The sequence below is a fragment of the Chiloscyllium plagiosum genome, unplaced genomic scaffold (genome assembly GCF_037043375.1).
Source record: "Chiloscyllium plagiosum isolate Xiang-an unplaced genomic scaffold, Cpla_swu_hap1 HiC_scaffold_17, whole genome shotgun sequence".
Classification (NCBI taxonomy): Eukaryota; Metazoa; Chordata; class Chondrichthyes; order Orectolobiformes; family Hemiscylliidae; genus Chiloscyllium; species Chiloscyllium plagiosum.
The window spans coordinates 26,787,546-26,859,634 of NW_028270155.1; the positions used below are offsets into that span (position 1 = coordinate 26,787,546).

The following is a 72,089-nucleotide window of genomic DNA, read 5'->3' on the forward strand; positions in this document are numbered from 1 at the left end:
TCATAATTTCCTTTTCCTCATTTAAATATCTTCCCTCGGTAACTGCTCCTTTCACTCTCCAAGGTGTTGCTCAATGTGAGGCAGTTTTGATCACTGTCACCATAGTGTCCTCCTACCGTGAGATCTGACACCTGTCCTGGATCGTCGCAGAGCACCAAATCCAAAATGGCCTCTCCCCTCGTTGGTCTGTCCACATACTGAGTAAGGAAACCCTCCTGAACACACCTGACAAAAACGGCTCCATCCAAACCATCTGCACTCAGGAGGTTCCAGTTGATATTGGGAAAGTTGAAATCACCCATAACAACAACCCTGCTACTTCTGCATTTTTCGAGAATCTGCCCGCCTATGAGTTTTTCAATCTCTCTACTGCCATTAGGTGGTCTGTAGAAAACCCCCAATGTGGTGGCTGTTCCCTTGCTGTTCCTAACTTCCACCCATACTGGCTCAGTAGACAAACCTTCCTCAACAACCTTTATTTCTGTAGCTGTGATGCACTCTCTGATTAGCAATGCTGCACCCCCTCCTCTTTTTCCACTCTCCCTGTTCTTTTTAAACATTCTAAACCCTGGAACATCAAACAATCATTTCTGCTCCTGTGAAACCCATGTCTCCGCATGGCCACAACATTGTAGCCCCAAGTACTGATCCATGCTCTAAGTTCGTCACTCTTATTTCGGACACTCCTTGTATTAAATCACTCTTTTTTCGGACACTCCTTGCTCTGACCTTTCTTATTCAATCCTGAAGTAGTACTTCCATTTCTTTCCCATTCCTGGGCCTGGAGTTGACCCTCTGTTGCCTCAGGCGTTACCAGGATTGCTGGATTGGATTCTATAGTCCTCCTGAGCCCTGGAGCTGTTTCTGTACTTGTAACTGGGTCTGTTTGCTCCTTCAGGTTGCTGTTCACTGCTATCTAGTCCCCCAGGTCCATATCCAACCTTGGGCAATTGCACAATGTCCTGTTATCTTGATTTGGAGATGTCGGGTGTACAAAGTTAAAAATCACACACCAGGTTATAGTCCAACAGGTTTAATTGGAAGCACACTAGCTTTCGGAGCGTCGCTCCTTCATCAGGTGGTATTATCTTGGTGAGTCTTTATATAAAAGATATATCTGTTCCTCTGGACCTTAAGGTTCATTTCAATTGCTGACTTTGTTGCTTCTCTATACCTATTCTGCCACTATGCTTCTTTGTTGTGTGTTTGGCTCCAGTACTGTGTAGTGCCCCAAAATAATACTGCTTGAATTCATGCAGGAAATTTCTGTAGGAAATCTTATTTACTGCTTAACCTATACACACATTATCACCATACAAGGTTAGGCTATCTGATACTTTACAGGCCTCACTATTTAACAGTGTGACTCTGTCATTGTTATTGTTTACACTTCTGATATTAATCCCACAACTCTACATTGAGTGGGATAGCACCCCAGGACTGAATTGATACCTTACCACACAGAGGGATGAAACATTTTGGACATTCATTACATGACTATTTTAAATTCTGCTAGAATGCAGTCTGTTCATTTTTGGTGAAAGTGTAACTAGTTTATGAAGCACTTGCTTTGAAAAACAACCCCTCTCCATGGACTTCCTACAAAAACAGAATATCAAAGCATTTGATGTCTCTGTGATTGCAGTAGCAGATTGTGCCTGCAGGGGCTAGTCTTGCCTACAAATAATCACTATTTCTTATTCTTTGTGAATGGTGCCTGATAGACTAGGAAAATAATGTTTGCATTATGACAGAAAGCAGTTAACCTGTAATGTTAAAGGCTATTTAGGGCAGTAGAGAAAGAGGCCGGTAATTACTTTAATAATCTACATTTGCTGACCAGTTTGCAGGATTATAAAACCAACAAAGAATTGAACTGGATGTAAAAGATACAGCAGGTATATTTAAAATAAGTGCAACACACCACAACAGAAGTGCACCAAGCTGTGCAAATTCATTTTGTTTTTGTTTTATAAGGTGGCACTTATGTATGGAACAGTGATGCACATGGCAATGGCTTTAGCGTGGAGATGGTTAAAAACCGTGTGCCTATTGGAGTATGAATGTACTTTATCTTTACTGACAGACAGTTTGACCAGTGTTAGGTTATCCTGATCCATTCAGCATACCTTCATTGCATCATAAATAAATCAGACAAATGACTTTTTTCCGAGGGTGGAATAAGCACGAGGGGGAAATCTCTCCAGACGCTCTATGAATCTCCTGATGGCAGCTGTGAACAATGAGTGAACTGCAGCCAACCAATTACCCAGAATCCTTCCTTATCCAGACAGAGAAATTATATTGCTGTATGATGGAGTTTTTGTATATTGAATTCAATAGCCCAGAGAATGAAAGACAGACATAATAGGGGCAGAGGCTATTTAGATGAGTGCCACTTGCTGCACAGGGCAGTTGTACCTTGATTATAAAAAAATTTACTTTAATTTTTTTCCCCCTTGAACCCTTGGCAGCAATGGAAATGAACAGAGCACCCTGCATTAGCCAGCAGTAATTTAAATATTACATTAAAAAAGCATTAGTGCTGTTCTTTCTGTCTAATACAATAACTGTAATTTTTGTTTGTATTTTTCAGTTTAAACTTCATATCATGCATATTGTAATTTAATGAGTTAGCTGCCGTCTTCTAGTAACTAGTATTTTAGAGAATATGGCCAAATCTCATTATCATATATTTCAGCAGTCCTTAATATTTTATACTTACCATCAGGGATAGTTATGCAGTAGCCATTATTTTGAAGCACATTGATTGAAACAACATAACTACTACATGTTTATGAGACAAATGTATGTGAATTTCAGAGAATATAGTGATTCAACTGTACATTACAAGGCATTAGTGACTTTGTGTGTTAATGTGGAATATTTATGCATGAAAATAGGATTTTTCGGCTTGAACTTGCAGTTAAGGTGTTAGCCTTGAATGATTATTCCATTTGATTACTATGGTAAATGTGTCATCTAGACATGAGAAAAAACACTTTAAAAAAGCATTTTAGGTCTATGGAATTTTAAGGTAACTTAAATTGATGCTGTCAGTAGGTAGAATCAGTATAAATATGTATTACATGGTAATTATCTTAATAACTATTGTTTAACTTTAAGTTCCTCATGATCCTGAAGCCGCTGAAAAGAATAATTTGAATTAAAAGGCAAATAAAAAAGTGTGCCAGGAAAAAAACTGTTGTTTTTGCTGGATTGCCTGCCCAAATATATAGTAAGTCAAAGCATAACTGTGTAGAACTATAATACTAAATGTTTCCTTTCCTAAATGCTTGGCAACAATATTGTGGAAATGGTTGAAGTATTTAATAAAACAGCATTTTGGGTTACAGAATGTCAGGATGAAATAAATAATTACCATAGCAAAAATATTTGTTCGTTAGTATCTAAGTAAAGAGCAGGTTTAAGAGTGATTTGTAGAACATAATTTGCTGTGATGATTAAAATAAAAGCAACTTTGGGTAAAATAATAGATGTATTTTCACTTGTATACTATCTGCACACACAAATCAGTCTTCGTGAATATTGGTATAATTGTAAAATTTGGCTAATTTTTAAATAACCCCAAATTGGTTGTATTCTGATCCCGAATGGAAAACATTTTATCCTCAAGTTCAAGGATACAAGAATACAGTTTTGGAGCCATCAACAGCATACAGGATACTCACAAGAGTAAAATAATTGTGTTGTCACACAGAAAGAGCTTAATACGCACTGTAACCTTTTGCAACAATTGTATGCAGCTGGTTAAAAAGTGGAATTTCTCATGTTGAAGTCCCAGACAGAAAAGATGCTGAGCTGTAAATAACACAGCCCTATACCTGGAATGATTAAATTGCTTATGTTGCCACTGCAATGCACTCTAGATTTATGCCCAGTTAGTAGATTTTAGGAAATTGGTGAGAAATGTGTTAAATTACCATGTAGATTGTCGGCAATCTGTAGTTTTGTTTTACTTAGTTGGTGCAAAGATTCCAAAGTGGTTCCAAAGTGCTTCAGTAATCAACCATGTCAAAGAAAAGGTGCTTAAGTAGTACTGAGATAAGATGGACTGCTTGCGTTCTTTAGCGGCATACGAAACCCTTTTAAATATATCATATTACTATTGTGCACCTCATGTGCCAGTGTATACGAAATCTGTGGAACAACACAGACAGTCCAGTGTAAATTTGATGATGAATACTGTGCAGAAACAGAAGTCCAGTACATAACCTATAATTGATTAGGTGGTAGATGAATTAATATCCTTAATCTTTTCCATATTGCATAAAGTGGACTTGTGAGCCATCTTAAAAGAAGTGTAAGCCTTTAATGTACTGCCAGATTTAAAACCGTGCTTAATGTCCTCAATCCATCCAGTGTATTTATCCAATCCGTGTCAGCGCTCTCATTTCTCCCCCCTCTTTACTAAGTGTTTACTCCTTTGGCAAGGAGAAAGCATTTAAAACTGATGTTCATGGTCTGATGCTTCAGATTCCTTCACTGCTGGTTTAAAAGGTTCCCTGTCTGAAATTCATCCCTAGTTACCATACACCAATCCCCCTGGGTCCTCCCGATATTTAGCAAAAAAGGAGCCCTGCAACCACTTATGAGCGGGGTTTAATAACAGGCAAATGTGTTTCTTATTTTGCATCTTGTTAAGAAAGATGCATGCTATCAAATAGTCTCCTGGTGTAAGGTTTAGTGCAGTGCCTGCAAGTGTAATGATACTCTGATTGTTAACACCAGTGTCCCGCGACCATTTAAAATCCCAGCTGAGCTGAGACAAAATTACTTCATTTGTGCACTGGGCCGGAGATTGTGAAAGTTCTTCATATCTTGTCCTTTGACGATTTGTGCAGCATTTAAATTTTGAAATATTGAGTGTAGACATGGATACTGTGCTACACAGAACATGCATCTGATGGATGCTAGTGCACCCAGCTTTGCTCATCGAAAATCTTATTCAATGTTGATGTGTCAAATTTAACAGATTATCTTAAATTTTATATTGCATTGCTTTGAATTAAATATTCTAAAATAAATTATCTCTGTTATGGCAATATTTCCTCTTTAATGGCCACCTTCATTGCTGAATAAAATAATTCAGCTAACAGGAATGGAAGAGTCAATAGAAGCTTAGATTGTCTTTGGAAACATTGACCTTTTGCCAAATGTAAAGCATGCTCAACGGGATAGCAGATATAGTATTCTCTCTATATAACCCCTCCCTGTGCCACTTTGTTAATCAGCTGATCAGACAGGTGCAGAACTTAATGCTCTGCATTTATAGCTATGTCCTCATTAGTCTCAGACAATAGGGTGCAAGGGTCCGAGTACAAGATAAGTTGCCAAATGCCTTTAAGAATGTACACAATTCTACGACCCTGTCCAATTAAAAGATAAGATTTTCAAAAACGCTTTCTCAAACTACCCAAGAAGAATTATCTAAAACCACACGTCATCCTTTCAATGGAAACAGTAGGAACGTACTACAATTGGCTTCAGCATGTCTTTGTTAAGGGGAACAAAATTGCTGGAATTTCTACTGTTTGCACGGCGGCTGAAAGTGTGCATGCGTAGTATCTGCTGATAGGTTGGATTGTGATGCTTCTCATGACCAAATAGCCCAGTTTGTTCTCATGTTTGATTGAAATAATGCAAGGCTACTGGGTCTGTGGAGTCATTCCCCAACAAACAATAATCTCCTTCATAAGTAGTGTGAAGAAAATTGACAGAAAAAAGCATTATTTATCAACAATTCAAAATATAAATACAACACCAGATCAAATTACAGAAATATTTATTTGCAAATTGTACTGTTATATCTATGTTTTCATTTAAGAGTTGCATCTATGAATGGTTTATAAAGCTGCATTAATTTTAACAAGAGAAATTCATCCAGTAATAATTTGCAAAGGTGAAAAACTCATTTTTCTCTTAGCTATATTTTTAATCAACCAGAGAGTGAAACAGGGGTCCAGAATATGATCGCAGATGACTTCACCCTTTGTATTCACAGCAACATTGGGAGGGGAATCTTGTGTTCATTTTGGCTGTGCAAACCCTCCATTTGTGGTGGCACCATGGTCAAAATAGAATTCTGCTGACGTCTTTGGAACAGTTCTTTAATTCATATCGTGCAAATGCCATAAATAATTACTGGCTTGCCCAGATTTTATTCACATGATGTGGAATTTTCTATAGAGTTAACAGAGATTTAAATTATATTTTTAAAGAAATGTTCTAAAGATTTTAAACTACAAAATCCCAAAGATGGGCCATTATCAAGTTTAATATGAAGAAAACTGCATGGTGACTGATTTCATTATTTGTATTAAAAATATTCTAAGCCATAACTATCATTTATTTTTAATTTAATACATTTTACTTTGTACCTACTGATAAAAAAGATTATTTGATTGAAATATTCCTGCTATCCATTAATGTCTTTATAGCTTTTGCATTTTAATCTACTTTATTTTTGTGTTTTAGGATTTATAGATTTGCCTTAATCCTTTGTCTAATAGCAGAATATAAGTAAGATGCACTGAAAGCTTAGCGCTTCGATTTAAGAGTAGGCTTGCAACATTATGCTAAATATTAAACAAGGGAAATATTTTCTAACTAGTATTTATTTTTCCTTTTTCTCTCTTCATTTTTGTGTATCCTGTTGAGTTTCTTGAAAATAAAATGTATTTTGAACACCTTTGTTATAAATTTATGTTGTTGGCTTGTGTGAGAAAAAAATATGATTCGAATTAAATGGATCTTCAAATATACATTAGCATTTGCTAGCATTTATTTTCCTATCTTTAGCAATAAAAACCATAAAGAATAGTTGAGTTTGAAATATATTGAGCTTTTAAAGTGTAAACAAAAAAAGGCATGTAGTTAATTTTAAAATGGTCTTCGTGATGAATGTCGGCACATCAATGAAGCTTCAGATGCAAATATAAGCAGCAATAATTCATGTCACATTCAGTAAAATATGGGCTAAAATGCTAAAATAATAGGAGGGTAAGGAAAAATAACAATCTCTGAAGGGCAGCTGTCTCACGCCCTAGCTTGGAAAAAGGCTGTTCAATAGGATTACTGTCCTCTCTCATAACCTATCAGTCTGCTGATCAGAAATTCATAATGCAGGCCATCTATTTTTCAGCTCCTGCAAGGTTGCATGATTGAATTTAAATGAGCAAATGCCAGAAGTGGGCTTTGACATTCACTCCTCATACTGTCTTTTTCTTTCCCCTGCTTGCCACCATCTCAGAGCATGCAAATAGGAAACTGCGATGATCACAAAATGGTGGATTTCAGTAGAGCGAGGGGAGAGGAAGAAACAAAAATAATGTAAATGTTTGCTGACATGCTGTCAGCGGAGAAATAGCTTTCCTTGAAACTACTCGTGTTGAAATTAGTAGAATTAAAATTATCTCAGAGCATCTTTGGACTGTCGTCCATTTGAACCAGCCATTTGCAATCTCTCTGTTTGATGCTGTTGATAATTAGCTTACAGAAGTGTATTGTAGCCAAAATTGTCTTGGAGGTATAATGATATATAATGCTGCAAGAAACAGCGAATTTAGATCCCGCTAGTGAATAAATAGATAAATTCTGCAGGAAAGCATAATGTCAGTGGTGTCGCTTATGGGTGTACCTTATTAGTTCTAACAGGCTGGTTAGCATGAGGTCACCTCCACGGCTGCTGCTCGCCACAGCAGGGTCATGCGTCTTCAGGCTAAAACCAGGGGAAAGCAAGCTGAAGATTCTGTCAGATCAGTCCAGCATGCAAATTTTGTCTTTTTTCCCTTTGTGTATCTGTTAAGTGTATATGTGTGTTTGTCTGTACATGTATGTTTTTTTCTCTCATTCTCTACTCTAACCTCCAACTGCCCCCACCCCCACCAGCCAACACAGCAAACCACAGTCCTTACTCACTATCTGCAGCACCATGTGATGCTGTTCTGGGCATAGTAGATAAAAGAAGTACATCAACAGAAAAAGGAAATAAGGGGCATTAGCTTGTCTCTTGCTTTATTTTTTTCTACATTGCCTCTTTGATTTGAATGAAACTACGCACTTGCATGCACATTTTGGGCAAATTAAGCCAAGCTTTTCCCTGCTTACATATTTATTTCTTAATATGACTATTTTTGTTTTAAAATTTGGTTTACTCTCAATATGGCTGACTTCTTCAAACAAATGAGCAATTTATCAACTCTTGGATATTTTATTTTGGAATTACATTTTAATCAAAAATAAAATTTAGTTTCCCTTTAAAATAGGAGATTTTTTTGAGGAAAAGAAAACCATGGTTGTCTGTTGTTGCTACTGCCACTGTCATAAATGTTTTTGTCAAATTCACTTGGACTGAAGAAAGTGTCCAGACATGTGATTAAACCCTTTCACTTATAGTATGCTCAATCAATCCAAAGTCTACCTCTTTAAGTGATATTTTGGTCTGAATTTGTGCCTAGAATATTTATTTATTTATTGGTTATTTTTGTACTAAGAGAACCCAGTTTTGAATATATACACGTATGTAATTTTTGCTTTCAGTTTTTCTAACCCCAGGCTTATGTTTGTATTGTGGTTCTAGCCCCAACCACCAACTCCTCAGAGCACCGTCTGGAAAAGTGACTCTTACAAGTTGTGAAAGCCTTCAGGTTTTCCTTTGTAAAGCGTTTAACTGTGACCCACCCCTCCTCTCTTCCCTCCCCCTATCCAAGGCTTCATGATGTCTTGCCTGCTGGCTTAACATGTAGTTGTCTTTTTATTTTTTATATACCAGTCACAACTCAGGGAGAGGAGGGGAAAGCAAAACCTTGAAGGATGGAGCTCAAAATTCAAAGCAGCCACAGGGAATTCCAAGGCAAGAGCACAAGGCAAACAAGCTGAGGTAAGGCAGTTCTATCCCTTACCTCGTTTTATTTATGTCTTCAGAGTGCGAGACTTTAAAAAAACTTGTACTTCACTGCCAAAGCAGATGAGCATGGAAATCATGTGAATATGCAAAGTAGGCACAGAGGCTGCGTTTGTGACACGTGTATGTGTGTATCCATCTCCCCTCCTCCTTGCCTCAGCGTCTGATCCTCAACAGATTGCTGTTGTTTCTTCTGATCACAAACCCTGTGTGCAGAGGGGGGCTTGAAGCTCAGAATCATGACATGATTGCACTGTTTTTTAATGTGCGCTTTTCTAGCTCATTTGCATGTCAAAGCCACGGAGGTGTGAGGGCAGAGATTAGTATGGATATGACATAATGATGTAATGAATTGAATGTGATCGCTTATGCAAGTAAGAAGGAGAGGATTTTTGATTTACCGTATAAGGTTGATTAGTGCCAGGGGCTGTCGGAATGTATTCTTTATTAAGGCTGAAATTTTAAGAAAAAAAATGATAGTACTTCTCAGTTTTATTTGTTTTCACTTTACTTCATCATAATTTTTAAACCTGAATCTATTTGCATGGAATTTTATGATTATTAAACATGAAGCTTAGCTTGACAATCAAAATTTATTGCTGAATTTTACAGAAGCTACAGCAGTATTTATGTAAATAAAAGAAGGTGAATTAAGTATATAACACATATTTCTACTTGTATTATGGTTGGTATTTTTATTTATTAATAATAGTAAATCTATAGTGTTTCTATTTAACAAATCTAAAGCTAAGTTATAACAATATTGCCACGAGTGACTAAAACAGACATGTGTTTGCAATTGAAGTCTGGATTCTATAAAAGGTTTTCCCCGGCTCCCTACATACATATTTGTTGAGAGTTGACAGAATTTAGTTTAAATGTCAAAATTACTGTTACTTTTGTTGAATTGAAAATATTTCCAAATTTTAACTTCTACATGGTTTTTCTAATACAAGTAATTTTAAAAGATAAAATATAGCCTGCCAGTGAAAAATATAACAATTCAGACAAAATTTAGAAATGTAGGGAAAAATTCCTTGCTTTACACAGATATACCAGATATTTATTAATTTTTATATGCCATAAATCAAGGAAAATAAAAGTTTTTATGTGTAAAGAATGAAACTGTTTGTTCTCTACTTGGTGTTTTAACTTGTAGAATGTTTGCTTTGCAACACACTGTAAGCTTACAATTGTGACAGAGCTCCCACCGAAACCCTAGTCTGTAGTGCCAATAAGAAAGAAAGGCAGAAAAGAGGATTATTACTATTGATCCACCCAAGGGGATCATTAAACATCAGTATCAATCCACAAATCAGCAGTCTGTGGTAGTTGCTTGGGCAGTCATTGGCAATTTGTCCCTATTAGATGGCCTTGCCCGGAGGTGTCAATGATGAGAGCGTGTCTTTATCAGAACTTCAGATAGTAATTTTTGATTTCTTAGGAATTTCACTAGCCATATCAGAATGTGAAAACACTTTACTTTAGCCTGCAAAAAGTGATGTCAGATTAATGCATACATTGCAGCATGATATTTCATGAACCCCTTCCACCACCCCCCCCCCCCCCCCCCACCACCGTTCTTCACAACAGCAGTAGTTTTTTTTAAAGTTTGTGGTTTATTATTGGTTAACTATAAAATTCAACAGTAATTCCCCAGTTACCAAAAGCAAACATCACACTGATGTGAGATAAAAAAGTGAAAAACGTGTTACATCAATTGAGGAATATATACTAGAGAAAAGGAAATACTCATCTGATTTCATTAGTAATTTACAAATCAATAACTGATATTGATCTTCAGTAATCATAAATCTATGATGGTTATTTCTGAGTACTCCTGTACTTTCAGGTTTTGATCATAAGCAATTTGGATGTCTCAGATGCAATGTAGTAAAATACTTTCCACCATGTATTTTATTCATTTAAACACTTTTATTGTGGTATATTGATTTAATGGTTGTCTCAACATGAACTTGACATAATTCTTATCTTCATGTATGTACACTATTAAAAACATAACTAGTTATGTCTTTTCCAGTTGCCATGCAGTGAAGACATTTTCTTTACAATGAATCTATTGTTACCTTAAAGGTGATAGTAGTTGTTCTGTACCATCCCCATCTGCTGTAAACTCCACATGATCATTTGGGGTTTTTCAGTTTATTTACAGATTTAATAGTTGGCTATTTGTAGTAACTCAATTTGAACTATTGAGGTATGGAGCTGCTGTTATACAAAATACAACATTTAAGTATTAGGAAATTTCAGTAAAGTTATTGTTTATCACAGCACAGGTGATTCCGTTCATTGTGTCATCATTGAAAAGGCAGTAAGTTAATTAGGGCCTATTACTGATTAATTAGTTTATTTTAACACAGGTACAGGCTTTAATATTTAGCAAAAGATGTTATGTGATGAATACTTATTCTTGAACAAATGTTGCTGGTAGCATAAACTGCATAAATTACAGTTTCTTTTAGTCTATTGTGGACAATTTATGATAATGGATATTTTAAATTACTTTTCCAAAATATTTTGGTAACACGGATTTTAGGAAGAATTATTTATAATTAGAAAAGCAGATCAGAAATCTGAATTAACACGATATAACAGCAACTTACAATTTGGCTTGATGTTTGTTTCGGACTGAAATGTACGAAGCAATGATTTGAGCATAAATAGCAAATTTAAAAGTGTTTTTGTTGTCCTTTTTTTTAAACACCTAAACCAGACACTGACTTGTATTAACACAATATTGTAATTCATCTGTACATTATTTTAAAATTTATTACTTACGTTTGTGACATTTTCAGCTGACCGAATGGCTTGATAATTTTAGCAGACTCTGTGCATTGCGCAGACAGAAAAATAGTATTTTAGACTACCCAGCATAGCTGTGTAGGTGCTATGTTTTGCTAATTTTTTCAATAATTAAAACACTAGATTTTGTTGGTTTTGGTCAGGTTCAAAGATCCTTATATGCTTTCTTAAAGGTTTGTCTTCTCCATGATCTTCAGTGAATATTTTTGAAGTTAATGTGCATATCACAAATTGCTGATTTGTTTCTGATTTTTATTCTCTATCAACATTTTTGGAAGTTCCACACCTTCTTTATTGTTGATCAATCATAGAGTAGATTCCTTATTAATATAAAATCGGACTGAACTAAAAACGTGCCACTGCAGAAAGTTTAACATTATGTCTTGAATAAACAATTCAGTTTAATGACGAAACATATATCTATAAGAGTATTGATATAAACAGATGCACAAAAATAGCAGGATGAATAATTTCTAGAACTACAGAGGCAACTTTAATAAACCTGATGCCTCTTCCTTTACAATATGCCACATATTTTATTCACATGTAAAACTATTCTTTTCCCCTTTCAAGAGCTTGGTTCAAAATCTAATCATCTGTAATTATTAACATTTAAACTAACAAATCTTGCAATGTTATTCAATTGAGCACAGTTGTCAACCAAAACGTATTCTTAGATGAGTTTTAAATTTTATTCCATAGTTTTGCATGTTTAGTACATGTTCATGCATGCTCTAACAATGAACAATTTATGGAGTGTGTAGTAATTTTCTTTTTAATATGGCTATATAAAAAAAGCAACTCCTACTTTGCAGTTTTCATACAGATTTTTATAATATTAATTATAAGCTACAAATTACTGACAAGATCAGAAGTAATTCTATAATGCTGTCAAAGTCTTCATTTTTTTGTGTTGATGATGGATGTAGCAGAAGAAGTGGCTTCCTGGATCATTAATGTATATCATAGCTTTTGAGTTTTATTAAACTCAGTGCATCTTGCACACTAGTAGTCACTTGTGTTTCCATGGCTATGATTACTATATATTACCATGAAATAACATAGGATAAGCCTTTTCTTGACTACAAAAATGGTACTACGTAAAAAATAACTGAAAGGAAATTAATACTGACTACTAGTCTGGCTCGGTCAACCCCAACTGAATACCTTCCAGATTTTTCTTCCTGAAACCTTTTTGCCTTCCTCAGTAACAGTATAATGACTTAACTCTTTTGACCCTGAGTTTTGTCATTGAACGTTACCATATATTTATAAGGTGTTTGTATGCCTTTAGAAATTTGTAGTTAATGATTGTTCCAAAGCTGAACAATACCAGAAATGTTGAAAATGAATGCACACGATCCTGTTTCTTCAGTTGAATCAGTGAGCTTGAATTAGGCTCATTATATTTGTACTAAATAATAAATTTCTGTGGACAGTGAAATGCAAAGTCAATTTATTTATCGAACATTTTGCTATGCATTTCCAACATAAATAGTGTTCAACTAAAAGCTACACTCCCATTGATACCATTCTATTCACATTTTGAGTAAGTAAGAAATACAATATAAGGCACTACTAAATTGCATATAATTAATGGATGTCTTTACCATATAATTATAAATAACTACAGTCCATACTTTTGTTTTGTGAGCAAATAATATTAAATTTTTAAAGACCTGAGTTCATGATTTTAAATGGCTGCTTGTGCAAATTAATGCCTGTAGATGGCATTGCAGTCTATCTTCTCTGCTTTGTCAAATCTGATTTTAAGGCTTCGCGTATCTCACTATTGTGTAAAATGAGAGCTTTTTAGACAAAGGATTTTTTATTGGAATCTAGTGATATATTGGCAATTTTCTTAGTTTTTAAAACCTGGAGAAGGTAGTGGCATATTTTCTCTACTGTAAATGTTCTTTGTTTATAGTTTTAATTCTAAAACAGCAATAAATACAGAAGGATATTGTATTTGACTCATGCTAACAAAGGAGCATTCTGACTATTATCCTTGAAAGATTTTGTAGTTGTATGTTTCAATGCATATGTATGATACATACATTAGACTATTATTTCAAATACAGAGACAGCTTCATAGTGCTTTTGACTTTTTCAGAAATTAACTGTTTCTCCAATACATTTTTATGAGTTTTTTTTCCCAGGGTCCAGCTAATTGTGTTTTTGTTCAAAATTGTGCCATCTTCTTGCTATTACTGCCTTTTTATTTAATGATTTTTATGCTAATATACACAGGCATTACTTTTAATTCTTTTCAGATTTTTTTTAAACAGAATCACTCAAATTTAGATTTGCTGAACCCAAAAAAAGCAATGCCTTTTTGTTTAATGTTCTATACTATGCATTTTTGTTATTATTATATTATGTTGTGGACTCCCTGAAGAATCATATTTATATTAGATGTAAATGAAACAAAGAATAGCTCAGGTAATTTGCTGCATTTTGGTAAATGAAGATAGATTTTTTTCCAAAATAATCTCTAATTTTTTTATTGCTATAAAAGGAATGTTGATTACTTATGAATTAAGTAAGCTTTATTTTTATATTGCCTGTCTCCTTGACGACTATTGATGTCAGTTCAATTCTTGACATTTTCTCATTTGGTAAGATTTCAAAATTGCCATCATCCTGCCAACGTGTCATGAAAAAATTGTATGAAAAATCTAATGGGTGTCTGCTCTGATCGCCTTCACCCGTGGCAGGAAAGACAAAACTGATGAAATGTGAAATGTATTCAGAGTGGTTTGAGACAACAGAGTGTCAATAACCCCTTTCGTCTTGTTATGCTCAATGCAGCATACATGCTTGTCGTGACACTTAGGTTTGTAGAATTTAGATTAACATTTTTCACATTCACCTAATGTGTTGATTTATCTCTAAATGAAGGTACTAAAAATATCTGATATACGGCATGAAAATAAAGAATTCTATCATGGTTGAGGTTGCTATTAATTTTATTTTGGTATGTGTACGATTTCAAACAACGTATGTACAGAATGTGTGACTAGATTATGGGATGAAGTCAAAAAAGCATCTACCTTTCCTATTCGTTAAATTAATGTAATTTTTATACAATAGCTTTATGAGTCTAAATATTTCCATCGTTAAATAAGAAATTCTCGATAAACGGTCAGTTAACGTTTTGCGATTTACACTGGATGTCTTTGGTATGAGTGGAAATTATCCTATTCAGCTAGCAATAATTTCATCACTTGCTTCTGCATGGCATGCTTTATTCTCAAGTAAAAAGCATGTCCTTGTTATCTATTCCGCAGTGTTTTTTCTACTTCTCTTGCTTACTAAACTTGGCTGCTGCAACCATTCTTTTGTGTTTAATGCCTATCAAATATATTTCTTATTACCTGTGGGAGGTTTTATTATAGTTAGCAGGGGCTTTTTTGTAAACAATCAACCAAATCCTAATAAGTATTTGTGAAAATGCTACCTTAAGCAATGAACATAAAATCATGTTTCCTTTATTTAACTTGCAATAGAGAAGCACCTTACAAAATGGAGGCATTGACATTTGTACCTAAATGGTTATAATGCATCCGTATCATTTGCGAATATTCATATTTTTACTTGTATTAAAGTGTTTGCTATACTAGTCATCTACTGGCAAAAATAAATTAATTTAGCAATTTTAACAAATAAGTACTGTAGTGTCTTTGCAGCATAAAGGTGTTTGGTTTATTATTTATCAACTACAGATTCACTTTAGAATTGATGTTGCATACTAATCTTTGTTCTGAAATACAATACATTTAAAGAATAATCTTTGCTAAGTTATAATGTATAAAAATTAAAGTGCAAATCACTAGATAAAACATTTCTTTTAAAATCTTTAATGTGTATTGTGCTGTAACGTTGCATATTTATAAAATGGGTGTTTGATACATTTTAGTCTTCCAGTTTTATATTTTGTTAGATGATTTAATCATTCATCAATTTAGTTTGATTCTTTATTAATGTAATGTGCATTCTAAATAGAAAGTACATTTTAATTGAAGTAAATTTTTACATTTTAATTCATATACTTCAGCTCAGTAACTGAAGCTACAAAAAATTTCATTGTGGATGGAATAGATTGCATTGTATTCAACGACTCACATTTGTTTTGTTTGTTCAAATTAGTCTGAAAATTATGAAGTTTGTATATAGCAGTCTCATTCATCCCATTATTTTTTTCTTGGACCTAGTGAATGGCTTGTAAAGGAAATATGACAGCTGAAAAAGCATTTATTTTTCAAAGTGTGAATCAAATTAGAGTATTTTGATGAAGAAATGCCAGCCCTAGGAATCATATAGAAATGAGGGTAAACTAGTGCTGAGACCAAAGATGTGTATAGTGCCTTCTAAAATATACCTTCTTCATATTTTCTTTGAACTCAGTCAGGGGTATAATTGGAATCCAGACATCAAAGAATTCCACCACTCAATCTATCTCTTTCATTGTGTATTTCAGTCATTTTTATAATTCTATTTTAATCTTATATTTGTTAGATTCTCCCCTTAATTTTTCTCCAATTCATTTTGTTTAGTAATTGAAATACTGTTTATGACTTATTTTGTTCAACGTGAGCACAGCCGGTAGAATGTAGGCTGCTATATCGAATGTGTATTGCTTAATGTGTTTGCCTGAAAGCATCCTGCTTTTCTTATGTTGTAAACTGATATATCTTTTAAAATAAATGCTGTAATTGGTTAGAGGTTGTTTCAGCAATGTTCCCATAGTTGAGTACCGGACAATTTTTCATTCAAATCATGTACCTATATATGGTAGGCACGAATTGTCAATTTGGTTAAAAAGAGAAACTAGCTTTGTAAATGATTAAGAAATATTGAATCATCAGTTTAATATGCATATTATCACCAAAATAATATTGCCTTTATTTTATATATTAAGGTATTACTCTTTCATATGATAATTAACATGTAGCTTCATTTTGTTTGTTTATTATAGGTACCAGCTTCTTCTATGAAAAAAGCCATTTAAGTACATTTCACAAAACCAACACCAATAAAATGCAAATGCATTATACCACAAGCCTATAGTTCTGTAAAGTAAGTGTGAATCCAAGCAGTAGTGACACTAGTGGTCAATGTTACTATATGTCCTTTTATATGAAGAAATATTTTAATGTGATGCAATAAATTTTCAGCATTGAAATGACTCCATTTGAATGTGGATTTCCAAACAAAGAATTAGATATATCTGATATGAAAATATACAGTAACCAGATGTACTTCTCCTAATTCATTAAAGCTAATTTGACAAAACCATTCCATGGATAGATTACATCATACTTGCAATGAGAATAAAATATTTCTGTCACTTAGGGCTATTCTTTTCTTTTGGGAAGGGGTGGGTGCACATATAGTACTAGTTACTTTTATCATTCTTACAGTGAACAGAATTTGAACTTAATATTCCATGAAATAAGGCAACACCATCAAGTCATTGTAATCACTTCAGGTTAATAGAAGAAGTAAAATTGTCTTTCTCGCACAGATTAGAGCAAGACAGCATTATTAAAGTTTTGTGGACAGGCAGTTAAAATATATCCTCTGTGGCTGACGCAAGTCTTTTCTGTTTGGATGACAGCTTTTCAAATCTTAATAGGCTGCTCATTTCTGGTCTGAGAGTTTTCCGCACTTCTTTCTAATGTGGGCTGTAACAGGAGGTAAAAACTGACATAACGAAGTGTCATGTATTGCAGAAACCTTTATTCAGTAAGTGCCCTGTGATAAATTGGTGTCAATAAGCAAACAATTAGAAATAGTTTGTGCCACCCTTAGGGCCATTGTCATGATTTGATTTCAAACCCTTTTCCTACTCTTGTTCGTTTTTATGCAAAATAGCAATAATGTGCAGAAGGAACTAATATACGCAAACACACATTTTAGATAATGTATTTTATATATGTACAAATGTATTAGTTGAATAAAAAAATCTTATGAATAAGCTGATCACATTTTCTAAAAATGTGACCCTATATTTCATATGTTGCATATTTGCCCTATCATTAGTGTATACTTGCAAGAATTATGGTGAAGACTGACCATATTGTAAAAGATATTTTCATTTCCCTGAATAATTCTTTTATATTCACACACAAACCAATAGGTTTTTTTTGATAAATTTGAGAAACTAGATTATTGTAAATCAATTATCACATGCAGAATTTAAACAAATAAAATGCAAACTAAGGAATACTGAGTTAAATTGTATGCAATGGAATCGTTTTTTAATGCCTGCATTTTGTTGAGATATTTATCTCCTGTGCCTGTTTCATTATCCAGCTATGTATTATATTGTTAGCAGTTTCATCTCTGATGTGAAGCTATTACAGGTTTGTATATGCTATACTTTTTCTAAGCTTGCAAGCAATATCTTTGCTGAATATCATGTACTCTTGTATTAGTATGGATGTGGGATTGTGTACTGTGCAGGTTATAGGTCAGAGGCTTTAAATACCAAGCAATTTTCTACTCAGAAATGCAGTAAACCACAGCTTAAATGTGTAAAAGTACCAGTATCAGGATGGAATAAATTTCTCTCTGAAAAACATTGGCTGTCACATTTCTGGCTGTTTCCGTTTAATATTAGTGCACAACCAAAAATGGAAAGGATAGCTGTTGGATATAAGCATACATCAAATATGCATGCATTAAGATCACAATGCACAAAACTGCTGTTTTACTCTCAGCGTGCTGAATTATAATGTTCTGTATTTGAACATTTTACAGACCAAATACCACAAAATTAATATTTTAATATAATGGAGACTTATCCTTTAGGTTTTGAGAAGATGCATTTTTTTTTCATTTTATGTATCGAAGTTACAGGATTAGTACATTCTAATATGAATGAAAAATCCATAAAAACTTCAGATATATCTGAAGAAAAACGAATTTGCTTTTACTGTCAAATCAGGTTGTAAATATTCAGGCAAAGAATAATTCAAAATAAATGTAAAATTCTACCAAGAAAATCAAACTGTAGAAATGACAAAAATATGTGAAAAATAATCTTGTATTGAAATGTAACTTGACCCTTTGGTACATCTTACGAATGATATGAGGCTGTCATGTGAGCAGCCAAAAAAATGGTTAATTCTGGAAGACTGGGGCTTGCTTATGATAAGAGGAAGGGGCTTGGTTTCATATTATTACATCTATGATGCTGCATTAGCCTCAGATAGCATCAATAGCAAAATAGCAATCCTTTTGTTATTTACAGCATCCAATATTTGAAAACGGTGCAGAAAACCTCAGTTTAATAACTGTGATGTTGTTTCATCAAGCAGTCAAATCTCACCCAATTAGAGGAACTTTTTTCCACAGGATATATGTTTATGAAAAAGGATATATATGACGATCTTGATGGTAATGAAGTTCTTGGCTCACTTCACAAAATATAAATTTAAAATACTGTTGATGGCTGAATCTTTTGTGAGAAAGTTAAAACTACCACAACAGCCACAGGGTGCATGATGTTTCGTGTGGTTATGATTAATACAATATAGTCAAAGAGTAAAATATGTAATTTTGGTTAGAACTTGCACTTCTAGTAATACAGTTGCAACATTCAACTATTCCATTAAGGAAAATTGACTGAATTGAAAAGTGTTTTGCAGTTCCAGGGCTGATATTTCATTATCGTATCTGTACTACGTTTGTTGCTGCAGATTAAAGTGCCTTTAAAATGTGAGACTTAAATGACCACAATTAAAATGAAGAATTTAAAAATAAACTGGAAGTGGAAATGGAATAAAGTTGGCATATTACTTGCATAGTCTTTAGCTATTATTTCATTGGTACTGATACACATTTCCACAAAAATATATCAAGGCAACTTAAAATGCTTGCACACACTATCTTGCCTTTCAGTCTGTTTATGATTTCATTCATAATGCATCATTTTAGGATCAGTAAATCATCTCTTTAGCTATAAACAGTTTCAAAAAAGAATAAATCCTGATATTTTCTAATGTTCTTGCAATAATGTCAATCACTAACACATGGAATGATTTATTTAATAGATTGATTATTTCATAGCAGGCCTTTCTGGGGCCCAAAAAGCACTTGAAAGAATAAATTTAATGTGGCCTTGTGGTCCAGGAGCTGAGGAGGTGACAGAAACATGAAATAATTTATATACAGTCTTCTAACTGGTTTATATCTTGCTTTGCGGTCATCCACAGTGCAGCATTCAATTCTTTCAGCAAGTATCCATCGTACTTTAAGGTACAATTTAAATTAGCAAAAATGTAAATTGATGGTTTACCATGCAACGTCTTATCTTAATTTATTTATGAGATGTGTCATGTACATTGCAGAAGAACAAGTGCATACAGAAACCCACATAGGTGCATGAGCAGTACTGCGTGTATGCTGTGATTAGAGGCATGATATTTTTTATCCTCCTCCAGAAGTGTTGAGCTGGAGCATGGTGTGTAACATTAAAGATTTAGAGCCTTTTTTATCCAGTGCACAAAAGTATATACGTGTTGCAATACTAAATGAAATTAAAATATAGTGCCTTAAAACATAGTGCCTTTTGTTGTATTTTTCATTATCATGACTCCTATATGTTATCAATTGAATATCTATATCATGTATTAATAGTATCTTTTAGTGTTGATGCAGCATGCGTTCAAGCCATTTTGAGACTACCAATACAGCTGTGTTAATAACAAACCCTCAGAATTGTGCGTCATTATAGGCCTCTTGATTCGACCATGACATGTCATTAACTTGATTTTCCTCTGTATTGAGAAACTATTGGGACAGTCTCTTGTCGGAGAATTGCACATTTGCAATGTGCAGATTTTAATATCTGGGAACTTAATGACCTGGCCTAGTAGCATACGTCAGCGCTAAACCACAAAGTAGCTACATCTGTTTCGGCTTTGTTCAAGATACTGAGGGAGGGGGGAGCATTCCATGGTCAGGGGCCAAACTGCATGTCATATTTCATTACCTTCATTAGCTATTACAGAGGGTCTATTATGAAGAGGATAGCAACCTCTGTTAAAAAACAATTTCAATGTGGAAATCACAAAGTCAAGCCCAAAATTGTTTGGTTAATGAAGAGATTATTTTTTGAAAACTCATGGTTAGTGTAGTAACATTGATTTAGGTGTACAGTTTTAAAACTACGAAGGAGAAAATAGTGTTGCATCCATTGATTTGCATTGATAAAAGAATAGTATAGGCCCTTAGATTTACTTTCCATTAGTATAGGTAGTAACACAAATCCTTCTAATTTAAATAATAATTCACTATCCAAATAAGTAACCTTTTGATTTGTAGGGGTAGGACCAAGAAAAGAGTTGCAACAGAATTTGTCATTAATTGTTAGGAATTGCATTGTACACATTATTTCGATTTACATGATAATTCTGAAAATAAAACCTCATTTTTATCAAGGAGCTTGGGACATAAAAGAAATGAAACACAAAGCGTTGCGCCGATTCACAGGTATTTAATGTTTTCCAGTCAATTGGACATTTGCAAAAATCTGCACACCTGGGTTTACCATGTTGATTACTCACCCAACCCCCTCTGCCACCTCTCACCTCCTCCCAACCCCCAACACTCTTATTTGATTGCTATCCCCTCTCTTTTGATGTATGAAGTTTTTATAACTATCCTGCCAAAATTCATCACAGGCACAATGTTGGACATTTCTCTCGTAATTTATAGCAGTCGTCTGTATGAGGCAGTTGTGGGAAGGCCCATTACTAAGTTGCTTGTTGTTGTGGTTCCAGAAGAAGACAACACATCAATCACGAGCTGTAAGACTCCAAAAGTCCATCAGATTTACAGTGTAATAAAATTACATTTCTATGAAACTACCTGTAACTTATTCTGCAACTTGCTGGGCAAAAATGCATGTTGAATACAATATAAGAATACCTTTATTCCAATGCAGTTGTGATTGGAGATCTGAATGCATCTTTTAAATCAACTATGAGAGGCATAAGGCTTAATGTTGTTGTGTGCATTTTTATTTAACAGTGGAACTGCTTTTAACAGATACTTTTAGCTATTTGGCATTTGAGGGTTAAACATCTTGACAGGGATTTTCTCCCAAGCATCAAAAATTCCTCTTGTTTTGTAAATGAGATATTTATGATTATCAAAGTACAGGGATGGGTGTCACAGTGGAAAAAAAAGGAAAAAAGTATTTTCGGTATTGATTGCTTTTTTGAGCTTAGGTACCTTAAGGACTGAAAAGGATCCGGGGAATATAATAAGACAGGGGACATCAGCAGCACAAGGGGCATGACCTTTATTTGCAATCATAGCTGAGATTTACAGTTTATTACTGATAGCTTTCATAAAGAGCCATTCAGTTCCGAGGTGAGTGGTTTGTCATCTGGAAATGCAATTAACTTTGTCCTTATCCCAATCCCTGGTCTAGATGTGAACAGCGCTCCAATAACACCACATTTTCCCTAATTTCATTTTATTCTCACGGATCTATCCTTTGAGCATTAGTGGAATTGCATATTATTATCCATCCACAGTGCCTAAAAGGCACTTGTGAATATTTTTAAAATTGATTACATGATTGTTCAGGGTCATTGTGGCACGCACTTTGCCTTTCTGTGACAAAAAAAGGGTGAATCATGCTTAGAGTAAATGCTTGGTGAGTTAATTAAAAAATGCCTGGACAACTTAGAAAAAACTGTCTCAGAAGAAAAAAACAAAATCAAAGTGGCATCGTTTTCATGCAGCCAACTTACAAAATGACTAAAGTTGATATTGAACTTTGCATATGTAATTAATTAGCAGACCCAAACACATTATTGTTTTTATTTGCTAGAGACCAAAAAAGATTATACTTGAATAAGACAGTGATATTATTATCTAAATTTGTTCAATACATAGTTATAAAAATTATTGATCATATTAGAAGCTATTAATCAAAAATCAGAATTCCAAACATTTCTTGACTGTTAGTTTTTTAATTATGGTATAATTAATTATGGTATATATTTGTTAATACAAATGTATTCTTCATTTTATATTTAAATAATGTCTCTTAAAATTTATGTTTAATAACATTTCTGAAGTTTGAACACTTTATCCGATTAAAAATTAAACTGCCTGCAATGTAATCGGTTCGGTGTCTGAAAGGCAAGATCATAAAATGTCATTATAATTTGCTAATGTTTAGGAAAGTTGATTGAAGTACATATTGATGATTTGAATCCTCTTCTGACATCATTATTGATTTTTTTTTGGTAGAAAGCACAATGATATTCAGATTTATGAACACCTTTCTTCATGAGGTAGTGATTGGGTGCTGTGTATCAAGACGATGGTAAATATGAAAATTATTTTTAAACTAACACATTTATAAATCTTCAGTTGAAGCATTCTTCAGTTTGAAAAGTTTTAATGCAAGTTATCAAATATATAGAATATATTCTAAACATAATTCTGTTCTCCATATTTTTCAGTTATTTCATTAAATGTTACAACTACTGTGCATATTATGTACCAGCTCTTTTCCAAGGAAATGCTTCTAATGATACAAGTACTGAAGGCACCAGTATATTAAAGTCAAACAGGTAAATATTTCATGTTAGAAATAATTAATCTTTTAATAGATGTTAACTTTCTTTCACTCCTTTAATTATATACTTGTTTTTTTTGGAATTTTCTCACATTTTTGCCTTCCACGTAACGTTACATTCTCCATGGCTCTGTCAGATCTGCTCTTAGGATGATCTATTTGGTGATCTTCATACTCCAGCTTAATTGCTTTTATAGTTGTTTTATTGTTGGTGTTGTTGCTGCTAACAGCTGACAGAGGAATGGCTGCACCTCCTGGGGCTATAATAAGCCACCTCAATAAGGTTATTGGCTCCTTTAAGAGTGGTAGTGCTGTTTCATTCACATGGAGGAAGATCTCTTGCTTGCACATCCATCCTGTTGTTTGTTTGCATTGACATGTTGCACCTGTGAAATTACCTGGTATTTTCTACAGGTCAGTTTGCTTGGTGTTCAAATTGGTTTATTAGTGCAACTTTGAGTTTGCACTCAATTCCCAGCAGTTTGCTTTCTCTGTCTGTCACAAGAGTAATAATCACAAACTTGAGAGAGCAAGGAGGTGGAGATACCAGCCAAATATATGCTACTCTACTCCTACATTTGAAATCACTAGTCCCCCATATAAGTTCAGTTTCCATATTTGGAATGTGAGGTAACTTTAAGTAGTGCATGTTTAGAGGTGTATAAACTCTCACTATTGAATCTTAAATTCTTTTCATACATTTCAAATAGATCTTTTTTAGTGGGTGGCTTTTTCCAAAATGGAGTTTATTGTAAGCATATGTAATTGCCATAAGAGAGACACAAAGTGAGAAACACTGGATGGAAGAGATGTGGGGAATAATGGGATTTGTGGCAGAACTGTGCAGGAAGTTCTACAAGGTCTGTCTTGGCATCAGGATCAACTCCGTGCATCTTCTAATGTATCTGCTGAGCAGAAAATTACCAGTGAAAGGGTGTTAAAGCTTGTCAAACACCTTATTAACAGTGCAACTTAATTAATATCTAACTTCCTATATTACCAAATGAGCTGAACAAGCTAGGCATTGAGAATTTGTGACATGTCAGAGTGGGTAGCCGGTACCTTCAGCTCATCACTGGCTGTGATGAGCCTCTATGTTCCTCAGCACCAAGCAGCATCTCAGGGCAGGATCCATGGGCACCAGCCACATGCAACCCTTATTCAAGGACATTGGCATCTCACATTTTCCGATCTTTCATGACCGTTATGGTACCTCTTCAATCCACTTGCAGGATGCTGAGGAAGCACAGACTTGTATTGCCAGGTGCACAAGCAGTGAGCATTGAAATGCTGCTGCGAGGACACTTTGCACACCCAGGCACCCATTCACAAATTGGATGAGGATTGAATTCACATTGGGTCAGGCTGTACCTCAGGGTGTTGCCTTCACTTTCCTTGTCTTGGTCTGCTTTTTGTAGGAATGTGTCAGGGTTGGGTCAAACACCTTGCTGTACAACACACACCGAGACATCAATCTGCCAGCAAGTGCCAACTGTCTGCATGGCAAACACATTGCACATTTATTTGACCATTTGGCCATGTTCAAAAGGTTGGTGAGGGGGTCCTGGTGCTATCAGTCATGGGCAGAGTTTGCACACAGTTCAGGGTCTTGGCCAAGATTATCCATCCATTTAGGATGCTAATAGTCAGGGAATTTGTACGAATGCAATCTGGGAAGTGGGCAGCAGTCCATCATGCAGGGTCATTAGCAACAGGAAAATTGCAAGTTGTCCATTGGCATTTGCAAAGATTGGAGTCAAGGATCTCTTCAGCCATGTCTAGGGGCTGTTCATCAAAATTGTTCTGAGGTCTGTGGTGAATATGATTCATCTAGTGTAGTCTGAGCAGAGTGTGATGCATCATCCTGGTGTGCTGTGCTTTGCATAATTGGAGCAACCAGTGAGGTGATGTGATAGATGCTGAGGAACTGGGGAATTGGAAGTGGTCTGCCGAGGATAAGGATATTGAGGAGGAGAAAGCTGTCCTCATGTATGACAGAACCCAGCAGTGTCAACTATTGCAAGGCAGACAGGACCTGATTAACATTCAGTTTCAACAGGTGAGAACCGGGTACAACAAGCAGCCGAATATTCATTCATTATGATTTGATTTGCGCTTTGGGGGAGAATGGCAGCCTCTATTAATTTTGAGTTCACTTTTGCTAATTATAATTAAAGCCTCATGTTGGAAATTGTCCGATGGCTTGCCTGCATGTGAAGATCCCCTACAAGTCTACAGTAGACACTGGGGACAGTCTAGCTGTGATTTACAGAGGGTTTGAGATAGAGTGTGGCTAAGGCCATGAAAACTGATGGTGAACTAGAGTTGAGAATGAATTTGAAAATGCCAGGATTGTCAACCATGCCATTTATGTGCTGTGAGCAGCATAGCTTTGTAACTGTTGTGCCATTAAATTGCCAATGAAGGTAAATGCCAGTGGTTGTCTGAGTGCACAGTAGTCTGTAAAAGATGGCATGGTTGCAAAGGCTGCTGGTCCTTTGGAAGATATTTGCTAGGTGGGGAGTTGTTCCAGGAATTGCATGAGGTAAAATGGAGGGAGAGAATCAGATTGAGAGGGTGCCATTGGGTTAGGTAGGTAATTAAGAAGGTTTGGTAAAATATGGCAAGAAATCTGACTAGGCTTTGTGGCAAAAACAACTCCTAAACATGGAAGCATTTGCAACAATTTTCATGGTGATCGGTGGATAGTTCACTCCAGGCACCTCTGGAGATCCCCAGCATTACAGATTGGCAGTCTTCACACAATTCAATTCATTGCACATCAAGAAATAGCTGATGGCTTTGGATACTGCAAATGTTCTGAACCCTGACAACATTTTGGCAATAGAAATAAAGTTTTGTGCTCCACAGTTTACCATGCCTCTGACCAAGCTGGTCCAGGACAGTTACAACACTGGCATCTAACTAGCAATGTGTAAGTTTATCCTGGTGTATCCTATACACAAAAAACAGAGCAAATTCATCCTAGCTAATTATCTTCTGATCAGTTTATTCTTGGAGATTAATAAAGTGATGAAGAGATTATTAACAGTGCAGTCAAGCATGATTTACTGCTCCATAACTTGACCATCATCACTCAGTTGGCTTTTGCCAGGGCCACTTAGCTCCTGACTCATCACAATGGTGGTCCAAAATAGACAAACATCTCTCTCCAGAGGTAAGCTAGGTATGACTATCCTTGGTATTAAGGCTGCATTTGCCTATGTATGGCAACAGAGAGCTTGAGCAAAATGAGAGTCAATGGAAATCGGAAGAATGCCAAGTGCTAGTTGGAGTCATACTTGGTATAAATTAAAATAGCTGTGGTTGTTGGAAGTCAGTCATCTCAGTTTCAGGATATCTCTGCAGGTGTTCCTCAGGTTACTGTCCTAGGTTCAATCATCCTCAGCTGCTTCATCAATGATCTTCTCTCCAATCATAAGGTGGGCAATGTTCGCTAAGTGGGAATGACTGCATTAATGTTCAAACCATTTGCAATCGTATCTTCAGATACTGAAATACTATCCAAACAGAGCAATACCTGTACAGTGTCCAGGTTTGGACAGATAAGTGATCAGAAGTTGAACTGGAATAGCCATCGAAATGCTGTGGCCACAAGGGCAGGGCAGAAGCTCGGAATCCTGCAGTTAATACCTTATTTCCTGGCTGCTCAAAGCTTGTCCACCATCCACTAGACACTTGTCAGGAGTGGATGGGTGCAGCTCCAACAACACACAAGAAGCTTGACACCATCCAGGACAAAGTACCCCCCCTTGATTGGCCCCACATCAACAAGCGCTAACCCCTTTCACCACAACATACAGTGGCAGAAATGTGTGCCATCTACCAAGTGCTCTGTAGAAAGTCACCAAGGCTCATTTGACAGCACGTTCCAAACCCACAACACTGCCACCAAGAAGGATAATAGCAGAGATACATGGGAACACCACCACCTGCATGTTCCCCTCCAAGCAACTCACTATCCTGACTTGGAATTATATGACCATTCCTTTACTGTTACTGGGACAAAATCCTGGAATGCCCCCCCCCCCCCCCCCCCAACCCCCGAAGGGCGCTCAGGGTCTGTCTACATTAAATTAACTACAGCAGTTAAAGAAGACAGCTCATCAGCCCGTTTCGAAGGCAATCAGGGATTGCTGATAAATGTTGGCACAGCCACTCACAACTTGAGAATGATTTTTTTAAAAACAACTTTGTATCTTTATAGGTGAAAACCTTACTGCATTCCAGGTGAAGAAAATAAAATGATGGCAGATGATGGCAACTGATAGTATAAAGCAAGAAAATGTTTTGAGAAAAAGGAGAAATTATTTCATTGTTCTTCACTTGAATAGAACCAACACTTGACTCAGTTGAAGTTATAAGTCATGTTAATAGCAACGTATGTTGGCTATTATAAAGTAAGTGTTATTAGCAGACAAATTAAACATTTTATTATATTAGGCAATTAGAAACTGCAGGTTTTCCTCACACCTTGTCACCACATGTCTGTGATTAAAGGTATATGTGAGATATCTGCAGGGTTCCTATTGAATCCCTTACATGAGATGTATATCAAAAATACTGAGACTGGTGGGAGACAATCGGGGGCATGAAGAGGAGGGGGTTCCTCACTCAAGAGCCCCCATTTCATTTTGGCTGCACACCAGTCTGCCCACTGTTTATGTTTAAGGCAAGTTGCAGTTAGTGTTCCTTTGCTCCTCACACAGCCTCACCATCAAGATCTCCATCGCTTTATCAACCACCACACCACTAATTCCATGTGCTGCACCCCCCCCCCCCCCCCCACCAAACCCCTCCAGCAGCCTCCCAAGCTCCTGTCCCACCCTGACACCCCACCGTGCTTTCCTGACCATGGTGTTTGTGACTTATAACTGGGGGATGTAGTCCCAGTCCTATCCATTGCTACTGCTGGCACTACATAGCTGTTGGCCATTCAGTTTTGCTAGCTGCTCTGTTAAGTGGGATTTCTGGGTGGAATCCCACTCACAGCCACTTCATGCACCTTGGAGGATTAAATGATCATGGAGCTGCCTTGATTATTGGGATACAACCTCTACTCACTCTTTGAGTGTTGGAGTGTGAAATCTGAGCATCCAAAATATCCTGTACTTCACTGAATACAAATACTTTGTATTATTAAACAAATTCAATGACTTGAAACAGAATTTAGAACAATGAAAATGTTTGTCAAGTGAAATTCCTGTGTCAGGTTTACAACTGGTAACTGAAATGAGTAATATAACCAGGGAACACGGAATTTATTCTGTCAGTCTTTGAGTTTTGCAGATCACTTAATCTGGTCATGGACTCTTGTGTTGAATATAATTGAAGCAAAAATACAAGGAAAGATACAAATATGAATTGTCAGTCTGATCTGTGTAATCATGCAACTTGCCTTAAACATAAGCAATCACTTCTTTTATTTATATGTTACAGCACCTTTCTTCATGCACTCATGGGATACGGTTGTTGCTGGCTGTGCCAGCATTAATTGCCTGTTCCTTGCTACCCTTGAGAAGGTGGTGATGAGCTGCCGCCTTGAACCGCTGCAGTCCATGTGCTGTAGGTAGACACACAAAGGGTGGAAACTCCAGAATTTTGACCCAGCAACAGTGAAGGAATGAGGATAGTTTTAAAAGTCAGGCTGGTGAGTGGCTTGGAGGGGAACTTGCATGTAGTGGTTTTCCCATGTATCTGCTGTCTTTGTCCTTCTGGATGGAAATGATCAGGGGTTTGAAAGATGCTGTCTATGGATCTTTTGTGGAAGTTCTGCAGTAAGTATGGCAGATGGCACACATTGCTGCTATTGGGCATCGGTGGTGGAGGGAGTGGATGTTTGTGGATGTGGTGTCAATCAAGTGGATTGCTTTGTCCTGGACAGTGTCAAGCTTCTTGAGTGTTGTTGGAGCTGCATCCATCCAGGCAAGGGGAATATTCCATCACACTTCTGACTTGTGGATTGTAGATGGTGGACAGGCTTTGGGGAGTCAGGAGGTGAGTTGAATGAGCATATAAAAACATCCCAAACTTTTTATTTAATGTATTATCAAACAGAAATTTGGCTCCTAAACAAATAAGGTGATCAGATGACTAAAAGCTTTGTCAAAAAATACATGTAGAGTCCTAAAGGAGGAAAATGATTTATCGACAGAAAGTCTCAGTGAGGGGATTCCAGAATATATGGCCCAGACAACTGAAGACATTGCCACTATTGGAGTGTTGAGAATGCTCAAGGGGCAATAATTGGAGGAGCTCTGAGATCTCAGATGAGCAGAGGTTTTGGTTAGAGGAATATAAGACTGTAGAAACGTTCAAAGCTACAATGGGCGAAAGCAAAGGAGAGTTCAAAAGAAGAGTGAGAATGTGAAAATCATGTCATTACTTAACCTGCAGCATATATCAGCTATCGACCACTGGGACCTGCAAAATAGACCTGACCTTTTACTCCTTATCATTTACTGCTAAGCAAAGTAAGATTTTCACATCGCATGGTTCCATTTTCATGCAACTACAATGAACAAACTAAGTATGAACAACCTTGCTCAGCAACCAATTGTCTATCCATTCCAAGGCAGAGGACATTCTTCAACAGAAGCTGAGGAGATGCAAAGAAGCACACAATGACTAAATGGGCAGAGAATTACCAAAACTGAGTATAGGGCAGAGTGTAAGTTAGAAATCCAAATTCTAATACTTGGATGCCATCAAAGGTTTTGAAACCAGTCGGAATCATATGAAATCATTGCAAAAGAAAATAATCCAGTTCAGACCAATGTACACTTTATATAACAATTGTGCATGAAAAGAGTTAGAAAAAGCAATTCAATGATGGTGATTGTGTCGTGATGTTGAGTGACAGCAACCAGCAGCAAGATAACCAGGTTGTCAAAAAATGTGCAACAGAGAACAATGCGTACCTCTCCAGATGAGAACATGATTACCAGATCAGGGTGAGTTATCAAGCATCCAAAGCATTGTATTAAAGATTAGAATGCTTGACTTTAAATTGCTGTTTTACCTATTTGCATAATTATCTCATTGACACATACTTGTACACTATATAACAAGATATATCTGTTTGGGATAAATTATCTTTGTAAAAAGGGACATTTTTGGAGGCGTGCACAAGACCTCATCACTTTATCATCGTGTGTGAATTGTTGATCGAAAAAAATCACACTCCATTTGCCTTGTTCACTTGAAGCATGACACACTATTGAACTTTTACTTGGGGCAGGAAGAAGCAGAGGTGGGGCTATGTTGCTGGGAGATTGAAAAACACTCCATAAAATTCAGTGTTTTCAGATGGTGTCACCGAGGGACAGCATGTAGTTGAGCACTAGAAAGGGGCAAAGAGATAAATCTTTGGGCAATACAAGAGGCAAGTCCAGGATGAGAAGCCATTGAAGTGACCCTCTGGCCGCCCCCTGATAGATAAGAGTAGATCGTGTTGAATTCCGTCCACCCAAGTTAAATTTCAGCAGAGAGGTGCTATAGTCAATTGTGTCAACAGCATCAATTTCAATAATTTTATATCATTGTCTTGTTATTCCAGAAGAATTTTTGTTTTGCTATTGTATTTATGTGAACAAACCATTGATGTAATTGGTGGATGGTGGAAAACTGATTGCAATATGTAAAATTAAACCCAGCTTGTATTGAGCATGTTTGGAAAAAATTACATTTACGATGAAGTATTCATTATATAAATTGTTTTACTGAAAGTCAGATATATTTTCTGTGTGGAGCAGCCACTAAGATACATCTTAAATAGCCCCAAGAAAATAACCTGGATTATTTTATGCAGCTTATAATATTTAAACACATTTAGATATTTACTAGTATTGTCGGAGCTATGAGCCAAAAGCAAGAAATTGGGATTAGTGTAGTCAGATCATTGATGACCAGCTCAAACACAATGGGCCGAGAGGTCTCCTCCAGTGCTGTAAAGATCTATAAGTTTAAATTAACTCGAACACTTCATAGGTGCAAAGGCAAGAGTCAAACCAGAGTATATGATAAATAAATCACATTTCCTCTCATCTTTGGATAGAATGTATACTCTATGTGCAATATGTTTGCCCTTCTCCCACCTCTATCCAGATTTTCTAAGAAGTATAGTAATGTCATTTGGTTCTATTTGTCAGGCCCTGCTCCTTGATTTCCTGGAAAATTTGCACTGTTCCACTGATATTCTCACCAAAACCATAGAAGTTTTGATTAGTTCTGCTCTATTTAAGTGAGTCGACAATCAAGAGTGTTATAGATTTCTGCCAGTATTCTCGCTGTTGCCACTTCGACTGCAAAATAATGACTTAGGTGAGTCCTTGATCACCTGGTATCTATGTGATTTATGACTCTTGTGATTCTCAGCTATAAAATCTGTGGAGTTTCATCTCTGCAGCCTGCAATCATGTGAATAGATTTTATGTGTATATAGGCTTGGATGTTCCATGATCAAAAATAAGTTTTCACTGTGTTAATTTTGAAATAGGGCTTTCAAGGTAAGCACTAAATCATTAAATCAATTTATTTGAACTGTGGATGTACTTAAATTTTCAAAATAATTGATTACAGGAAAATAAAATCTCTATCTTTTCTTGATACTTAAGTTATGACATAAAACCCGTGAAAACACTTGCATTATGTTAACTTTAATATAGAGTGCACAAGATGTGAAAGACCTAATTTATTAATAATGCCATTTAATTTAAAAAATGGTTTAAAATCTTTAACTTTAAATTCCTGAAACTGAGCATAGTTGCTGTATGGGTCAAGAACACAAACTTCTGTCAGTGACCAAGTTTCGTATAGTGAAACATTCTGTCAAATGGATCATACCAATATTATTTTTTTTGCACTAATTTGTTGCCGCAAATGCAGTCAGCCATTGTTCTTCTGAGTTCCTTAATGTGTAATTATGTTTAATGCACATAAGCAAATAACATGGACAACACGGTGGCAACGGGCGGCACGGTGGCTCAGCACTGCTGCCTCACAGCGCCAGGGACCCGGGTACAATTCCAGCCTCAGGTGCCTGTCTGTGTGGAGTTTGCACATTCTCCCCCTGTCTGCGTGGGTTTCCTCCGGGTGCTCTGGTTTCCTCCCACAGTCCAAAGATGTGCAGGTCAGGTGAATTGGCCATACTAAATTGCCGATAGTGTTAGATGCATTAGTCAGGGGTAAACATAGGGTAGGGGAATGAGTCTGGGTGGGTTACTTTGCGGAGGGTCGGTGTGGACTTGTTGAGCCAAAGGGCCTGTTCCCATACTGTAGGGAATCTAATGTAATCTAATCAACTGTTCCAGGAATTTCGGCGTTCTCAACAGGAAGATTGGAGTTTGAAAAGGCATCCTTTGCTGTATTCATTGCAGATTGTGCTATTCCTGGAATGTCTGGGATTATAAATCCTGCAGAGGTCCCATTCATGTAAAACATAAATGTTCAATGCCAGCAGTATCCGAAAAGCCTTATGATTGATTCCTGCATTTAGTACTTGGATGCCATTTTGTTTAATATATAGATTTGACACATCCTTTCAAATGTTCTTCATTAAATGTGAATTAAAATGTCACACGCTTATTTTTGATTCTCTTCGTTCACCATTTATTTGTCCTTCAAGTTATGAGTCTGTTTGTAATTAAACTGAGAACTCATTATGCAATTTTAGTTGGTAGCATCACTCCATAACTGTTCAGTTAATATTTTTGAGAAAGAATAATCCTTATGCTCAATAAAACAAAAAACAGATCTGATAAAATTGTAATGCAATATGTCACCAGGTGGAACAAAACAGAGGCTCTCCATTCTCTTAGTGAACTTCTTAAAATGCTATGAATTTGTTGCAAGCTTGGCCTTTCATCTGTGACTACAGTTTAAATTAAGTCCATCAAGCTAGAATGCAAATATCCTATTTCATTTGTAAATACATTTTGGTGTAATGAAACTGAAAGAAATCAAATGTACCAATTTTAAAAATCAGTTTGTGCCTCTTAAATATAATGTTAATTTTGATAAAAGTTATAAATTCCTGCATCAAAGTAGTTCAATCAGTGTATTGAGTTTGCTCCTTGACATGGAAAAAGACTTGGGATCATTTGGGAAAAGATTGTTTGGAAAGTGGGATTCTTAAATAATTTTTAACTCTCTGTCCCTGTTACCATATAAAACCGCATTAGCTGGTTTCCAAGTTTGATTGCTTTACTGGAAACCTGTGTCAGGTTTAAACAGTGATGTCACACTCCTATGAGGGAGGTCATTCCTTTAGCGTCATATATCTGCTTCACCATAAAATTTCAAAATATGCAAGAAACTCCTGGTTACAAAAACACAAAGAACTTTGGATGCTGGAAATCTGAGACATAAACAGAAATTGCTGGAGAAACTCAGCAGGTTTGGCAGCACCTGTGGAGAGAAAGCCGACTTAAAATTTTGGGTCCAGCGATCCTTCTTCAGCCATTTTAAAGAAGGGGCACTGGACCAGAAATGAGAAGCTCTGGCTTTGCTTTTACTGTACTTTGTGATCCCATGGTGAATACTGCAATACTGATAAGCGATCATTTAAATTTTATTTTCAAAATTAGTTTCCCACCAGATTAAAATTACCGTTTGAGAATATTTTTGTCCTGTTATCTTCAATGTAAAGCTAAGTTATATGTCTGATGTTGTTTGGCATTCATAAAGTCATTCAGAGCCATATGCAACATTTTCTTTGTTCAGAACATTAAAATTGTTTGTTCCTTAAAGTTTAAAAAAAGCAAACTCTGAGCTGCTAAATGTTGCTATTTTCCAATTAGTGTCACAAGTCACACTATTCACTTTCTTAATATGGCACATTCAGAAAAAAATTCTCAAGCTGTGCTCATGTCAGTGATTTGTAATCTATGCATAGTTCTCTGAATGTCTTATGCTAGATACCACATTTACCAATTGTTGGTTTTGAAGGCAAGAGGCTCAGAAAATGCAGCATGTGATATTCCTTCTTGACCTTGATATGTCAATTGATAGCACACTTAAATATGCAACCCTGCCCATTGCATTGTGTTAGTTGTGGCACGGGGAGGTGTACACCAGTCATGTAGCCTGATAGCATTTACAAGGCAGGTTGGTGTTGGATGAGGGTGAAAAGGTTTAAGTAGGTCTCTGCCACCCCACCACCTAAGTCACATCTCCTTTTAATCATCGCCCAACCCCCACCTCAATAGACGTCTTTCACTTGGTGTTTCTTGATGTACACCCGGCGGAGAATCTCACCTGGACCCTCAACACGAGCTCCATAGCTAAGAACACCCAGCAGCATCTCTGCATTCTGTGTAGGCTGAGGAAAGCCCACCTCCCTCTCCCCCCCCCCCCCCACCCCCCACCCATTTCTCACCACATTTTACAGAGGGTTAATTGAGAGTACCCTGAGCTACTGCATCACTGCCTGGTTCGGGAATTGCATCGTCTCAGATCGTAAGACCCTACAACAGATAGTGAGGACAGCTGAGAGGATCATCGGGGTCTCTCTTCCCTCCATTACAGACATTTACACCACACACGCTGCATCTGAAAGGCTAAGAGCATTGTGGAAGACCCGACACACCCTTCACTCAAACTCTTCTCCCTCCTGCCATCTGGCAGAAGATACCGGTACATTCAGTCTCTCACGGCCAGACTGTGCAACAGTTTCTTCCCTCAAGCCATCTCAGGCTCCTTAACACAGTATGATCGGACTCTTTCCTTTCTGGAATTCTTTGCATGACTTCGAAATGCTGCGAGAAAACATGTATTATTTATCATTTTCCGATTACAATGTAAATTATATGTTTTACACGTCTTATGCACTTTATGCTGTGTGCGAGTGTGTAGTCTTTGTTTGTCCTGGAGGAACGCTGTGTCTTTTTATTGTATCAGTTGTATATGGTAGAAACAACAATTAAAAAGCTTACTCTACTCTACTTTCAGTTGGTACCTGACATTTGGCCCTCACTGACACCCTACTCTTGCCTCCAAATGGGCTAGCCTCACCTCTCCCTCATGGGTTTCCTACGGGTATTCTGGTTTCTTCCCACAGTTCAAAGATGTGCAGGTTAGGTGGATTGGTCATGGGAAATGCGGGATAACAGAGGTGGGGTGGGGCGGGGAGGTGGGTGGCGAGAAGCATTGAGGGGTGGTGTGGATGGATCACCCACTGGGCTTTTGGCCAAATTCTATGATTCTATTCTACGATTCTAGGTGGGGGGGGGGGGTGAAGTTTCACTCAGTGTCAAATAATACCTAGTCGAAGGATATAGAGCAACTGGCTTTTTGGTGAGTGGGCTCTTGATCAACATTGTACTTGGCAATGAGAACACAATACTCAGAAAAATCCAATCTTCAGTTTTCAACAGTCTCATAGAAATAATACTTTATAGAATCACTGAATCCCTACAGTGTGGAAGACTATTTGGCCCATTGAGTTTACACTGACCCCTTGAATTTAGCATGGCCAAGCCAACTAACCTGTACATCTCTGGACCATGGGAAGTATCCAGTGTGCTTGGAGGAACTCCATGCAGACACGGGGAGAATCTGCAGACTCCGCAGTCATCCAATTGAATTGAACCTGGATCCCTGGTGCTGTGAGGCAGCATTGCTACCCTCACCATGCCACCCTTTTACTATAATTATTAATTCTTATTGCATAAATGTTTGCTCTGCATTAATCTTAAACAAGTATTAAAGGTAAATAACTTAAAATGGAAAGGGATTTGGGTACTACCACTCCACCACTGATGCTCAGTAGCAGCAATATGTACTATCTACAAAATGCTTTGCACAAATTCACCAAACATTTTGAGGCAGCACCTTCCAAACCCACGTCCCCTTCCATCTAGAAAGACAAGGGCAGCAGATATAAAGGAACATCATCATTTGCCAGTTCCCATCCAAGCCACTCACCCTCCTGGAAATATATTGTCATCCCCTCACTGTCACTGGATCAAAATTCTGGAATTCCCTCTGTAAGAGCATTGTGGGTCAACCCACAGCAGGTGGACGGCAACATTTTAAGAAGGCAGCTCACCACCACCTTCTAAGGGCACTTATAGATGCTGGCCAGCCAACAAAACTCACATCCCACAAATGAATTTTAAAATGTTCAACAATGAAGGAATTGCTCTTGTTATGTTTACTACTGCTCACAAATATTTGAACAGAAACTTAAGGTATTCCGAGATCCTTTCTCAGTGTGGCAAAAGGGGACTTGTTCCATGCATTAGCATAGTCAACCCTCTGGGTGTGGTACATCGGTAATGAAGCAAGTTGAGAAGATTGCCTGAGAAAACTCCCTAGGTCTCACAAAGATAAATCCTTCATGAAACTCCCTAAAGTTGACCTTAACTGATTTCTGGCGAGATTTAGCTCTACATCTCGAATACTGTGTCCAGGTTTTGGTCTTTTTTTTTAAGAAAAGGTGTAAATGAGTTGGAATGGTTCTGAGAGGAGGTTTATTAGATTGGGACATCGAATGATGGATTGTCTTTGGCGGCTAAGTAAACAGAATGGGCTTGTTCCGTTGGAGTTTAGAAGATAAGAGATGATTTGATTGAAGCATCTAGAATAGTCTTGACAAGGTAGACATGGAAAGGATGTCTTCTCTTTGGGTGAGTCCAGTAGTAAAAGACACAGTTTTAAAACTAGGGATCACCCATTTATGTTTTGCCTCTCAGAGGGTTGTGTGACTTTGGAACTTACTGCCTCAGAAGGCAGTTGAGGTGAGATCATTAAATATTTTTAAGGCAGGGTAAATAAATTCTTGTGAAGCAAGGGAATCAAATCTTATCGGGGTAGATGGGAATGTGGTATTTGAAACACAAACTGATCAACCAAAATGTTAACTCTGATTTCTCTCAATTGATGCTGCCAGACCTGCTGAGTTTTTCCAGCAATTTCTGTTTTTGTTTCTGATTTCCAGTTCTTCAGCGTTTTTCAATCATGACCTTATTGAATGGCAAATGGGCTGGATGGTCTATTTCTGTTCCTGTTTTGTATGTTCATATGTTTGTATGACATGCAGCTTTTGGGGTTTTCTTATTTGTGTCCACAAAAAGGTGTGTGTAAAGAGAAATTAAGTTCAAAAATGTTTGCTAGGTAACCATTGGCACAAAGGCCCTCATAGTCTTCTCAAAGCTAACTTGTCCAGCAATTAAGGGCCATAAAACCCATCCCTTACATTTGTAAAAAGCTTGACTTTTTTTTCCAAAGCTATTTGAGCATCTTGAAAAAACAATTAGATCACAAGACACATTACATTGTTGACCCCATTGTCCAGGATGCCATGTAATAAAAACCCTTTTCCATCCATAAACTGTCCAAATAGTTCTGTTTCTTACAATTTTTCACATCATCCATCACATCATTCCCATCACAACATCATCTGAGGGTACATACAATAATTTGGAATGATGACAAATTTGCAAAACATAAAAAAAATTGAACTAATTTGGTTCTGACCTTCTTTAGCAAGATAGCTGTATACAAGTCTTGAGAAATACTAAAAGGTTCTATTTAACTGATTATGTTTCAGTTCGGCTTTTGTTTGTGACCTCTTTCCAAAGGCCTTTTAAAACTTGTTCTTTTTATTAGCAAACGTAATTTTTGAGTTCTTGCTGGATGCACATAACTAAACATAGCAGCTGTAGCAATTCAGATTTCATTACAAAATATAAATATTTATAAGTGCCATTTAATTTGTCACCCAGGTAACATGCTATATTTGAAAAATAACCAATTCCTGGAATGTGGCAATCACATTGTTTTGCCAGCAAAGTTACGTTGCAAAGAGTCAAGCTCTGTCTTTAGGAACACTTTGATGTTAATCAGGAATATTCTTGTGTTTGATACTTACTGTAAAAACTGCAATCTAATTAGTCAGAAATAATTTGCCATAAAAAAATTAGTTGGTTAAAATCTTTAAGGTCCTGAATAAATTTGATTTTTTTCTCTCTATTATTGATTCAGAATGCTTTTCTGTAACTTTCTGAAGTTTAGTAATGTTGCTTAATATCTCAAAACTATCAGCGATGAGCATAAAAATCTATCTGGTTCATTAATGTCTTTTCGGGGAGGGAATCTGCTATTGTTAGCTGGTCTGACTTACGCTGTAACTCTGGAATCACATTATGTGGTGCCTCTTAATAGATCTCTGAAATGGTCAAGCAAATGATTCAGTTCAAGGATTATCAGAGCTGAACAATAAATGGGGCAACAAGTATGACCATAGAGTCATAGAATCACACAGCATGGAGACAAACCCTTCAGTCCAACCAGTCCATGATGAACATAGCCCCAAACAAAATTAGTCCTACGTGCCTGCTCCTGGCACATGTCTCTCCAAACCTTTCCTGTTCATGTATCTATCCAAATGTCTCATAAATGTTGTAATTGTACCTGCATCCACCATTTCCGAAGGAAGTTAATCCCACATGTGAACCACCCTCTGTATAAAACATTTGCCTCTTATATCTTTTTAAAATTCCTCTCCTCTCAACTTAAAAATGTGCCTCCCCCACAACCAGTCTTGAAATCCCCAGACTAGGGAAAAGACAACTACTATTAATTCCATCTATACTTCTCATTATCTTATAAACTTGTATCAAATCACCTCTCAACCTCCTACGCTCCAGTGAAAAATGTCTCAACCTATCCAGTTACAACTCAAACCTTCCATGCCCAGCAATGTCCTGATAAATCTCTTCTGAACCCTCGTCAGCTTGATAATATCCTTCCTGTAACTGGGTGACCAGAACTGAACACAGTATTCCAATCTTAAATTGGCAACACTTTTGACTTAGACTGAGATGGGGAGGAATTTCTTTCCTCCGAGGGGTGTGAGTCTTTGGTACTCTTTGCCACAGAGAGCTGTGGGGGGAAGGGGCAGAGTCCTTGGCTATATTTAAAGCTGAGATAGATGCTTGATCAGTATGGGAATCAAGAGGTTTGGGAATAAACCAGGAAAGTAGATGTGAGGAATGTTTTATCATCCTACTGAATGGTAGAGCAGCCTTGAGGGGCTAATCAACTTACCCGTTTTCGTATTTCTTATGGATGCCCATAACCTGTGTAAAAATAACAATAAAAACTTTGATGAAAAATAATCACTTAATTTAAGTATAATTTGTGATTTGTTGAAATGAGAAAGGAGTACAGTACATTAATTAATTTAAAAATACATATCAAGGATAGTTATATCTTTGTTCCAGCAAGAACAACATGAAAAAAGGGTCAAAAGACATTAAAAAAATTATCATGGTAACAATGGTGTTGGGGACAGTTTATGTATTCAAATCCACTACTGGAACATGATTGGGTTATTAAGTTAATTGTTAAAAAAGAAACAAAAAACCTTGATTGCAAAATTTGGTGAACTTGCATTCTTAATGATTCAGATTTTACAATGGAAGTAAACAGTAAGGCTATCAGGACTCACCATGTTGTAAATTTAGACAATGGCTGGTGAAGATCAGGTTTGCAAGTTCTCGTGGAGAAAGGAATGGAATTGGAATTCTGCAATACCTTTAATTCTAATGAACGCCATTTAAATTGAACTCAGAAAAATAGATGCGCACTATATTTCCATATACAATACAGGAAGAGGTTTGGGTTAGAATTAGAATCCCTACAGTCTGGAAGAAGTCCATACTAACCTCCGAAGAATATCCTACCCAGAACCATTATCCTACCTTTTCCACTGACTAATGCACTTAAGCAACACATCCCTGAACGCTAGGACAATTTAGCATGGCCAATTCGCCTAACCTGCACATCTTTGGACAGTGGGAGGAAACCGGAGCACCTGGAAGAAACCTGGCAGACATGGGGAGAATGTGCAAACCCCATACAGACCGTGCCTGAGGCTGGAATCAAACCCAGGTCCCTGGCACTGTGAGGCAGCAGTGCCACCCTGTTAGGTTGTGATCTCACATGCACATCCTCTGAATTACAATTGACAGCCTCACTATACATATTTATATTTCCCAATCCTTTAATTGATTCAGGTGAGTTTGGAAGGATCCTGGGAAACCTGCCTTGTTTGAGAGTTAGCAAAATTTGGTGGAAGACTGCTCAGGAGATGAAACATTGTGATAGGGAAGTCTTAAATGTTTTGGCAATTTTAAATGTCATTATTAGCTATTGTAATATAAGCTAGAGGTGCTTTTGCTGCAATGATTTATACATAGAACAGTATAGCACAGGAATGGGCCCTTTGGCCCACCATATCTGTGCTAACAGTGGAAATGTCTGTCCTAAAAGATTTTTGACCATTGCATTGATCAGTGTTGAGATGCATGAGGCAATGAGACAAAAGTCATAGTATACCAGTCTCATTGCATGCAACATCTTCCCTCACTTGCTCTCATCCATCCCAACTCTCTCCACCCCCAAACTATTCACCCTGTATGGCATTTGTGTTGCTACTCAGTCACCCAGAACACCTTTCCCCACCTGCACCAGCACTATCAGCTAGGCAGAAACTTTCATCTCACCAATCCCTCCTGTTGACTCAGTCCAGAAGAAAATAGCTCACAACAGAGTGGAGAGAGCCTCGATGGGTGGTGTGCTTCTGACATTCTTCTCTTCACTCCCAAAGGGCAGAGATTCCTGACCCTAGCTATTGAGGAGTAAGATTACTCATTGGGTAAATCCTCACCAAGTACGAAGTATTGTGCATTTCTGTATTACTCTTCAAATAATGCCACAGTGAATATATTCTTAACATGGCCAAACATCTACCTCTTGTTTGCAAAGCAGTCCCTTGCATTTTGCAAGTCCCTTCCACTATCTCAGACAGTGACATCTTGATGCCAAGAGTACATGCTGGTGAGCACAACACTGCCATGTCTCCTCAGTTGGTTGAGGGAGATTCATTCAGTTCACTGGCACTTCAAGCCCTGTTGAAGAACAAGTACCAGGTATGATATGACCCTGTGATGTCGGCAATTCAGAACTTCATAGAAATACCCAAGCAGGCTCAGGAGCAACAGGCAGGTTTGCCAGGGTGGGGAGGGGGTCAAATTGACACAAAAGTTGGAGGACTACACCAACCCTATTTGTACTGTGCTGCCTTTGGCATTTGAGGGTCTGGCAGCTGGCAGCTGACATACAGGTCCAGCACACTCAGTTTCTGCCAGACACACACTCCATCATTCCAACCAACCTGCTCAATACCATCTGCCAAAAGGCAAAAGGTGGCAAGAGACCTTGACCTCATTCCAAGAGCCTTTTCCTCACAAGGAAGCAGGGCAGTGTCATTAGGCATCTATATGGAACAGGAATCACAGACAGGGCCTCCAGTAGTCTCCTCTCAGGATGTTGCAGAGGTGTCAGTGTCTTCTATCTCCACCCTGCCCATCTCTTTCAACTCTTTGGGATTTTGAACTGAGGACATTCTCAGCAAGTCTGGGCCCTGTGGAGGCAAACAGCCTCTGGGTCACCCATCCAAAACTCTAAGGCCAACAGCTTTCTCATTCAGAGAGGCTCCCTCCAACCCAGCGCTGACTCAGGAATGCTCCAAGAGGTAGTGGGAAGAAAAGGCAGACCTTCTGAGAGTACAAAGGCAGCATGAGTGAAAACGTTTGTAAGTGTTCACTGTTCATCATCAGCTGTATGAACAAATCTCTGTGTGGCAGCAACTAAAGATTGAAGGTGTAGAACTCACTCTAGTACTACATGACACTTTATGATTTAAGGTGTGAAATGAGCAACTCTTAAACTATGAGCTGACTATGGGAATTTAGAAGGTGATTGCTACTTTATCAACTAGGATCAGTCTTTCCAAACCACAGTACATTGCTTGTGTGTCACAGTGGGTTTGATTGCTGATGCTGCAAGATGTGGTAAGGAAAGCTTGGATCCTGGATGTGGACTTCACATGGAAGGTCAATACCAAAGGTTCATATGCAGCATATAGTCCTTGCAGGTGCCTTTCACCTGGGTATCTGTGAAATGCTGACACCCTTTAAGGGTCTCACATTGTTCAAAAGTGGAATACCTTCTGTAATTGAATGAAAGACTTACCCCACCCAGTCCAGCTGTGGTGGCAGCCAATTTCGGCTCCACTTGCTATTTGCATTAAAGTGGAAGGAAATAGTAGTCACTCTTCCCACAGTGACTCACAGACTCAATCTCTTACCCTTGGCGACTGCCAAAATGTACACATTCCTTTCCTTGTAGTCCTCCCCCTTGGCTTTGAATTTACCCACAATTCCATCAAACTTGTCCATGTAGGTCTTTATCTCCCCATTACCCTCTCAGCCCAAGATATAATGAGTAAACATGCTAGATATAGTCATACACTGACCCCCATCAAAACTTTATAAGCTCCATCATCTCCCCAATTATGGGATGAGATTAAATACCCTACAGTATGGAAACAGACCCTTCGGCCCAACAAGTCCACACCAACCCTCTGAACAGCAACTCACTCCCCTACCTTATATTTACCCTGACTAATGCACTATGGGCAATTTAGCATAGCCAAATCACCTGGCCTGCACATCTTTCAATTGTAGGCGAAAACCGGAGCACCCGGAGAAATCTCATGCAGACATGGGGAGAATGTGCAAACTCCACACAGACAGTCACCTGAGGAAGGAATCGAACCCGGGTCCCTGGCGCTGTGAGTCACCGTGTTACCCACAATGTTCAGTTACTCCCATTCACAAACATTATCTCCTCTGCACCCTAGCATACTGCCTCCAAAAACCACTTCAGTCATCCAGGTTCCCTGCCAAAGCTGATAACTCCCTTGACCTTTAGTGGTGCACCCCAAGACTAGCCATGGTGCACTTTCTTGATGAACTATCCACTACGACATTCCCAGTCTGTCTCCCTCTCTCAGTATCATTTTGTTGGAAGGTTAGTAGCTGTAATGTCAACAGAATGGAACTTGGGACAATATTTAATGGAAGCTGTATGGACTGTGTCCACTTCCCAGAGAGCTGGTGAGTGTTCCATGCCCCATCTTTACAGGACAGCCCAGCTAATTAAGTGTCAGTCTGGGAGGTCAGGATTGAGGACCCTTGCACCTGAAACCTTGCCTGCTGAAAGCTACTGATCAATGAGAGGTTATCAATTCTTCATTATTCAGTGGTGCCACAAGAGCAACGGATTGTTGATGCACATATTCACATTGACTGATTTGTGGGGGGAGGGGGATTGGCAGTAAGGGCAGAGGAGAGGCTCCCCCCTTGCTGATGCCAGAAGTCTAGCCTAGGCACTGAAAGCCTTCTAATGAGGGAAGCAACCTCGGAGTATGCAACACTTTTTGCTTTTAGGACTTCTTGGATGGCAATTTCCTCATGCACCATTGCATGAATATCAATTGGCTGAACTTAAATGGGGCAGTGGCAGAAAAGTTTGTTTGCAGAGTCATTTGCCACTCTCTTGCCTGATGAAATGTCCCCTGCCACCAAACTCTCTACCATGGAGAAAAGATTAAATTTCATCTCCAAGGTTAGACATTTAAGTTTGAGTTTTCTTTTAGCAGAATGGAGTGTTAAAAGGAGGTAAGTATGTTAACCAAAAAATGCACAGATTCGATGATATTTGTGGTCTGAAACATCTTTGACAAGAATAACACATAAAGACAGATCTGGAGTGAGGAAAAAGCTGACAAAAACATATTAAGCATTCTTAATTCCTAAGTCTCAATGATTTTGGCCATGCTTAAAAGCAAAATTACAATGCTGTGATGACTTCTGATCAATTTGGAAGCAAACAGACTCAAATAAATAAATGAATTGTGGATAAAAGCTGGAAAAATCTATAATTGGAAATTTGAGGAATTAATCTGCATATATTATGATGTTGAAACTACATGAAGGTAGTTTAGATCAATAACATATTTAAGATTAATAAAATATGGAGATTGAGGTTAGCACAACTCAAGAAGAAATCATCAAATTATTCAATCTTTTCTGTTATGTAGCACTGATAACAATTCTTCATTGTATTGCATACACCATTTCTTTTAAAATATTTTTTTTGTTGTTTTAAATCGAAAGATTGGCATTTATATTGAATTAAGTGACTTCCCCTGTTCTGCTAACGTTTTCATATATCCGTAGAATCCTTGCAGTATGGAAGAAGGCCATTCAGCCCATTGGTCCACATCCACCTTTTCAAAAGAGTATTCCACTCAGACCCAACCCTCTATCCTATTCCTATAACCAGGCATTTCCCATGGCTAACCCACCTAACCTGCACATTTAGTATGGCCAATCCACCATTCACATCTCTGGACTGTTGGAGGAAACTGGAGCAGCCTGAGAAAACCTGCACAAATATAGAGAAAGAATATAAGGCTGAGGATGGAATTGAAGCATGGTCCCTAGCGCTGTAAGGCAGTAGTGCTAACCACCAAGCTGCTGTGCTACCCTAATGATATACATATATATGGTCATGAAATAATTTATTTGGCAATTATTTTGTAGGCTTGAGTATTTTATAATTGCAATGTGAAACTTTAGTTTAAATATGGCAAATACATTAAAGAATGTAAATGTCTGAGCTCCACTTTGCTATGTATAGTGAGTCAATTTATACGATGGAAAATTTTGTAAGGTAAAAGACATCTGTTCCAATTCAGTTCAGCAGAACAGTGCATGTTTGCAATATACTTTAATGAACTTTTTCATCATATATTTGAAGTACTTTATTAATGATTTCTAAATCCCCTCAAATGGAATTTTTCCAGTCAAAATATAAAGTTTATAAACTGCTTAGGTATAGAGTATGATAAAACGTTTTCTGCACTGAAGCAGATAGAATTAAGGACAACTCCAAAATGCCAACAATACAATTGTTACTTAACTAACAAAATGACAACTTGTCCTGTGAGGCTAACTTCCAAACATTGTTCTGTCTGTGTGAATTTCCCCTGGTTTCATAGCAATACAGTTACCACAGCAGTCCATTTTAGGAACCGAACATGTCTAAAATCCATGATTCATCTCCATTTTCACTTTAAAGCTAAATGTTTTGTCTCCAGGGCATTTTTGGTTGTTGAGCTGCAACTGTTAAAATGACAGAAAATGTTCTTTTTGGTAATTATGTAGCAATAATTTAAATACTGTACAACTGAAGTTTAATGTTTTATAAAACAGTGCTCTTATAAAGCACATCTTTGTATATCAGGTCTGCTTTATGTTAGGCATACCTTTTCAAATTATCCATATTAGTCACTGAGGGATTGGCAGGAGCTGGAGTCAATCCAGTTAATTTGTTTTAAAATGTATCATGTTGTCTATGATCTCATTTGAGAAACAATTTTGCATAGACTAAAAAAGATAAGACTTTTGTATATTTTTAGTTGTGTTTGAAAGAATGTATGATTAAACTTAGGAGAATATCTCTTTTACTCTGTTTCCGAAAAAAAATCATACTCTTTGCAGGCTGTTGACCACAAAACATTATCGTCCAGCCAGGAGGCTTGGTTTGTCTGGACCATGGGCATCTCCATGACCACTGTCAGCACCAATCCATGGTCTTGCAGCATGGCAGAGGAAATTCACGCATGGAATGATGGATCATTTTCATTGTTCTTTACCCATGTGAGTTGCGTGGCAGGCAATCTGGTAAAGAGTCAATCAAAATTATCCAATAAAGGTACGTGAAGTCAAGTGGCAAAAATTAAGCTCGAATCTACAATTTTTAGTCAGTTTGGAAGTATTCCATGACTTGTGAATTTTCCACCTTCAAAATGAATAAAATTAATGGATTATTTGGGAAATACCTTACACTGTTGTCACAAAGCTAGTTCCTTGCTTTTTTCAAAAAGCTGTTCCTTGGCTCAAGGAGGGGCAATAAACCAGGCTGGGATCTGATCAGTCTGGTTTGGTACAGAGATGAAAAAGATTTTGAGAAGCTTTTTGTTTATGTGTAACAAATGAGACTTCAGGCCAAAGTGGTCATGTTTTAATGAAAGGGGAGCGGTCAGCTCTCTAGCTGAGCTGAGCAGTTTTAGTTCAGTCTTGAACTGGTGAGAAGTTCAACATGGAGCTGTGTGGAAACAAACTCTCTCTCTCTCTTTCTGCCCTTCAACTTCAAACTGGAAGCATGCGTTCCATTTATAGCAATTTTTAAAGGGGATTTGCTTATTGGGACTGTTGTGCATATTTGGAACAGCCTAATTAAGTCTAGTTGGATAGGGTGAGTTCTGTAGAGATTCTTTATTCTGTTCTTTGTGTTTCATTGTGTAATTTTGTGAATAAATTTTTGTCTGTTTTAAAATCTAGTAGTCAACCTAGCTAACTTACTCCAGGTAATTTTCACGGTACACTTACCGAAACAAATTGCAAAGTTATGGTCTGGGGCTGCCTGCTTAAGAATGTTTTGAGTGGTCTGGCCTAGTCCATAACACTGTGCTTATAGGTGGTTAATATCTTGTGCCTGCAGTGCTAACAATATCACATCGCTCATTTTCAGCTTTCATGTTCTACAGCAATAAATCGTTGGGAATCATTACTTTATTATGCATTGAGGTGGATGGCAAGAATGGCATTGGAATAGTAATCTGGAATCCAATCCTAATGCTTTGGGGATATACGTTCTAATCCTCTCTCTTTTGGTGGAATTTATATTTTATGAATAAAATCTGGAATTGAAAGCTAGTCTCAGGAATGATGACCATGAAACTAATACCTTTTGTCTTAAAAAAAGAGTTCACAAATATCCTTCTCTAAATCTGCCATCCACACCTGGTGTGGCCTATAAGTGTTTCCAGATCCACAATTGCGTGGTTGAATCTTAACAAGGTTCTGAACTGTCCCAGCAAGTCGCTGACACCCAGTTTGGTTCTGCCAGGACTATTCAGCTCCTGACCTCACTATAGCTTTGATTCAAACATGGACAAAAGTACTGAATTCCAGAGGGGAGGTGAGAATGACACCCCTTGATATCAAGGCCACATTCGACCAAATGTGGCATCAAGGAGCCCTAGCAAAATTGGAATCCATGAATATAGGGGTGGGCAAACCCTTTGCTGGTTGGAGTCATACCTTGCATAAAGGAAGATGGTTGTGATTGATGAATGTCAGTCATCTCAGCTCCAAGACATCTCTGCAGGGTGGTAACCTAGGCACAACCAACTTCAGCTACTTAACCAATGACCTTCGCTCCATCATAAGATCTGAAGTGGGAATGTTTGACGATGATTGCACAATGTTTAACACCAGATAGTGAAAATGTCCATGTTCAAATGCAACAAGATTTGGACAATAATCAGGCTTGGGCTCACAAGTGGCAAGTAATATTCACGCCACACAAATGTCAGGTAATGAACATCTCCAATAAGAGATAATTGAACCACACTCCCTTGACTTTCAATGGTATTACCATCACTGAATCCCCACTATCAAAATCCTTAGAGTTACCATTGACCAGAAACTTAACTCAACACGCCATATAAACACTGTGGCTACCAGAACAGATCAGAAGCTAGGAATACTGTGTTGAGTAACTCATCTTCTGATTCCCCAAAGCCTGTCTATCATCTACAAAGCACAAGTTATGAGTGTGCTGGAATACTCCCCAGTAGCTGGGATGTGTGCAACTCCAACAACACTCAAGAAATTTGACACCATCTAGGACAAAGTAGCCCACTTTATTTGGCCTCACATCCAAAAGCATCCATTGTTTCGACCACTGATGCTGAGTAGCTTAAGTATGTACAAAGTGCACTGCAGAACTTCACCAAAGGGCCTAAGATAGCTCCTCCTAAACCCACAACCACTTCCATCTAGTAGGACAGGGGTAGCAGATACATGGGAGCACAATCCCTGCAAGTTCCCCTCCAACCCACTCGCCATTCAGACTTGGATGTATATATCACAGTTCCTTCATTGCCATGGAGTCAAAACTTGGAATTCCCTCCATAATGGTATTGTGGGTCAACGTACAGCACATGGACTGCAAGCAATTCAAGAAGGTAGCTCATCACCATCTTCCCAAGGGCAACAAGAGAAGGGCAGGAAATGCTGGCCTGCCAGTGACACCCACATCCCATGAATGAATAAAAAAAAGCTCACTTGGCTCATGATCAATCGGGAATAGACAATAAATGCTTGTGCACAATAATCCAGATCCATGAAAGAATTTGAAAATCCCCATCTATCTGTATATTTATGGAGCTAATATTTTACACATTGAAATGTTATTTTTTTTAAAAAATAAAAGAACACTGGACGTGTATATTTCTTAATTTCTTGATGGGGTTCATTTTTCACTTTTGGGTATGTGAAAATTTGAATGCATTTTGAAATTAAAAGCCATTTCCACAGAACTAAGACCAATGAAAAAGTACTTCACTCTTTTTAAACTTGAGCACATCCTTTCTATTATCTTTGCAACTAACTTAGCTCATCAAAATGGCACTAAAGAACAATTGATTCACATCTTACCAGAACTATAAAAAATGTCAAGATGCAAACTCACCATTGCACCAAAGAAAAATGGATATATTTCCCAATCACTTTTTCTTATACGTATCAAACACAAATTTGTTAATATATTTTAATTAGCTCATTTCAACAGGCACTCTTGAGACTGAATTCAAGTAAATTGATGATAAAAATATTTTGAATCAGTATCAGTAAAAGTTAAGTTTGCAAGCAGTTAATATTTTAAGAATGTGCACAAACAGCCAGTACACATGTGTATGACAGATGTTTGGACATAAGCTTGGCATTCTCTACGGACCACCTGATAGTTACATGGCTATTGGTGGTTCATTTTATTAATACATAAAGGTCAATCACTAAGGGAATTATACTCTACCAAAGAGAGTGGAGAATTTATTTTGAATGCAGTTTTGTGGTTGTTACTTAACTGGTAAAGTAGGGAGCATGCTCAAATGTTGTTGCACATTGATTTTTGTGTGCCAAGAAACTGCCTGTTAATCTGTGTCTGTTATTTAAAAAATAAACTAATGATTGTTATTTTCTAATTTAAGGCGAGAAAGAGGCAAGATAACTGATGATGAGCATTAAAGAATTTCAGGGTTGTTGGTTTAGTACATTTTCATAAATTGGTGTAATTTAGTTTTACAAACAATGGACAAAAAGGGAAACAGATGGGGATGCTAGCTAATCATTTGTAGTAGGCTTGTATCATTCTTTTTAATATTACTGTCTTCAAACTTACATAAAGTAGTCTTTCCTAGTACACATGCGTATAATATCCTAAAGAGTATTAAATATATGCAAAGTTGGTTTAAACAAGAATGTTAGCTTTGGCTTTTTGACAAGTAACTTTTCTTTCTTCACTGAAACATCAGACATAAGATTGTGCTCAACAATCCATTTTTTGGTTTGTCATATTTTTGCATTAAAAGCAATATCAGTTAACAAGGCTGTTTGCCCTGTTACGCACAAAGCAAGTAGATGCATCTGACATACAATGAATTTTAGTAGGTTCCTGTATTAATGTAATTATAATGGTTTTAGCTGTTATCATTGCAATATCTTTCATATTGTCTGCTATAATTCAGAAATGGTAGTGAATGGGACTCTGTATTGATATTTTATCTATTTACTAATGAAATTAAGCTTTCGTAATAAGAAATAATGAAGTAGGTTTTGTTGCAGTGTTCAGAAAAGCAAGAATAATTTACTTGATCATTAGTAACTCCAACCAGGCAGAGTTTTGTACATACAGGATTTAACTTTTCATCTTGTAAGTAAAATGTTTAACCATATTCTGAGAATGGGTCCCTTTTTCACTCCCAGTTTATATGTAAGAAAAGTAAAATATTTTACATTGAACTACCTATTTAGCTCATTGTAACATTCTCCTCCTTGATAGAAGGGAGAAGACCTTGTCATCAGAAACACAATACCACTTTATTCATAACATTCCCAATGAATAATTTGTTTCCAATTGATTTGAATGTTCGGCTAATCATTAGCCAGTTATTACTTATAATGCAATAGCACTAGATAGCATTGAGTTTTATGAGTGAAATAAATTGACAGCATAAGAATAACAATGAAAGCAAAAGACATAAACAATGGCAAAATCAGAAAAAGAAATGATACTAAAATATTGATTGTATGTAAATGAACTGGATTTTCTCCTTTCTTTTGTTCTTGTACGGTGATCAAATTACTTGAAGTCTATATTCGATCTTAGAAGATGTATGCAACTTTCTTTACTCATTTAAATCTTCCACGTCTTCCTTCACACAGCATAGTAGAAATGAGTTGTTACATTGGCATTGTTCATTATAAAAGCTACAAGGAATGTGTGGCACAGTGATCCATTCTGGAATACCATAGGAAAGCAATGCTTCACATGTATGATACAAATAGCTTCCTTCTGTGCTGTAAACATCTTTGTTTAGATAATCATAATTTTATATAAATCATTTTTGTTTCTTTATAAACAGGAATAATATCAAAATAGGATTCTGCTTACATGATGCACGTACATTAATCCCTTCTGCCGTTGGATATGGACTTCATACTCCATTATTCTTTCCATCATAATGCATCTATTCATCTCCTTTAGGATTTGTCTCCTTAAGCTTTAGCAGAAAGGTTAGATTATCAAGATTAATTGGGAGAACTGAAGATAACATTCTAATTCATAAAATGTCCAATACATTTTAATTTCGCAGACTGCATGTTCCTTGTAATCACACACATTTTACCATAACGTATAATTGCCTATAAAACCAAACATTGGATTTCATAGTTCAATTTTGTGATGTCTATTACTGCTTGAAGCTGTCGATCAAACTGTGAAAAAGGAGTGACACCTTATTGTGACAAGGAAAAGATGTGAAATCAGTCATTCAGCACTGATAAGTAATGGAAACCCTTGGGCTCATGTCAACAGAATAAAATAGCAAACTTTTTTTTTGTATTTAATACCCAGAGAATTTTGTTAAAAAGTTTAAAGAACTGGAGTTTTAAATGCCATGTCTCTTTAATTTTAGCAGTTGATTTTTTTTAACCTTTTGACAATTGGTCTGTTTGAAGGTCAGATAAACTTGGCTGTTAATGAGTTTATGGACTTTCTACACACATTCATACTTACTTGTAATAATACCAGGAAGAATCTTTACATCTTCCAGGGATCAATTTACCCCACTTAATGGTGTCATGTGACCTTATGTGGAGGGAGGCGATGCCCTAAATCTAGAGTCCCAAATCATGTTCTGGGGACCTGGGTTTGAATCCCACCATAGCAGGTGATGGCATTTGAATTTAATTTTTAAAAATCTGAAATTAAGTGTCTAATGATGACAATGAATCGATTGCCAGAAAAAAAAACAACTGGTTCACTAATGTCCTTTAGGGGTGCCATCTTTACCTGGCCTGCCTATATGTAACTCCAGACCCAAAGCAATGTGGTTGACTCTTAACTGCCCTCTGGGCAATTAGGAATAGTCAATAAATGCTGAACTGGCCAGTGATGCTCTCATCTCGTCAATGATGTTTTTAAAAATACAAAGGAGCACTTACCTCTCCACATCAAAATTATAAAGTATAGATCTGTTTCTATCATGCCTAAACAACATACAGAGTGTTTCACATATCTGAGTTACCAAATTCAGAAATAAGAGAAGTTGATTTATACAGGCATGCGTGAAATGTGACCCACTCTGGAAAGGAAAGATAAAGTTGTATTTGGGGGCTGAACTTCCAACGTTTGGCTTCCTCCATTATTGTAGAAATAGGGAATCCATCTATCCATCACCACAAGTGCTTTGATTCTTTTTCACAGGGGGAAAAAAACACCTTGCAGTTTCTTCCCAGCAAAACAACCTGGTTCCCCCTTCAATCATTATTACTCTCAAGTCACTCGGGTTGTCTGTTGGCAGAATCCAGCACAGAACACATGATAGCTTATTATTCCTCCAATCTTAAATTACAGACAGTTCCCAAAATGTTGCATTCTTATTAAATCTGGGAATTGTTTTCACTGTTCCCTCTATCGAGACATTTGCTCATAACAATTATCTCTCTGTTTTAAGGAAGATAAGCAAAGATCTCCATAATATTCACTTTCTCCTTCTCTTCACTTCCTTATGATCAGAGTACTCTGGCAGACAAATATTATTTCTGAATGTGAATCATTCAAAATGCAATTGATTGCATGTAACCAAATTTGATTGAAACGGTTTGACTTAAATTTCATTTATTTCCATCAGAAATTCACATTTAGACTGTTTAGAGCTAATGTAAAATGTTATACATGGTGGAACATGAAGGGAGCTCAGCACAGTTGTAATGAAGTCAAATACACATCATTGATCCATTGCGATCTCTTTGTGGCTGATGAAAATCCGTTTCATCTTGGCAGATCCAGACGACTTTTTTCAGATTGCTTCTTTGGATGACCAAATAACTCTGTGTCTGGACAGTGTGCTGTAAAACAAACCTTTATTAGTACAAATTGACTGCTACAGATCGCTATGTGGCTGAAGCAGATCACAATGAGATAACTTGTATTAGAGCTGTACTGTAACATAACTTATTTCGTGAGTTGAATTCATAGTTGTACTTCAGAGTTTGTATGAACCATAACATGACAGTAATGAAGACATGCACAGTGTTAACATTTGTTTTTAAGGGTTTCAAATTAAAACTTTAAAATCAATTTAAGGAAGAGCACAATTAGATTATACTTTCTATTTTGGGCATCAAGATCTTGGAATCATTGATTAATTTGAAAGTATGCAGAGAGGGTGGCATAAATAATTCAGAGTTTTTCTTACAAGACAAACTAAGGAAATATAAAAATTAATCAGAATTATAGGACAGGAGAACAACACTTCCATTGTTAAGTCAAAAGCTAACCAACAATTCAGAAGGATTATTTCATTCATCATTGGTAATTTATAGGATATACTTGATCAATGATCTTCTGGTTTATTGGATACATTACCCAAGTTATTTTGAACAATGAAACAGATTAAACCACAAAATGTTTCAATTCTCCAAAACAAGTGAAAAATCTCAGTTTCGAACTGGGTTACAAATGCACATTTTTAAAATCATTCTTAAATTAGAAAATCTGGTTTGACTTCAAAATGATTTCATAAATTAATGTGTATCTGCCAAAATTACAATTTGCAAAAGCATGAACAGATTAGGAATTTATTGACAGCTCTATTATTCTTAATTCCTTGAAAGTTTGGAAGAAAAGCATAATATTTTGACATGATGACATGAATTGTCAATGTGAGCTGCAAAGCACAAGTGGTTTATAACTGTCATCTGAACTCTGAAGTGTTAACTGCAAAATGCTGAAATAATCTTTAGCTTATGATTTATCTCAAGATCATAATAATATCAGTGCCATCAAGCACAATTCAATCAAAGACATCAGGCTTAATTTTTTCTTCTGCAGCAGAGTCTGTTGGTGCACCCAATATACCATGGTCGACATATTACCATGCCCCAAGACTGGCCAGTTAGACTTTCCAATTTCAATATTGTTGTGAGGACACTCCTTGTAATTTTATGCAGGAAGTCAGTCTCATTCAGATGGCAACTTTCATCTCTCTGCTGCACTATTGACCTAAAATCAGAGTTGGAATGAAGCTGAACATTTAGCCAGGAAGAACTCCGAGGCTACAAGAATTGTGAAGGAAGGCGAGTAAAAAATACTCAGTAAGATTTTTAGTTGACAATACAAAGAGGTGTGTAGCAAAAGTTTTCATAAAATTTGGGGCACTTTCAAAAAATGATTCAGCCTGTGATTTATATTAGAGGTCAAGCCTTGTTCTAATTTGTAGTTCATCTGCAATGTTTTATTTCATCAATTCACTTGGAGAAAATTTGTAAAACGGGTATATAATATTACACAAAGAAACTACTTGACTTCCCTGCTTTTAGGAAAAGGAAATCAATGGCTTCTTTCAAGTGGCCAACTGAAGAGTAGCATTTCCAAAAGGATGTTATATTGCTAAATGGCATCCCTCCTGGAAAATAACACATCTTATGTTTACAGGTTAGGGCTTACAAGACCTTTATTTCAAATAGGCAAACTAAAATTTATATAAACAATATAACAATTGAAGGAGTTAAAATTAAAGCACAAATTATAAGCAGCTGGGAAGGAAGTCAATTAAAGTTAAAAACCTTGGAGATCATTTAATTTTTATTGCCAGCTGAGAAAAGGGTGATAGTAACCAGTTTTATATCTCACCCGATACTCTTCTTCATCCAGGTGAGATGTGAAACAAGCTACCTATTTACTATTCACTGTTTAATCCCTGCATGATAAAACAAAACAACTTAAACCAGTGAAAGAAAAATAAATTATTTTCAAAATAAAATGAATGGATGTATGACAACCATCCCTTTATCCCATTATTTAGAGTATGCCTGTATATTCAAACTGAATGATCAAGATTGTTGGAAGGTATTGTGATGTCAATACTTGGAAGCAGGGTCCAATCAGTACCAGGAGATGAATAGAGCATTGATCTGGATAGAATATAATGTGGAAAGTCTCTTACTCAGGCTGGTGTTCTGTAGCTGCACTCTCAGTGTTAAACTTGGTGCACCTTGCTGAATTTGAAATATCTTATTTTACTGCTGTGAGTAGGGGGCAGTTAGTAAAGAGAATTTACTAAAGATTGCAGATTTGATTCATCATATGAAATGACCCAATTTTTCTAGGTATAAAAGTTGTGTTTTTGCACGTACCCAGCATATCCATTGCCTCCCCCTTTCAGCCACGACATATAATACTTGCTATAGTGGTTCCCCTCAAGATTTATTCCACTAATAGTATTTTACTTTACTGTTGGACACAAGTAGATAAGCAAGCACTATAGGTCATGTAGCAAAGGTAGATGGGAGTTTAAGACAAAGTCACATTCAGAAGGATGTGTATGGCAGTTGACAAAGAGAAATCAGTCTTCCAGCTAAATAAATGAAACATAAAGCTGGTTTCAAGCTAAAGTTTGGAACATAGACTCAGAAATACTAATATATGCTATCTAATCATTCTGCAAGAATGGAATTCGATTTTGGTGAAAAAATTGATCGCAGAATAGAAGAAGAAATCCTCTTGAAGAAGTTGCCCTAGATTGAATATACCATGAGAACAGGGAATAGACAATGACCTGATTTTGAGAAACTTGTATTGGAATGGGTCTGATGTGGGTTTTGTTTCAGCAGAATATCTTTACCTGATGTGGCAATACTTATATTGTCCCTGGTAACATAAGAAATTTGAAGAGAATAAGGTGGTATTGAAGGATTCAACAGATATGTATCACAGCTGGCTATTATAAACAATCATTATATTCACAGACACACAAGTATCTGTGCTAGTATTAGGCTATTCCATTCAGCAGAGTAGCATGCTTCTAGTAATGTGTCATGTTTCAAGTTATTCAGGTTAAGTGGAGTCTGTGACCTTTAAACCATCAGGTCACATGTTATGATACAATGATGATATCATGAACATGTCTCTTGAAGGCATACTAAGTAGAATGAGACATAATATGGCAGGATCCTCTAAAATCATTGGAATGGTTATATCACCAGAAATGCATTGCTTATGTGGGCCAGATCAAACCAGAGTCCAGCAAAGATTTCAGAGCAACAATGGGTTAATGTAATGTAATGTAATGGGATAAGAATGTCTAGGATTGCAGCAGAAATACAAGATTGCCCAGAATGCCAAAGGACTTCAGTGCCAAATGACTAGATTCCAGAGATTTGTCATCAGGAGTTGGGAAAAAAGAGTACCCATTATGTCACAAAGTAAACATGGACAGAACATCCATGAATTTTGATGTGCAGAAAATTAACTGGGCTGTGGAAAAATTTCAAACTGTCCTATTGCCAACTATCAGGCAGAGAATGTAAGACTCAAAGTCATGCTAATCTGCATTGCAGACCAGAGCAACATTAAAGGACGTGGTATTCCGAACATAAAAACATACTGAAAGTCAACTTCCTTGAAGGAGTTTTTATACTTATCTGTGACCAATGTTGGATGCATGAGAATAGATTGGAGCTATGGATTGAAAGTATTTGGTGTCCTATGTAAATAATGCAACTTACTAATGGCATTCATATTCAAATCGCATCGAACTGATGCAAACAAGATGTGTGGCAAAATGTCATCTAAATACAGTTAGATAAATATCCATAGTTCAACCTCACAAGTCATTCAAGGAATATGTTCATGCCTGATGGAACAGATGGCTGTTCAAAAAAAGCCTTCGCAAACAGTGGAAACATGCATCCTGCACCACTTAATATTTTGAATGGTTTTATCATGAAACCATAATAATGTATGGTATGCTAACCTTCACCTCAGAACTGGTAGGAGCGAAAGGAAAAAAATAATATAGACCAAGAAAAGAGTAAAACCTAGCTCCACTATGATGAGAGAGAGACCTTGAAGAAACTGGCTCTGTGGACCAATGTTTTAAAATAATCATTGATTGTGGGTGCTATTGGTTAAGCCAGCATATATTGTCCATCCCTAATTGCTTTTAAGGTAGTGGCTTCTTGGACCACTTCAATCCATGTGGTATAGGTACACCCACAGTGTTGTTAAAATGGGACTTCTGGGATTTTTACCCAGCGACAGTGATAGAATGGTCTTATGATTCCAAGTCAGGATGGTGCCTTGACTTGGAGCAGAACTTTCAGGTATTGACATTGCCTTGTATCTTCTGCCCTTGCCCTTCAGGTGGTAGAGTTTACCGATTTGGAAGGAAATACTGGCTGCATTGCTGCAGTGCATCTTGCGGACGGTCCACACTGCTGCCACTGCCCATTGGTGGTAAATGGAGTGAATATTGCAAGTGGTGGATGGGGTGCCAATCAAATCACCTGCTTTGTCCTGGATAGTATTGAGCTTCTTGCTGGAGTTGCAATGATCAGGGTAAGTGGAGATTATTCTAGCAGACTCCTGACTTGTGTTTTGTAGATGATGGACAGATTTTGAGTGGTTAGGAGGTGAGTTACTTTCAGCAGAATTCCCAGCCTCTGGCTTGCTCTTAAACCCACAACACATTTATTAAGTCCTTGTCATTTATTAACACTGTATCTTGTTCATAAGAGGCTCAGTGCTTGTAATGCATTGAATGGCAACAGGCACAGGTAAGATTCTCTCTTATTGGAGGTCATCCTTGCCTGGCACTTGTTGGCATGAACTTTTCTTGCCAGTTATCAGAACAGACCTTAGTGTTATCCAGGTCTTACTGCATCTGGATGTAGACTGCTTACTATCTGTGGATGTTGATTCAGGACATGACATATGATGATAAATTGGAAACTTGTGTTCTAAAGTAAAGAGTTTCAATTCTGTGAAGATCACTAGATTTTTTAACAGTCAGACACATAGCATTTCTGCTGATGTTTTTCCTTCTCTGTGGACCTCTGATGCTGATCGCCATGCATGGACCCTCAGGTGCAGCTAAGAGGGAACATTGCCCCCTTCCCTATCCCCAGCATTTGCCAGTTCTGAACCGCCAGACCAAACATATTCCTTACTCGACCTCTGCCAGACCAAATTATTCCCACCTATCCTAAATACAACATCACTTACATTCATTGAACCAGGATTAATGCCCTGACTTGGTGTTAATGATAGAGTGGGGGATATGCCAGGCAATGAGATAGTTGTCGTTGCATACAGTTCTGGTGTTGCCAATGGCCCAAAACATGTCCTTCCCAGTCTTGAGTTGCTAAAGCAGTATAAATCTATTCAGCGTGTCGATGGAGTCAGACAATACAATGGAGCATCAAAGTGAAGGTCGGCTTTATTTCCTGAAGGAATGTGATCCTTCTTAGTAATACTGTCATAGGTAGATATATGGCAAAGATGTAAATTGGTAAGGATGCGATTAAGTGTGTTTCTGCCTCTTGTTGGTTCCCTCACCACCTGCCACAGACCCTTGTCTAGCACTTATGTCCTTTAGCTCTGAACAGCTCTCAACACTTTTGGTGAAGAACATCAGTGTCTCCTTCAATTGGTGTTCAAATAGATGGGGGATTAATCAGCCGAGTTTTTCGTCATCAGACGGAAGTTTCCTTGCCCATGTTTGAAATAATGCCATAAGACATCATACAATCCACTATCAGTGTTGAGGATTCCTCGAGCAATCCCTTCTGAATGTTTACAATTGGATCATCATTCTTCAAGTCATTCGCAGTGTTGCTGATGTTGGTGTCTGGGACGTTGTCTGTTAGATGTAAATCCAGAATGTCTGTGGCAGGCTGTTGCTTGCGAAGTCTGTGAGAGAGCTCTCCTACTTTTGATATAAGCCGTTAGATATTACTAAGGGGGACTTTGCAGGGCCAACACTGCAAGAACTGTTCTTTTTTCCAATGTCTTGATCCATTCTGGTGGTCTGTTTGTTTTTCTTTCTTTTATTAGATATTTTAGCAGTTAAATACAACTGAGTGCCTTGCTCGGTCATTTCAGAGGGCATTGAAAGCGAACCTTAGACCTGTGGATTTGGACTTTCATGTTGGCCAGACCAGAATTACAATATTTCTTTTCTGAAAGGATATTAGTGAACCTGATAGGTCTTCATGATAATCAGTAATAGTTTAACAGTTTCCTTGAGACTACATTTTTATTCAATTCAAACCTTATTAATTGAATTCAGAATACACATCCATTCTGATGAGATTCAAATCTATTTCTCCAGAACATTAACACATGTTTCTGGAACACTCCCCAAGCCACTAGTGGCCTCTGTTGGGAGCACTGGAATCAAGTTAGAGATTCTAAGGGAAAAATGGGGAAAAGCTTACAATAATGGCAAGAAGATCAGTTTGAGATTGAAAGAAAGGGATACGGTATACTTACCATCCAAAGCAAGCATTGTTGCCATTCCATGTAGAATGCACAAAGTATTGGCTACAATAAACAACAGAAGAAGGATCCAAAAGTTAAATTATACTGAAGTCACATGATTGGAATTTATTTAAGGCAATAAAAAGTAACATTTAAAAGATTTCGGAAAATAAGTTGAACAGAAAAAGGATGTTAAAAGAACTTTAATACTTTTGGAAGATCAGGGCCCTGAAAATAAACAGAATTTAGAGATTTATTAAGGCTAACGCCACTGATGTTTACTTTTAAAAGAACACAATGTGCAAGGAGACATGCGTTGTGTTTTGGATCTTAGAAGGTGGGAACTATCCATTTGACCTGGAAAGAACTTGAAAAACGTCTCATTGACTGCAGAAGATGAGCAAATCATCTAGAATGTGGGAATGTCATTATAAAATAATGGAAAACTCCAGCAAGTAATATGGAAAGACAATATTGCTACATTGTACAAAATTAAATGCTTGAAAGAAGCCATAAAACACATGTTTGCTAGCTATCTGAATTGGAAGCTTTGTTGAAAGAATATCACTCAGTCTTGCAATAACGCAGATTTTTAAAGCTTATAGACAAAGAAGGCATTGCAATTATGTTCTAATAAATAGTTTTAAGGTATAGAAACATTTTTAAGACAACAGAATTTAAAACAGAATTGATTTAATGCCAGAATAAAAAGTTTGAAGACAGCAATTTATTAACAGTATTGAAGCGCTTCAGATTTAAGCCAGCTTGACTGAAATACATACTAAAAAGTAATGGGAAGATTAATAATATTGACAAAAATGTCAGAGATAGGCCAAAACACAACCCAGGATTGGATACCTTGGAGAAAATAATTCTTGAGATAAAGATTTGCTTCAAAATTCAACAGTAAATTTGAATATGAATGTATTAATAAATTATTATATTCAGTAGGTCCTATTTTGGACAATGTCAAAAATCATCAAAGAAGGCACAGGCACTTCTGTAAAAGTTTTAACAGTTTTTCATAATTGCTTCAATCTGAGAGAAAACAAAGCTCTTGAACAAACAAGATTTCGCAAATAAATTCCAGAGAAGTTCATAGGTAATTTCATTAATGATCTCTACAGATTAATGGAAAACTCTAAAATCAGAATTCATAATTGTTCAGACATAATTATTTTAGAATTATTTATCAGTTTTTGTCAGATTTCCAACCGTCCAAGAAAGATTCAAGTGTGGAAAAAGCTACTCTAAAATGTACTTGAAGCAGAAAGCATAATAATACACATGCATTCTATCCAGGAAGGAGAATAACAACCCTCACCCCAGGACAGCAATGGAATCTATTCATTTTATAGGTATAGACATTTTAAACAAGTATGCAAAAAGACAACATTGAAAGCAAGGCAAGTAACAGATATGAGAGTCAGTGTCAACATTGTGGAACAACAAAGCCTGAAAAGCACAAGAAAGGCATAGTACTGAGAAAATGTTTTTCTTAATTTGTTCACAGGATATGGGCATCATAGGCTAAGCCAGCATTTGTTCCATATCTCTGATTGCTTAGAGGCCAGTTAAGAACCCACCATTGCTGTGCATTTATTCTCACATATAGGCCAAATCAGGCAAAGGCAGCAGGTACCCTTTACTAGAGGAAGTTCATGAATCAGATGTCTTTGCTTACAAAAGGAAACTGATATTTAGGCTCCATTCGGCTTGCTCCCGATTCCAGAATTTTTTACTGAATTCAGATTTCTCCAGTTGCCATTATATGCATATCCCCAGATGGCCTGGCATTCTGAACCGCTAGTTCAGTGACATTATCATTACCATTTTCCCCCATCTTACATTTTTAAAACTTTAGGTTCCTCCCAGAAGATGTGCAAATATAGGATATTTTTTCAGAGCAGTAAAAAGCCAAATGCTTCCTCATCCAAAGAGGAAGTTTGACTCCCCTCTTTTCTGAAAGATTGCCCCCATCATATGATGCCTCCAGAAGAAAAACTTAGCCAACACTTGCTTGGGGAAATCTTACCATCCAACTGAGGTTAATAATTCAAATCACTCATGTTTAACAGAACTTATTTAGAAATTGGCAGTAAACAGCTTATTTTTATAGGATGGCACAGTGGCTCAGTGGTTAGCATTGCTACTTCACATTGCCTGGGAGTCGGGTTTGATTTCAGCCTTAGGTGACTGTGTGAAGTTTACACAATCTCACCATGTCTGTGTGGGTTTCTATCAGATCCTCTGATTTCTTCCCACAGAAATTGGTGGTATAGTGGACAGTGAAGAAGGTTTTCTCAGAGCACAATGGGATCTTTATCAGATGGACTAATAGGCTGAGGAGTGGCAAATGGAGAGTTTAATTTAGATAAATGTGAGGTGTTGCATTTTGGTAAGACAAACCAGGGGAGACTTATACAGTTAATTGTAGAATCTTATGAGAGTTGCTGAACAAGGAGACCTAGGGGTACAAGTACACAGCTCCTTGATAGTGGAGTCACAAGTAGACAGAGTGGTGAAGATGTCATTGGTCAGTGCATTTAGTACAGTAATTGGGTCATTACAGGACATTGGTGAGGCCTATTTTAGAATATTGCATTCAAATCTGGTCTCCCAACTGCAGGAAAGATATTGCTAATCTTGAAAGGGTTCAGAAAATGTTTACAAGGATTTTGCTGGGACTGGAGGGTTTGAGATATAGGGAGTGGCTGAATAGGCTGGGGTTTGTTTCCCTGGAGCATTGAAAGCTGAGGGGAGGAATATAAAATCATGAGGGGCTCAGATAGGGTGAATAGTGAAGGTCTTTTTCCCAGGGTAGGGGAGTCTAAAACTAAAGGGCATAGGTTTAAGGTGAGAGGGGAAATATTAAAAGGGGTCCTGAAGGGTAACTTTTTCATTTCGAGGATGATATGTGTATGGAATGAGCTGCCAGAGGATGTGGTGGAGACTGGTACAATTACAACATTTAAAAGACATCGAGATAGGCTGTAATTGGCCAGGTCAGACCCCCTCAAAACATTTTAAGAAAGTAGCCCAGACCCTAATTTTACTAGTTGTTTTAAGCAGGTGTAAAGTGGATATTTCAGAAGAGAATTGGCTAATCAAAACACATAGTTTTAAACAAAACAGAATTTATTTACAATGAAACACAAACAAAAGAGGACAGAATACAGAATAACGTAACCTCTCCGAAAACCCAACAGATTATCCAAACTTAATAGTGTTGTTCCAAATACTTGCAACAATCCCCATAAATACACCTTGGCACGAAAGGAAAAATCAAACACAGGTTCTTACAGGAGAGAAGTCAGAGAGAGAGTACCAGCTTGGATCTGCTTCTTTGGGTCCAGCAGCTTTTTCCACTTTACTGCTGAAAACTGAACCAAACCAAGCCAGACAAAAGCTGAGCTGGGAGAACTGGCCATGCCCCTTCATTGTACAAATTTTGTTTTTAACTTGAAAGCCTTCTGCCTGATGCATTATCTGTTAGCTATAATCAAATTGGCCCTAAAGCCTTCAACCTCAGACTTTTCAGAGTCTGTGATGTTTACAACCTGTCTGAAAGAAAAGGCCAGGAGCAGTTTTGTCACAAAGAACATGAATAGGAAGGGTTTAGAGGGATGTGGGCCAAGTGCTAGCAAATGTAACTATCTGGTTGGTGTGGATGAGCTAGACTGAAGTGTCTGTTTCCTTGCTGCATGACTCTATATGCAGTTTAAGTGCAAAATTGTCATGCTAAGTTGTCTGAACTGTCTGGAATGTGTAGGTTGGTGAATTCATCGTGGTAAATGTGGGGTTACAGTGATAGGGTGGGGGCTGGATGTGCATGGGATACTCTTTGGAGGTGCAGACTCAATGGGTCGAATGGCCTCTTCAAGCACTGTAGAGATGATCTGATTCTCTGATTCATTTCTATTTGTGGACAATGAACATCTTGTCAATTTTAAACTTGATGCTAAAACAAATGTCACCATCCTTTCTTATCAGATACCAGGACTGAAGTAAGAGAAAGATGAAATGATATGGTTCAGATAATATAACGCCTACTGTTGAGGTTATACTACCAGTGTAATAACATAATAGAGTTGAGAACAGTTGACACTCCCTAAGTTTTGAACCTACATTCATGACTTGCCTTAACATCCTTGTATAGCAGGAAATGTTTGACTAGCTCCTTGAGAACAATTGGTTAAGAAAAACATCTCTGTTGAGCAACCAATCAAAACGCATCTGGTCGAGATTTCAACGAGCTTCCTAACCCCATGACAGAATCCCAGCAGAAGAAAGGATCAAATGAGATGTTGGCATAAAGGGATTATTTTGTACCACCAGTATGAAAATAGTTACAGATTTGACTGGACTGGTGGAAATCTTTTCCATTCCTGTTATCATTGAAGAACATTTCAATCTATTCATAGATAAAGGAGAATTACCACTGTCAGTACAGAGGTAATGCTGAGTGAGCAACAACCTTCCGGCAACAAAACTGAGGACTTGAAAATATTTAGCTCAATAGAAAGACATTCACAGAGAATGAACAAAGATATCTAGTGTAATCAACAAATTGAAGTAAAGAACTTATAAACCTCAACTCAAAGTCTCAACAGTTTGAGAGTAAAGCTTTACTTAAACAAAATGGAAATGGGCTTCTAATAAATCCATGAAAGCCAGACCAATGTTCTTAGCTTCTGAACACGGTCAAAAAGAAGAAATTCCTTGCTTTCATCATCCAATAGCTTGTGAAAAAGAGAAAATCTTTCTAAAGTTTTTTTTAAAAAAATGTGCCTGCGTAGCGAAATCCAAGAAACCAGGAGGAAGAAGGTATTTCTTTCCACAGAGATGGAAATGTGTTGCTGGAAAAGCGCAGCAGGTCAGGCAGCATCTAGGGAACAGGAGAATCGACGTTTCGGGCATTAGCCCTTCTTCAGGAATGAGGAAAGTTGGTGCAGCAGGCTAACAGACCAACTGTTGCCTCTACTGGCCATTCATGAGATGAGAAAGTTCCCAAAGTTATGTTAAGGGGCAATTATTTATGTTAGCAGGGAAGGATTCAAGAAGAAAATTAAGGGGAATGAAGGTCCTTCAGATAAGATAATGGACCTACTACCAGGTTTAGCTTGAATGGCATCTTCCTTGAAGGACATCCAAGAGATAAAAGAACCAATGCCATCAGTTTACCTGCAAAAGTCTATCCAATTTTCCAAGTCAGAAGAAATTACCTTCCAGAAAAACTATGCAATCTCCAGAGAGTTAAAACACTAACTACATCTATGTCAGCGGCTGGACTGTAGGAAGTGGTAGTTTAGAGAGATGGAATTATGGTAAATGTAGTGGTTGTGTAGATGACTGTGTTATTGTTAACACTCCCTATCCCCTTCTTGTGGAAAAGGCTTGGAGTGAATGTTGTTTGGAATAAGATGCCCAATCTGATAGTGTCATACAATGTTTGTGTGGTGAATCAGGCAGTTTAGCATGAGACTCTGATGGATACATAAACATGTTAATCAGCAGCAAAAGAATGGTGAGCCTGCTCCATCATTCAATAAGATCATGACTGATCCAACGTTTCCACATTGCAGCCTACTGCCAATAACTTTTCACACCTTTGCTTTTCAATAATATATATGCCTACCTGAAAAAGACCCTGCTTTCATCCTTTTTGAGTTTAGAGTTCCAAAGCCTGACCATCATCTATGTGGAAAAATAATTGTAATTTCTGTCTTAAATGGGTGGCCACTCATTTTTAGACTGTTACCCCAGTTCTAAACTCTGGCAGATGTAATCGTTGCTTGTCAAACCTTTCTTCACAAGACAATCTGTCCATCCCAGATACTGGTCTAGTAAATCTTCTCTGAACTTCTTCCTATCCATTATCACCCATCCTTAAATTAAGAGACTAATGCTGTACACAGCATTCCAGATGTGATCTAGTTCTGTATAACTGAAACATAACCCCTCAACCTTTGTATTCAGTTCCTCTTGCAATAAGCAAGCTATTAGCTTTCCAAACTATTTAGTAGATCTGCATTCAAACCATTAGTAAATCATGCAAGAGAACATCCAAATCACCGTGCAGTCAGAACTTAGCAATCGCTCACCATTTATCCCTTTGTAATGTCCTTATATCTTCTTTAATACTTATGTTCCTAACTATCTTGCGCTATCAGTAAATTTAGCAACCACAGGTTCAGTTATGATTTAAGTCTTTAATATAAATCAGAAAAAGTTTAGGCCTCAACACTAATTCCTGTCATACAACCCTCAATAGAAAGTGTCAACCAGAAAATAATCTAAGTTATTCCCTATACAAGTAGCTCTTATTTTCTCAAACACTTTTGACGTGCTACTTCATCAAACCTCCTCTGCAGCCATCATCGGGGAGGGAAACCTTTATTTTTTCAGCCTCTTCCTCCACTTTTGTCTCCTACTGGTGTTGTCCATGGTGCATGCATACACAGATGCTTCCTGTCGGCCAGCATGGCTGCATCTGTGTGTGCAGGGGTGACATTTTTGGCATTGTAGATAATCACAGCCAGCCAGGCAGCATCCAAGGAGCAGGAGAATTGACATTTTGAGGATAAGCCCTTCATCAGGATTCATTCCTAATGAAGGGCTTATGCTCGAAACGTCGTTTCTCCTGCTCAGTGGATGCTGCCCGACTGGCTGTGCTTTTCCAGCACCACACTCTTCGACTCTGATCTCCAGCATCTGCAGTCCTCACTTTCTCCATTATAGATAATCACTCCAACTACTTAAATGACTGCATCCTTAAAACTTGCCCTCTGGGCACAAGTACTGCCTCTTCTAGTTTCCTGTTTTCTCATTTCCTATCAATGTCAGAATCGGGACCCAGTAAAAAAATCATCAACTCTTAATGTTCATGTTGGTGACCATTGTACTGCTCTATGATCATTAGCTTTCAATCACCTGATTTGCAGTTATCCCAGTGAAATACTGCTGAAAGAACCAAAGTACTGCAAACTCCCCACAAACTGTGTTCAGTTGGACAATGTGGCCTGTTGCATCTTCAAATACAATATTATAGTTGATCACAATGCTATGTAACAATATATTTTTATGTCTGATTAGTACTTCAGAATTATAAGAAAAAAAAATCAGTATCATTTTGCTCAAATGTTGGTATTGATGTTTAAAATGAATTCTAACAATAACTTTTTACTTAAGTGTTCAATAAAGATATTAGTTGTGATTTTGCCAATATTTTTCATAAACGGTTATATTTTAAGCTTGTTTTCTTCACTGCTAAATGCAATTCATATTCCACCTTTAGGTAATTCATCAGTATAGCTTTCTTCTGCTCCTTGATCTTGATAAATATCACTCAACAACTGGCTATGTAGTCTGTTACATCCTTCTTGTATTTTTTCCTTCTTCTAATCTTTCTGTTCCCACCAACCTATTCTTGCACAATCTCTGCAGATGGCTTTGTGAGTTCACTCTGTAAAGGGTCAGAGCTGCAAACCCTGAACCTACCACTCTGCTGTGCTGTACTCTGATCCTGCAACTAGTTCTGCAATCAAGTGATTTTTATGAACAAACATTTGTTTAATTAAAAATAAAAGCTGCTCAGTCATGGAACTAATTGTTTTAACTCCTCCCTTGTGGGAATCTAACAGCCTAAATAGTTTAACTTAAATTCCCTCTTAATTTTCACCCAGCGACCAAATATCTTCAAGGAGGGTTGAAAGCTGGTTTATATGATTATGGGAGTACATAATATAGAACACTTTGTACTTACATTCTTGCACTGCTATAATTAATAAAAGTAACTTTTAAAATAAACAAATTCTTTTGTGAATCATGAAAGTGTATGTAAAGAATAAAGAGAATACTTAAGGAAGAAAACAATATTTGCTTTGTCACACACAAACAGCATTAATTTAAATTCCGAATGCTTTTTCCCTTTTAGCAATGAGACTGGAAGATTTTTTTTACTTTGTCCCTTTTTGACTGCCATCCCTTATGGATGCAGGCCAAAGGATGTTGGTTGTTGAATTCCAATTTTTGAAATAAACCCACAGCATAATCCTTTATGGCGAAATCAAAAATAAGCTTTGTTAACAGAACATTCAAAATGCAGAGAAAAGTTTTGCTCCACACACAAGTGCTCACAAGATTAAGGAGAAAAAGACAGGAGATGAGATATTATAAATGACAAGTTTTGGTAAATCGAGAAGTATGAAAGATTTATTCACATGAATCGCAACTTTCTGGTGGTGAGTGTCTGATAATAGATTTGTCAGTGACCTGGGCCCAATCGCTTTCTTTTCTTTCAGGCAAAGTACAGATTTCTTTCCTGTAGTAACTTGAAGGCATATGTGAGGCAGGGAGGCTTCCAAACAGTTTGGAGTCCTGTTCTCCCTCTGAAGGTCAAACAGCAACTGACTTTGACTCCTGGATTTGTATATATAAGCAATTTAAACCAAGCTCAAATCTTGGTAATGTGAAAAAGATAGGAATCTGAGGTTCTGATGTGTTATCTCGGTGGGATAATCACACATTGTTAAGCTAACAGTGCAACTTTACCTCCCCCCTCAGATCTTTCTTTGAGCGATGATGAAGTGACTGTAAAAACATTATTACCCATATTAATATATTGGATCTCGATGTTTTCCCTTTGTCCAGAGTTAACTGGGCATAGACATCTCCGCTGCAAGCCCATGTTCCAGTACTAGCCCCCTGCTCTTGTGACTCTGCCTACTTTTTCTTTCTCGCTTCTATTTTCTGTGTAGAAAGTTTATCTGCTTGGCTCTTCGCTTTGTAACTTCTTTCCCAACTTCAAAAGCTTGTCGATTTCATCTTTTTTACCTAACACACGCCCCTAATTCTTATTCCTGTGTTTGATCTCCATTTTTATTCCAATAATGTCAGTATTCAAGTGGGGTGAAAGTTGTTATAAATATCAAGATGCTTGAAAATTGAAGATACCGCAATTAGTTTAAATTATTTACAACACACATAAATTCTCTAGGGAGACACATCTGGGTGCAAGCAACAAGTGAAGCAATGCTTGAAAATGGGGTACTTGGATCAGGTCATGTAGACATTATTCTATCCCTTTTTAACAGTTGTACATTCCACCTTTTTTTGTTGGGAAACATCTATTTGTTTTCATTATTCATAACTAAGTGTCAGGGAATTTGAGAACTGAGCAAGTTGGATGAAGCACTTAAGTTTCAAAGATGTAGAAATGAGCTGCTACAGTACTTGTGGTGGGAGAGTCTAATTGTAGCATGATGAACTTACATTGTTAAAACCTGATTATGAAAACCATGAACACTTAGGTATTTGTTTTTCCATTGAGTCTTCCAAGCAATGCATTTATATAATGCTTTTCTTGACCATCTTTGTCTCAAAGCACCTTTCAGCCAAAGAAGTACTTTTGTAATGAAGGAAAAATGGCAGACAAGTTGTGTTCAACAAATAACAATGGAGCAATGATCAAATAACAGGACAATATTAGCTACGACAGTGATATCTCCTTTGCACTTCATTATAGTTCCATGGGATTTTGTACTTCCAGTTGAACAGGCAGATGAGGCCTTGGTTTGAGATTTCATTTAAAAGACAGCACCTCTGATAGTGCAGAATGCCCTCATTGGTGTGTCTGCCTTGATTTTTGTGCTCAGGCACTGGTGCAGGAGTTGAACCTGGAACTGAGCAATTCAGAGGCGTAGTTGTCACAAAAATGAAGTAATGCCCTCAATTATGTGATTGAATGAATCCCTGCAAAGCAGTTCAATGCTCTGTTATATGTCACTCCAATCAGTTCTTCCTATTAATGCAGTTTTTATGTCACAATTATTACACTCCTGTACTATGATTGATCATAAAAATTAGTCTCTTGACTGACCACTTTCCAATCAAGGCATATCAAGTCTAAAAATATTTTTGGGAGGGTAGCATGTTACGTTGGTCAATGATTTCACTGCCTGAAATACAATAAGAATATATTCTAAGATGATTATTCCCACAATTTCAGATCTTACATTGAAAGAATTCCAGCAGGTTGAGTCGATAGATTGAACAGTAATGTAATTTAAAGTGTGAGATTTTGTATGCACACTGCAGGTCCATGAAACCTATTTGTGAATAATTGCTGGGTTACCCTTCAATTACTTTAATGGTCATTTGAAGAGAGACCCATCGGAGAGTTCACAGCTGAAACATTAAAATCAAAGGAACCTAATTATGAACCTAGATTATTCTTAACCTGTGTTCTTTTTGCTTCACTTATATTTGCTTTACAATGAAATAGTAAGATACATATTATCCATTCCAAAAAATACCTTTTGCACATAAATTTATTGAAGTAGGTTCAACACAATGGAAACTGAAATATTAGGTAACAGACAATTGGTTTAACTCACTTTAAAATAACATGCTGGATTACATTATCACTATTAAAGGCAAAAGTAAGTGAGTGCTGTTAATGTTCTATAATATTTCTGTTAATGTTCTAGAATATTTAGCACTAAATCTTTAACCTATTGAATGCCAAAGAACTTAGGAAATGGGAGCAGAAGTAAGCATTTTGGGTCTGCTTTGCCACTTGATAAGATCATAGCTGACCTTCTATTTCAACTGTGCTTCACCACATGGTCCTTGTATCCCTTAATCCTCCTAGAAATCAAAAGTCAGTTAATCTCTGTCTTAATAAACTGAGATCTCAGGTCTCTGGAGTAGAGAATTCCAAAGATTCACAGCCACCTGAGCAAAGGAATTTCTCCTCATTTCAGTCCTGAAATAATTTCACAGAGGCCGGTATCCTGTCATCAAGCCAACCTTTATTTACATTTGTGCAGTACACTGGCTGTGGCCAGCCAGCTCAAAGTCAGTCCCTGAAGTGAGGAGATTCTGAATCTCCTGTTTATTTATTTTTTTTTGCAGGGCAGCTAGTCCAGGGACAGTCCCCGTCAAGGAGGAGAGTCCTTGCACGTACACTCACACTGATCCAACTCTCAATAGGGAAAACACCCGAGTGGCCAGTGACAAGCAGTGCCCTTCACATCAAAGGGCAGTGTGACACTCCAGTCTAATTTTTTTCTTCTTTTTTTTCTTTTTTTTTAACCCCACACTACCGCCTAACTGCGGTAGTGCTTATTTTTCCCCAGCACCCATTGTGTGTGTGTGTAGGTGTGAGACACAGTGAGAGACACAAGGTGCACAAATCTTTATTCAGTTTCCACCACCAGGAAGATAGGAAAACACCCGGGTGGCCAGTGACAAACACTGCCCTTCACCTCAAAGGGCAGTACTGTGTGATCAAAACAATGAAGGGGAGGGTAGGGACTAAATCAAAATAGAGTTGGAGGGAGAAATAATGCACTCCACTCCCTGCGGCACCCACCTCTCCCTGAACAACTCCAGGGTGTTGGTCGACACCGTGTGCTCCTTCTCCAAGGACACCCGGGCTCTAATGTAACCGCAATCTCCTGTTTATTTTATTTATTTTTTTTTGGCGTAATCTCCTGTTTATTTTTTGTTTTTTTTCTCTTTCGTACCGGGTGCCCAAAGATCTCCTGTTTATTTATTTATTTATTCTTTTGTTTTTTTTTTTGCTTATTTTATCCCCAGCACCCATGGTGTGTGTGTGCAGGTGGGAGACACAGTGAAAGACACAAAGTGCACCAATCTTTATTCAATTTCCACCACCAGGAAGATAGGAAAACACCCGGGTGGCCAGTGACAAACACTGCCCTTCACATCAAAGGGCAGTGCTGTGTGATCAAAACAGTGAGGGGGAGGGTAGGGACTAAATCAAAATAGAGTTGGAGGGAGAAATGATGCACTCCACTCCCTGCGGCGCCCACCTCTCCCTGAACAACTCCAGGGTGTTGGTCGACACCGCGTGCTCCTTCTCCAAGGACACCCGGGCTCTAATGTAACCGCAATCTCCTGTTTATTTATTTTTTTTCCTGTTTTTTTTCTTTTTCTTTTCAAGATAGAGTTGGAGGGGGAATCTCCTGTTTATTTTTCTTTTTTTTTCTTTTTATTGTTTTTTTTTACTTTTTTTAACCCCACACTACTACCTAAGTGCGGTAGTGCTTATTTTATCCCCAGCACTCATGGTGTGTGTGTATGTGTGCAGGTGTGAGACACAGTGAAAGACACAAAGTGCATGAATCTTTATTCAATTTCCACCACCAGGAAGATAGGAAAACACCCGGGTGGCCAGTGACAAACACTGCCCTTCACATCAAAGGGCAGTGCTGTGTGATCAAAACAGTGAGGGGGAGGGTAGGGACTAAATCAAAATAGAGTTGGAGGGAGAAATGATGCACTCCACTCCCTGCGGCACCCACCTCTCCCTGAACAACTCCAGGGTGTTGGTCGACACCGTGTGCTCCTTCTCCAAGGACACCCGGGCTCTAATGTAACCGCAATCTCCTGTTTATTTTATTTTTTTTTTTTTGGCGTACTCTTCTGTTTATTTTTTTTTTCTTTTTTTTAATTTTTTTTTAGCACCCATGGTGTGTGTGCAGGTGTGAGACACAGTGGAAGACACAAAGTGCACAAATCTTTATTCAATTTCCACCACCAGGAAGATAGTAAAACACCCGGGTGGCCAGTGACAAACACTGCCCTTCACATCAAAGGGCAGTGCTGTGTAATCAAAACAGTGAAGGGGAGGGGAGGGACTAAATCAAAATAGAGTTGGAGGGAGAAATGATGCACTCCACTCCCTGCGGCGCCCACCTCTCCCTGAACAACTCCAGGGTGTTGGTCGACACCGCGTGCTCCTTCTCCAAGGACACCCGGGCTCTAATGTAACCGCAATCTCCTGTTTATTTTTTGTTTTTTTTCTCTTTCGTACCGGGTGCCCAAAGATCTCCTGTTTATTTATTTATTTATTCTTTTGTTTTTTTTTTT

General features: G+C 37.4%; 1 long non-coding RNA gene across 3 annotated transcripts; it reads left to right on the forward strand.

Annotated features, from left to right (window-relative positions):
• Positions 1-8,757: 8,757 nt before the first annotated feature.
• Positions 8,758-46,191, forward strand: LOC122558284 (uncharacterized). Of its 3 annotated transcripts, none has more exons than XR_015759859.1 (6): positions 8,758-8,902; positions 16,728-16,828; positions 23,027-23,102; positions 23,242-23,352; positions 31,529-31,700; positions 45,797-46,191. It is a non-coding gene; the product is annotated as an uncharacterized LOC122558284 (long non-coding RNA). The 3 variants fall into 3 exon arrangements; XR_015759858.1 differs by lacking the exon at positions 45,797-46,191 and adding an exon at positions 32,690-33,062; XR_015759861.1 differs by lacking the exons at positions 16,728-16,828; positions 45,797-46,191 and adding an exon at positions 32,690-33,062.
• Positions 46,192-72,089: the final 25,898 nt, after the last annotated feature.